Source organism: Nicotiana sylvestris, chromosome 8 (genome assembly GCF_000393655.2).
Source record: "Nicotiana sylvestris chromosome 8, ASM39365v2, whole genome shotgun sequence".
NCBI classification, from domain to species: domain Eukaryota; kingdom Viridiplantae; phylum Streptophyta; class Magnoliopsida; order Solanales; family Solanaceae; genus Nicotiana; species Nicotiana sylvestris.
The window spans coordinates 17174371-17246459 of NC_091064.1; the positions used below are offsets into that span (position 1 = coordinate 17174371).

A 72089-nucleotide genomic window follows, 5' to 3' on the forward strand; every position below is an offset into this window, starting at 1 on the left:
TCTGCCCCAGTTTCAGCTATTGGGGATTTTTTTTTTCTTCTTCTTTTTTTGAATTCTTTTTTCTTTGGTTGGACCGAACCATGAGGCTGCCTACATATCTTTTTTTAAGGAATCAGGTCGAACGTAGTTCAAACATCTGACCTAACCTTTTTTTTCATCTTTCTTTTTATTTTTTTTGTTTTCAAAATAAGTCGCCCCAACTTCTATTTTTTGAGGGAATGAATCTTTGACAATTCTTTTCTTCTTCATTTTTTTTTACTTGAACTTTCTAAGAATTGCCCCAGTTTGTATTATTGGGACATGGACTTCTCTTTTCTTCTTTTTTTTTCATTTTGTTTTTTGTTTTTTTTACTCTTGACTCTAAACTTGATTCCAAAAGAGGGTGGTCAAAGAAAATAACACAGGCTCAGAAGGGGTAGCGAAGGATATAAAGTGTTTAGATAGCAAAAAAAGGGCCTCCCAGTCTCGAGAACGCCAAACATAGCATCCTTTCGCAATCACGGCATTGATGAACATATTTATCTTCTTGGTGTGTTGTGGTCACAAGACACTTTCCATCCCTTAATGTCAAACTTTCCAACAAACTTCAATTGATTAGACATCCTCAAGCTCGATCTTCACAATGATTTGAAGGTGATTTTTTTTTCTTCTCAGTTATCCAATTCCAGATTAAATTTGTTTTTAAGATCTGGTCCAGAATTTCCGCATGCATGTCATGTCATTAGAACTAGCGAGAAAGGAACTAAGAACATAATGACATAAAAGGACAAATTGTATTTCATTGAGTAAAGAATGAAAGGATTTGACAACAAGACAAACAACCTAAAATTCGAGTTACAACCCTAAACTAATTCGGATAATGAAAACAACAACAGAACAGACAGACAAGACTCACACAAACAAAATGGAGGGATAAATGAGTTTGACTCAATAAAATAAATAAAATCTGGATGACAACCCTGACATAACCCAGATAGTAGAAAAAACATCAAAACAAGCTACCAAGATTCCTTCCTAGTAAGGAAAGAATGACTTTCCAATTTCTAAGCTTGACATTTAGCCACAAATTTGCTCATCAGAATCACCATAGCCTTCTCAAATTTCAGTCGGCAAGCTCCCGAGAGGATTCTCATACTCTGTGTCACCAGGCATCATTCCCACAAAGTGTGCATCATCATGTGCATGTAAAGGATTCTGCACGATATTCTGGGTGTCACTGTCTTGGATCACAATTAGTTTTTCCTGGATCATCCTTTCTATGTCTCTTTTCAAATCCCGATAGCTTTCAACATTGTGCCCCAGGGCATTGGAATAGTATTCACACCTTTTAGAAGGGTCAAAGCTTCTTGCACGTGGGTCCACATGATTTGGAGGAATGGGTGCAATCGTATCATAATACTTTAACTTCTCAAATAAGCTTTTATAGGACTCTCCTATTGGTGTAAAATTATCTTTCAGCCTTTGTCCCTTCTATACCCCTAGCTTGGATGTGGGTCGTAGGACACTTGAAAATTTTGTGGAGGTTGGTAGAGATTTTTTGATGCTCGTGCTCGCCTTCTTGGGTGATTTGGTGGTTGGGCAACATACTGAGGTGGAGCAACATAGTATTGTGAGTTCTGGGGAGGATAGTAGTGCTTTAGGGAGTCATGGAAAACCTGATGATGCTGCTCATACCTTCGAGATGTTCTCCTGGGACCTCTAACCGACTTTGTTGTCATCATGGTTTCTTCATCCTTCTAATTCGTGTCGCTAAAATTATCAGATTCAATCTGGACAGTTTGAGTTGTGGCTTTGATAACTGCTTGACTTATAATTCTACCTGTCTTAAGACCATTCTCAACCATTTCCCCCATTTTGATTGCTTTCGAGAAGGATTTACCCACTGCGGACATCATGTTTTGAATATAATCTGGCTCTTGAGCCTGAAGAAAGATAGTGATTAGCTCGTGGTCGTTCATGGGTGGCTTAACTCTAGCTACTTGCTCTCTCCATATAATGGCATATTCCTTGAAACTTTCAGTTGGTTTCTTCTTCAGGTTTGAAAGGGAATTACGATCTGGTGCGGTGTCGATATTGTATTGGAATAGTTTGACAAAGGCCAGGTTCATGTCATCCCAGACATGCCAGTGAGAGGTGTTTTGATCCATAAACCATTCGGAGACTACTCCCGTAAGGCTTTTCCCAAAATAAGCTATTAGCAATTCTTATTTTTTCCTGCACCTCTTAGCTGATTACAATACCTTTTCAGGTGGGCTATAGGGTCTCCATGTCCATCATACTTTTCAAACTTCGGGATCTTGAAGCCTAGTGGTAAACGAACATCGGGGAACATACATAGATCCTTGAAGGCAATACTCTTCTGACCTTTCAACCCCTGCATGTTTTTCAACTGTTGTTCTAAGCTTTTCAGTCTTTAGGTCATTTCTTCCTGTGCCAACTTTTGGGCAGGCTTCTCAATGTTTGCAGGAAGATCAAACAAGTACGAGTGGTACTCAGGAGAGTGGTAATGCTCTTGTTGGGTAGCAAATTGTGACTCATGACAAGGCTGCCTATTGGTTGATCGAACCTGATGTGAGTTGCCTATGTATCATGTGGGAACATGAATCAGATCTTGCATAATTCGGGAAGATTACGAATAAAGTAAATAAACGAACTCCTTTTTTGGACCTTTTTTGAAAGAAAGACTTAAAACGAATAAACAAAATATTTTTGAATTTTGATTTGTTTGTTTGTTGTATTTTTTTAAAAAAAATAATTTTGAAAAGAAAGACTTCTAAAAAAGAAAGAAAATATTTTTTTTTGAATTTTGACTTCTTTTGTTTCTCTTTTTTTTTGGAAATACGAAGGAAAAACTTCTAAAGAAGAAAGGAAATATTTTTTGGATTTTTGGAATTTCATTTTGAATTATGAAAGAAATGCTTCTAAAGAAAAAAGAAAATATTTTTGAATCTTGAATTTTTTTTTCAATTTTCGAAAAAAAGTATGAAAATATTTTTGGATTTTGAGAAGAAATTAAAAGAAAATATTTTGTATTTTTAAAATTTGGCGTCTAAAAGAAAGACTTTCTAAAGAAGGAAGTAATGAAAAATATTTTTGGATTTTTGAAAATTGGGGGCCGGAACCGATGAGGTTTGCCTACGTATCTCACATCCGGTGAGAATCAGACCCGCATAGTTCGGTCAGTTTTGACGCAACAGGAAAACATGACTTATTTTGAAATGATTTTTTTTCTTTTTTTAAAAAAAAATTCGGCAGAGTTTCAGGATAATTCAAATACCTATCTCTCACTCTCTTTTCTTTTTTTCATTTTCTTTTTTTTCATTTTCTTTCCCTATTCTAAAAGTCAGTCAACATGCAAGCCGAAATAGACAGATAAGCAAGTAGCATGTAAGATGCATCATGATGGTCTTTTAATTTAGGTACACCTATCCTAGACGGACCCAACCCCTGTGTTGAATCCCCAAAGTCAAATGCACGTGATGCAAACAAGCGTTCCTACTAGGGATCTGGCATGAGGCTATGTTATTCTAGGTTTAAAAATATGGGTGTATTGTTCTAGACCTGGCTTACCCGAGCGGACAACTCGAGCCGGGGGGGGGCAACGTACCGGTAACCAAAAGGCCATCCGGCTTTGTAACTAATCCAATCCTCGTTCTAAATTAGGGTATGACACTAACAGAAAAGAAGTCACGCCACCATGCACTTCCCAGAAGATTAGAAGAGAGGGGTTTCGCAGCAGTTTATATACAATTCAAATAATATCAAAGCTGTAAAAAGCGACATTTAGCACATTAGGCCCAAATACGTAGAAAATCAGATAATGAACAAAAGCCAACTATAAAAGTTATTCTAAGCTCGAATTCTGAACCTGAACCAGAAGTTCTGGGTTCGATCCCCATCAGAATCGCCAGAGCTGTCACACCTCCTTTTTACCACCTCGTGAGGGTATAGGGGAGTTTTTCCAATTAAAGTAACGAATAATCGAAACGGGATTATTGTTTAAGTTCAGAGTCTCCACTTGGGATAATTTATGGTGTCCCAAGTCACCGGTTTTAAAATCCCGAATCGAGGAAGTTTAACTCTATTTTACAGTCTGCGAAACACAGAAATTCGGGTAAGAAATTCAGTTAACCCGGGAGAAGGTGTTAGGCATTCCCGGGTTCCGTGATTTTAGCACGGTAGCTCAACTATTATTATTGGCCTAATTATCTTATTAATATACGTTTAAAACCTATTGTGCATTTTTAGCCTTTTAAAACCGCTTTTAATTATTTAAGGAATTTGTTTGAACAAGTCGCGATGTTGCGCATTCGTTTGTTTTGTACACATTGCGAATCGCATCACGGGAACCGTACCCACGATCTACAACATGTTTAATCTTATTACTATTCAGAGTTGGGGGGTTAAGTCACTCCAGAATGCACTCAAATTTTGGGGTCAGGTATCATGACTATGCCACGGGAATCGTTCCCATAATCATGATAATTTATTATAAATCGCGCCTTAAGCATCAAGCACAATAGAATTATTTTCCTAAGCACCAGAATTGCAAGTTAGATTTCTTTTTAGCTTTCCAAATTTTCAAAGCAAATCTTCTTCTTTTTTTGGTATAAAACATGGGAAACTGAGAATTTCCTTATGCTTACTCAAAAAAAATGCGAATTTTCTTATGGATGATAGATCTCTGTGGCATGTTAAAACAACTGAGAAATATTTACAAAGATAGGGCAAATAATTTTTCTTCTTGAAACAACACAAGAAAAGAGGAATTTCAATTGTTTTCAGACAATCAAACATTTAAAAAAAATGTTCTACCAGAAACAAATGGATTCATTAGTTAGCTATAAACCATCAAGAAAATCTGCAAAGAATTCTCTAACGATGAGCAAACAATGAACCATCATGTGGTATAACAAATAAATGAGAAAATTAATTAAATGAATTGCCACCTAAAGAAGAGGACATGTTCTGCAGCAATATATGCTTGCATTAAATTCACACAAGAGCTAAACGAACTTTAATACTTCCACATTTCATCCAAAGATATTCTATAAGTTAATACAACATTAAAATGTTCATGAAAAATGTAAAACTAAAATGTAAAATATAGAAATAGCGAAAACTAGCAATTAAAACCACAGATCCACAGGCTTTGACTAACAATAAGCAAACTAAAACTGAAAATACAAACAGAAACTGAAATATAAATAGGAAAAAAAAAGGAAAGCATACCATCAATTGAACCAAACCAACCTCAGATTTAAGAAATTCAGTAGCAGACTTTTAATGTCGTCAAACCCGCTAAAGAGCTCCACACCCAGTAAGCTGAAATAGTGTTTCAATTAATGAAATTTAGCGATTACATCAACTAAACCGAGAGAAATCGAGCAAGCCTGTTTCTAATGTCTAAACGAGAAAATAACGAGCTCGGAACCACAAGCTACACCTCAAACGGCAACCAACTTAGCTTCGGCTCAAATGAAACTCCATCATTGTCTTTGAAGTCGAAACAAAATTCTTAAAGAACAATTTTTGTTGATATTTCATATGAAATCTAAAATGAAAACAGAAGAAGGAATCTGAAATCAAAACCAACAAAAAAAACCTAGCTCTTTTTTAATCTAAAAGACGATGATCTCTTTTTGGAGTGGGGTAGGTGCTGGTTAAAAATTTTCTTTTTTAAAGAAATTGGGGAAAGGGGTCTGTCGTTCTCTCTAGTGTTCAAGAGAGGAAAGTCTTCTTTTTCCTTTTTTGGAATCTGCCGTTTTTGTTTTTAATCTAGGTCTAGGAAAATGAAAACTTATGGTAGGGTTTCTATAATTAGGTATTTTATATGGAGGTGGGAAGGGATGATGGCCATTGAATTAGAAGGAAATAGATGGCTAGGAATAAATCTTGCACTTAAGTGGGCTAATGGGTTGGGAAGAATGGGCTAAGGGTAATTGGGTTGGACCATATCTTTTTGGGTTTGATCTTAGGCTAAAAAGATCAAATAATACAATGTATCTATAAAAATGTAAAAATCACTCTAAATTAAAATAAACTAATATAAAACTAAATACTACGCGTGAAACTAATTTTCTTTGTATTTTCAAATGTTATAATACTATAAATATAAATATACTAATTGACTTTAACCTAAAGATGAAAAAATATGTATATTTTTTTTGATAAAAATAAAGTAAAGAGAGTGATATTAAACCTAAACTAAATATTTACGTTAAAATGTGTAAAATCTTGGGGATGATCAAAAATTATATGTCTATACCCAGGACCCCTTGAGGTCCTTAGGAAAATTTAACATACCCAGATATGAGAAAGGCTATGGAACAATATTGGTACTTGAGGTGGTTTATTACATAACTCAGAGAGGAAGTCCTAATCAGGCTTTCTATAGTGCAACTTCTTATTTTTTTTTCATTTCTACTTATATAATTCATTTCAATGCTAGTCTGTAATAACCTGTTGCAAATAAGTATTGGGGTGGCTAGTGAAAAGGGATGAGGTAAATATATATGTTATAGTTGTTAAGGGTAGAAAACATGTTATTAGGGTTATATTCCTAATTGTGCAATAGAAAACTGCATTAGAAATCATGTTCTTAGGTCCCATGTTTCTTGCTTCAGCATCTCATCCATCACTAATCCATATTTTATGTCTATCACTTAGAAATTTTGCTCCTAGGACAATAACAACATTGGCATAAAAGTTGTTACTCTTGTACTTTCAGAAGTCCTATTTCAATAATTCTGAAACTCTTGTGCGCATTTAGAAATCATGCCTTAGGGATTCTGTTTTTTGACAATCCTGCCATTTACATGTGCATATTAGATATCATGTTCTAGGATCTTGTTTGTATTTTGTTTAACACGCCTAGTTAATTATCGGTTCATGAAAAGGTAATAAGGTAATAATAGTCTCATATTGTGATATTTTCTGAATAAAAATTGGTAAAAATCTCTGCATTCGTATCAACTAGAACAACATGTTTTAGGTAAAAACAATCTCTAAACTGTTTTAATAACTTGGAATGACTGTTGTATATTGCTTTATGCTTAGGCAAGCCTTAGGTAATAACTTAAATAAAACCGGAACTGCCTTTGTTTAACTGTCAACCTATTAAAATTAGTAGACAAGCCTGATTCAGACTTCTTTTCTGAGTCATGTGATAAGTCTAATTTTGTTGTTGTCACTTAGATACCATGCTTTAGGATTCTGAGTTAAAATGTGGACCTTATCTGCGTATGAGCCGTGTTGTCTATGTACATTACTTGTTGAGGTATACCTGAGCCTTCTATCTGTTCTCTCTATTTTCCCCTCTAAATGCAGTCCTATGTGTTCTTATTTGTCACCTAGCATTTTTCCTTTAAACCTAAGGGTCTGCCTAGAACCTCCCTTATAGGATAGAAGTCCTAAATTCCTCCGGGACTGATAGGAAGGGACGGGTAACAGAATGCAATAGGGGTCGAGACCAACCCTCACTTTAGTTACCTTCACGGGGTAGGAAAGGGTAGATATAGATATGATGACAGGTGCGCTAATACCACGTGTACCCCCTCTTTGAGGAGTGTCATACACGATATTGCATTGATGTGATCCATATTATAAACAAACCCAGGACCCCCCGCCCCTTTTAATCTTAGATTGTAATTCTTTTCAAAATCTTGCTTCTTCATTAATTACTTTTCAAATATTTGTATATTTAAACTTAAATCCCCTACTATTTGAGTCATACTTGTTCATTTGCTAATCGTACAAATTTACAAAAGCTGTTTGGCCGGGAACCACACTAGTGGATCCTAAGGGGTGCCTAACACCTTCCCCTTAGGATAATTTCAAGCTCTTACCCTATCTCTGGTTACCAAACGTAGTTGTAAATGAACCCTATAGGTGCCCTAACGCACTTTAAAAATCGTTAGGTGGCGACTCTCCAAAATGCAACCCCATTTCCCAATAGGAAAGAGTTGTCCCATACCAAAATGTCATGAACCCGATTCCGCGGAAGGAAAAAAGAGGTGCGACACCACTGAATTCTGCTTTTTAGTGGCCCATAATACCAGACATGACCCAAGGAAGTGTGCCATACCTGAGGTGCTCTTCCTATCCACCAGGAAACCTGCATAGTTAGCATCAGCATATCCCACTAGGTTAAAGTTACTACCTTTCGGATACCAAAGACAAAGATCAGTAGTGCCTTTCAAGTATCTCAATATTCTCTTGACAGTAGTCAAGAGGGATTCCTTTGAATTTGCTTGAAATCGAGCACAAAGCCCTACACTAAAAACAATGTCAAGTCTGCTAGCAGTAAGATACAAAAGTGAATCAATCATACCCCTATACAACTTCTGATCAACAGATGAACCAGGTTCATCTATGTCCAATTTTGTGTTTGTTGCAATAGGAGTGTTTATTTCTTTTGATTCTTCCATTTTAAACTTCTTAATCAACTCTTTTACGTATTTCTGTTGATGGATCATAGTTCCATTTGAGTTTTGTTTAATTTTAAAGCCTAATAAGAAATTAAGCTCACCCATCATACTCATTTCAAATTCACTCCCCATAAGTTTTGCAAATTCCTTACTTAATTTTTCAGTGGTTGCCCCAAAAATTATGTTATCAACATATATTTGTACTACAAGAACGTCCTTACCTTTTCGCTCAAGAATAGAGTATTGTCAAATTTACCTCTCTTGTAGCCATGTTCAAGTAGGAATTTGGACAGTCGTTCATACCATGCTCTAGGAGCCTGCTTGAGTCCATATAGAACCTTATCTAATTTGTACACATATTTCGAACACTCCTTACTCTCAAACCCTGGAGGTTGTTTAACAAACATTTCTTTCTTTAGGTAGCTATTTAGGAAGGCACTTTTGACATCCATCTGATGAAAAGTAAATTCCATGTGTGCTGCAAAGGATATGAGGAGTCTTATTGCTTCCAATCTTGCAACAAGAGCAAAGGTCTCATCATAGTCTATGCCTTCCTCCTGGATGTAACCTTGAACCACCAACCTTGCCTTGTTCCTTGTAACAATTCCATCTTCATCAAGTTTGTTTCTAAAGATCCATTTTATGCCAATTACTGATCTATCTTTGGGCCTTGGAACTAGGTGTCAAACTTGACTTCTTTCAAACTGATTGAATTCATCTTGCATTGCATTTACCCAGTCTGCATCCTGCAAAGCCTCAGCAACACTTTTAGGTTTAATAAGAGATAAGAAAGCATCAAAAGCACATAGATTCTTTAATTGTGATCTAGTTTTAACTCCAGAGATTGGATCAATAATTATGTTCTCAATGGGAGGAGAACTTTGATACTTGTAAGGTTTCACAACCAACTGGTTTCTGTTTGATGTTTCTTCCATGTTCTGTTGCTGAGGAACGGGCTTATGGACAGGTTTTATTTGGGGATTAGTTTCAGTTCTTCTTTGTTCAGTTCCCCTTATTAGGTTGCTCTGGATGGAAGAACTTGTTCCATCACCTATTCCTTCTTTTGGTGCAGTTTCAGCTTGAGCTATGACTTCACTCAATTCTTTTACCAACCCAATAGCTTCATCTTCATGTTCCTGTCTCTTAGAAAGAATGTTAGTTTCATCAAAAACTACATGTATACTTTCTTCTACACATAAAGTTCTTTTGTTGTACACCTTATAAGCTTTGCTATGTGAAGAATATCCCAAGACTACTCCCTCATCACTTCTGGGATCAAACTTACCTAGGGAGTCCTTTCCATTATTGTACACAAAGTACTTGCATCCAAATTCCCTAAGATGGGATATGTTTGGTTTTCTCCCTTTAAGTAACTCATAGGGAGTCTTCTCTACAAGAGGTCTAGTTATGCACCTATTAATGATGTAACAAGCAGTATTTACAGCCTCTGCCCAGAAGCAATGGGGCAGTTTACTAGAAAGAAGCATAGTCCTAGCCATATCTTCAAGAGTCCTATTCTTTTTTTCAACTACTCCATTTTGTTGAGGAGTCCTAGGGGCAGAGAAATTATGATCTATACCATGCTCATCACAAAATTCAGCGAACTTAGCATTTTCAAATTCAGTTCCATGATCAGACCTAATTGATGCAAGTTGATTACCTAGTTGTTTCTAATTTTTTTCTAACAAAGGCAGTAAACATGTCAAATGTTTCATCCTTAGATGTTAAAAACAATACCCAAGTAAACCTAGAGTAATCATCAATAAGTACCATCACATATTTCTTACCACCTCTGCTCAATGTTCTCATTGAACCACATAGATCCATATGAATCAGTTCCATCGACCTGGTCATGCTTACCACTTTCTTTCTTTTAAAAGAGGATCTTACCTATTTCCCCCTTGCACACGCCTCACAAACTTTGTCTTCCTTGAACTTGATGTTAGGTAACCCTATCACCAGGTCCTTGGAGTCTAATTTGTTGAGTTGATTTACACTTGTATGACCAAGTCTTTTGTTCCACAGGAGGGGATCATTGTCCAACACACGCAAGCAAGTGAGTTCATTTTCTGAAAGAGTGGACAAATCTACAATGTAAATATTGTTAACTCTTTTTCCCTGCAAAACAATCTTGTCAGTGGTAAGATTAATCATAAAATATTTAGTAGAGGTGAATACTACCAGGTTAACTCTGTCACACAGTTGTGATACACTGATTAGGCTATATTTCTATCCATCTATCAAATAGACATTCTCAATGGAATGTGAGTATGTCTTACCTACCTTTCCAACCTCAATGATCTCACCTTTATTCCCATTTTCAAAGGAGACATTACCTCTTTTTAGGTCCTCAAGTGAAAGGAACTGGTTCTTACTTCCAGTCATATGCTTGGAGCAGTCGCTATCCATGTACCATATTTGGCTACTTCCCTTCACTTGGACCTGCAAAACGAAATCAAGGGTTAGTCTTAGGAACCCAAACTAGTTTGGGTCCCTTTATATAGGCAAATGGGTGAATTAAATTCTTTTTAGCCCATCCAGGCAACCTATTTTTCTCTTGAACAAAGGTTTTGTTCTTTTGACTGGCTTTTTCTTTTGCATTACATTCACTTTTTTAATGACCAGTTTTGCCACAGTATGTGCAGATTTTGTTCTCAGGAAGTGTGATATACTTGCTTTTGGGATCCCACTTAGATGTTAGGGTCCCATATCCAAGTCCTCTCTTATTGTTGTTGTGGTGCTCTTGTAGCCAGGATAGTGCATCAGAGGACTTATTCCATTTGCAAGTTATGTCTAGTTCATGCTTCACCTTGCCTAGATCTTCTTTTAAGACTCTTATCTGCTCATCTCTCTTGTACAACTCATCCTTCATTTTTCCTAGATTTTCTTCTAAGTTGAGGTGTGTGAGATCAGCTTTCTTTTTACCTGTTCCTAATTTTAGTTTTAAATTTTCAGATCTAAGTTCTAAGACAGTAGTGTCAAGTTCAACAACCTAGTTTTTCAACTCAGTATTTTTACTATCACTTTCACTAGCCCTGAGTTCCAGATTTTTGCACTTGGCTTTAAGGATCATACATTCCCTAGACAGTTATTTCTTCTCATTGTTTATGACCTCAGACTCATCAATGAAGTCAAGTAGTAATTCAGATAGCTTTTCTTTAGACAAAAATTTAATCTTATCTTTGAGATGAGTCACACTTACCTCTTGTTCATCGTCTGATTCTCCAATGGCCATAAATGTGTGTTCATCTCCAGTTTCATCTTCTGAATCCTCATCTGAGCTTTATCCCCAAGAAACAACCATAGCCTTTGTTGATCCTTTGTTCTTCTTGGGTTGAACATGTTCCTTCTTCCTATTTATTCACTTAGTCCTTTCCTTCTTCCATTCAATTTCCCACTGAGGACAATTCTTGATCATGTGGTCAGTCTTACCACATTTATAGCAGCCCTCGTTGGTCTATTTTTTAGGAGCCCTTGGTTTGTTGAAGGTTGTACCTCTTGAAGAACCTTTTCCTCTCATTAGGTACTTCTTGAAATCCCTTGTGATCATAGCCATTTCATCATCCTCTAAGTTTGCACCTTCAGCTATTCTGAGAGCCATGCTTCTTTCCTTCTTGGGTGCATCCATATTTATGGTTTTCCTTCTCAGTTCATAGGCAGTGAGATTTCCAATCAGCCCATCCATCTTAAGAGTAGCAATTTTCTTTGATTCCTGAATAGCAGTGATTTTGCTTTCCCAAGTTACTGGCAAGACCCTTGTCAAGATTTTTTTAACCTTGTCTTCTTCAAGGATAATTATTCCAAGAGACTTAAGTTCATTTGTTAAGTGTTGTGAACCTTGTGTACATCTCTTAGATGGTTTCTCCTTCCTTCATGGTGAAATTCTCATATTGAGAATACAACAGTGTTCCTCTTGATCTCTTTACTTGAGGAGTTCCTTCATGCGCCACTTGTAGAGTGTCTTAGATCTCCTTAGCATTAGTACATCTTTGAATTCTGTTGTACTCATCTGGACCTAGTCCACACACAAGTCATTTCTTGGCATTCGCATTCCTTTCCCATTTCCTCAAATCTTCAGCAGAACAGTCAGCTCTCGTCTTTGGCACGTCCACTCCTTTAGCATTATTCTTTGTAGTAGCTAGGGGACCATCAGTAACAATGTCCCAAAGTTCATAGTCTTCTCCTATGGTGTGGTCTCTCATCCTGTTCTTCCACCAGGAATAGTACTGCCATTAAAGAGTGGAGGTCTAGTAGTGGATTGTCCTTCCCAATTTCCAGGTGGTGCACTCATCTTGATCTGTTCCTAAGGTGTTAGCCTCTTCTAGGATAACCCGCTCTGATATCAATTGATATTTTATACTTCAATACTACACAAGAGGGGGGTGATTTGTGTGGTACCCAATTTTTGCTTAACTTGATTATAGAAGGACATGGTTCTTCTATGTGTTCCAACTACTATTGTTGCGGAATAATAAATACAGAAAATAAAGAACACAGAGATTTTACGTGGAAAATACCTGGCTCAAAAGATGAAAAAACCATGACCTACCTTCCAGTAGGATTTTCCCAAACTCTCCACTAAAATCACTGAGCCAAAAACTGCATTTATAAAAACTCTTTTGTAAACCTAGGATTAACTCTAATCCCGTTGTGGCACATAGCCTCAACTGTTGCGACAACTTCAAGTTAACTCTAACTTGAAAACTCTATGTACCTAATACAATTGCTTTTAAATAAGCTGAAAGGTATAATGTAAAATCACCTACTACAAATGAACTAGAATTAAAAGACAGACACTTGGAACTGGTTCTTTTATCTGGTTCAAGTAGCTTTAGGAATGCACGCTTGAATCACACATAAATTGCTTGCAAAATTGCCTTGCTATTTTGCTCTCAATTCACGTTAACGTCTGCTTATGTGCATTACCTGTAAAAGAGAACACTGATATTTAAGGAGTTAGCAATTAGAGATTGACTAGGATACATATGCTACTCTTCCATGGTGGAAGAGTTCTAGTTGATCTCATACTCTAACTCTATCCTTTTCCTAAATTGTGTTCTCTTTGTGTAAGGAGTCTTTCTCCTTATCCAATATGTAACCTTTTCGTTCATGATTAGGAGATATCACTTCTGATAAGTTAGGTTTATCTCTTTCACGTGCATCACACATGTTTGAGTTGATCATAACTGTGTCTCACAAGATGGACCTGGTCCATGTCTGAGTTCCTTTGTCAGTCTTCAAAATTTTACCTTTACTTAAGCAACAGCCCAATATCGAAGTCTTAAATTGGGCTATGAGTCTGAGTCCGGGCAACTCGAAGCGGGGGTCGGACCCGGCTAAAGGACACACATCTCGAGGGAGAAGATCGGAGGCCTTGCACGACCTACATCGACGGCAGTACAATCTCGAAGACACTCAAGAAAGAGCGGGAATTTCTCAAGAACACATGGATCAAGGCATAAATCAAAAGATAAGATTTGTACGAAATGGTACAGGTCCATACCATGTGGTTATACACTTGTACCAATAGAATTCTTTACCACAATTAGGAATGTACTATATTGGGGTTTTCTCCTCCTATATAAAAGGGACCCCAATCATTTATAAAGCTCACATTATTCACTACAATAGAATATTCTGCTCTGCTTTTCTTGTTTACCGTGCTCAACAATTGTTCTTCAGCTTTATTGTTTTTACTTTATTATTCATAATTCATTGCTCTTAGCTGACCTCGCGGCCGCCAAGAAAGTCGAACTTGAGGTCCTTATTGTTCTGGCAATACTGGTTTGGTTCATCAATTCTTCTTACTTAAACTTAATATTATTTGTATATTCATTAGTATTGAAATAAATCACATATCTTTAAAACCACAAATCACATTTAATTATTACTCCCATTTTTCGAGGTAAACAGTTTGGCGCCCACTATGGGGATAAAGATAATAGTAATTATTTTAGTACTAGTTTTTTGATAACAAACATTATTCTTCACACTTTTTCTTGTCAAAGATTCTTTGATTTCATGCTTAAACATGTCTAGCACACAGAATTCACCTATTCAAGAGGATAAAGGTCTTGGAGAAAACAGTGGTATAAGGGCCGGTGTACCACTCCTAAACCTTGAGGGAGTGCCAAATATGGAGCCAGTTGATATCAATTCGCATAACGCTCTAAACACGGACTCAAGCACAGACCCTGTAAGGAATGCACACAGGGAAGCCCGGCCCGATGGTCAAAGAATACAAGGAATGGAAGAGAGAGGAGTCAGCCTCCATGTGATATTCGAAATGTTGCAAGCCTAGAAAGTCGCCATCGCTCAACTTCGAAGTCAGCCAATGCTAGAGAGGCCCGATGAAAGTGGCTCGGGGACTGACCCCACAATTATGAAAATGCTCGAAGATATCACCAAAAGGATTGAGACCGGAGAAAAGAAGATTGAAGAAAATGACAAAAAGGTGGAGACTTATAATTCAAGGGTCGATCAAATACCGGGAGCACCTCCAATTTTGAAAGGACTAGACTTGAAGAAGTTCATGCAAAAACCATTTCCCCAGAGTGCGGCTCTGAAGCCCATCCCGAAGAAGTTTCGGATGCCATATATCCCAAAATACAACGGAACCACTGATCCCAACGAGCACATCACCACATACACTTGTGGCATAAAAGGGAATGATTTGGAAGACTATGAGATTGAATCTGTTTTGCTAAAGAAGTTTAGGGAAACTCTGTCTAAAGGTGCCATGATTTGGTACCATAACCTACCCCCAAACTCTATCGATTCGTTTGCCATGTTGGCAGACTCATTTGTGAAAGCACATGCCGGTGCTATAAAAGTTGCAACAATGAAGTTCGATGTATTCAAAATAAAGCAAAAGGAGAACGAGATGCTGAGCGAGTTTGTATCCTATTTTCAATCAGAACAAATGGAGTTACCACCAGTATCTGATGGCTGGGCCATACAAGCCTTCACTCAGGGTCTAAATGAACGAAGTTCGATAGCTTCGAAGCAGCTGAAGCAGAACTTGGTCGAGTATCCCACTGTGACTTGGGCAGATGTGTATAACATGTACCAATCAAAAATTAGGGTCGAGGATGACCAGTTGGGAGCCCCCTAGAGCTCATTTTATCCAAGCAAGTTACTAGCAAGGGAGTCAGGAAATGCATACAGTGGGTCAAGATCGAATAAGGAAAGATATCAGCCATACGTCGAGGATCAAATGAACATTTCAAGGCGTAACATACCTCGGAATGATCGAAGAATGGATCGAGGTCAAAGTTCCTAAGGACTCGTGAGCAAAACCGGGTTTGATAGGCACTTAGCACTGGCAGAGGCACCGCGATTATCGAAATACAACTTCAGCGTCGATGTCTCGGGGATCGTCTCAGCCATTAGCAAAATTAGAGAAACTAGATGGCCCCAGCCCATACAGACCAATCCTTCTCAAAGGAACCCTAACTTGATGTGCAAATATCATGGTACTCATGGGCACTGGACTGAAGATTGAAGGCAGCTTAGATAAGAGGTAGCTCGGTTGTTCAACGAAGGGCATCTTCATGAATTTCTTAGCGACCGTGCCAAGAACCATTTCCGAGAAAGAGATACAAACAGGAATAATGAACCGGAAGAACCTCACTATGTCATTCACATGATCATCGGTGGAGTTGACGTCCCACGAGGACCTATATTCAAATGTACCAAAGTTTCCATCACAAGGGAGAAACGGACTCGGGACTACGTGCCCGAGGACACACTCACATTCAGCTAGGAAGACATCGAGACCTTATCTCAGTCTCACAACGATGCACTGGTAATTTCTATCCTTTTAAATAAAATTCAAGTTAAATTTGTTCTCGTGGATCCAGGTAGCTTGGAAAATATAATCAGATCAAGGGTCATGGAGTAACTCAGGCTGATTGACCAAATCATACCTGCCTCTCAAGTCTTGAATCGATTCAACATGGCAAGCAAAATGACGAAAGGGGAAATCATCCTCCCAGTCAACGTGGTCAGAACCATACAAGACACCAAGTTCCATGTCATCGAAGGAGATATGAGGTATAATGCTTTACTTGGAAGGCCGTGGATCCATAGCATGAGGGCAGTGCCATCTACGCTTCATCAAATGATGAAATTCCCAACAAAGGATGGCATTAAAACAGTATATGGAGAGCAGCATGCAGCTAAGGATATGTTTGCAGTACATGACCTGGCACCGGTATCGGCACTATCTACATTGGCGAAGTCAAAGGATAAATAGGCCGCCAAATAGCAATCATAGCCCATGCACTCGGTTGAGCCTGAGGGACAGGTGATCGACGAACAGGTGGTCAATGATGAAGAAGAAGATTTCCTCGCCCCCCCCCCAGACCTTTGTTGCCCCCGAGGAATCAGACACGACAAAGTCCACGATCGAAGAACTCGAGCAGGCTATATTGATCGAGCATCTTCCAAAATGAAAGGTATACCTAGGGACGGGGTTAACCCCCGAACTCAGGAAAAATTTCATTCAATTTCTTTTCGATAACATTGACTGCTTTGCCTAGTGCCACTTAGACATGATAGGGATCCCACCGGAGATAACTACCCATTGACTAAGTATCAATCCCAGATTTAAGTCGGTGAAGCAAAAGAGGAGACCTCAGTCCGAGGTAAAGCATGTGTTCATCAAAGAAGAGGTATCAAAACTTCTCAAAATAGGATCTATTAGGGAAGTAAAATATCCTGAATGGCTATCTAATGTAGTGGTAGTCCCTAAAAGGGGGAATAAATTTAGAATGTGTGTGGACTACAAGGATTTAAACAAAGTATGCCCTAAAGATACCTTCTCACTACCCAACATCGATCGATTGATCGATGCTACAATTGGCCACGAGATCCTTACCTTTCTCGATGCCTACTCCGGGTACAATCAGATTTAAATGAACTCGGAGGACCGGGAAAAGACTTCGTTCATCACGAAGTATGGTACATATTGCTATAATGTAATGCCTTTCGGGCTAAAGAATACAGGAGCCACGTAGCAGCGCCTAGTTAATAAAATGTTCGAACATCAACTAGGCAAATCTATGGAAGTTTATATTGATTACATGTTAGTTAAGTCCCTGTGCGCAAAGGACCATTTGACTCATATGCAGGTGACGTTCAATATCCTAAGAAAGTACAATATGTAGCTCAACGCTGAGAAATGCACTTTCAGAGTCGGTTCGGGCAAGTTCTTGGGCTTCATGGTGTCGAATAGGGGGATAGAGATCAACCCCAATAAAATCAAAACCATCGAGGAGATCACCGTGGTGAACAATGTGAAAGTCGTACAATGGCTGACCGGGAGGATAGCTACCCTAGGCCGATTTATCTCGAGGTCATCAAATCGAAGACATCATTTCTTTTCCCTACTCAAGAAGAAGAACAACTTTGTATGGACTCCAGAATGCCAACAAGCCTTAGAAGAATTAAAACGGTAGCTCTCGAGCCCTCCCCTGCTCCATACTCCGAAGGAGGATGAAACACTCTACTTGTATCTAGCCCTGTCCGAAGTAGCGGTAAGTGGTATGTTGGTTTGAGAAGAGTAAGGTACACAATTTCCTGTCTATTATGTGAGTCATACCCTAGGAGATGCTAAAAATAGGTACCCCCATTTGGAAAAGTTAGCTTTTGCATTAATAAGCACATCTAGGAAATTAAAACCATATTTTCAGTGTCGTCCTATATATGTGATGACTACATACCCGCTTTGAAATGTCTTACATAAGCCCGAATTATCGGGCAGATTGGCCAAATGGGCCATCGAACTTGGAGGATATGATATCGAATATCAGCCTCAAACGGTTACCAACTCTCAAATTTTGGAAAACTTCATGGCCGATTTCGCGCCTACCCTCGTACCCGAAGTAGAAAAGGAAATCTTGCTAAAAACGGGTATGTCATAGAGGGTATGGACCCTCTTCACAGACAGTACCTCGAATGTGAAAGGATCCGGGCTCAGTATCGCTTTAAAACCACCTACGGGCAGTGTCATTAGGCAATCTGTCAAGACTTCTAAATTGACTAACAATGAGGCCGAGTATGAGGCCATGATTGTAGGTCTCGAACTAGCCAATGGCCTTGGGGAAGAGGTCATCGAGGAAAAGTGTGACTCCATTTTGGTAGTGAATCAAGTAAACTGGGGCTTCAAGGTTCAAGATGACTGAATGTAGAGGTACTAGGACAAACTTCAAGTGACATTGCACAGCTTCAAGGAATGGACGTTGGATCATGTACCTCGGTAGTAGAATAGCGAGGCCGATGCACTTGCAAACTTGGGGTCATCGGTAGAAGAAGATGATATCGTTACGGGGACTGTCGTCGAACTATCGAAGTCGATGGTCGAAGAAGGCCATGCAGAGATTAATTCAACAAGTTTAACGTGAGATTGGAGGAATAAGTACATCGGCTACTTGAAGCATGGGAAGCTCCCCAAGGACCCAAGAGTCAAGAAGACTTCGAGCCAAAGAAGCTCGATTCTCACTCGATGAAAATGGAACGTTGTACAGAAGAACCTTCGATGGACCACTGACAGTGTGCTTGGGACCCGGGGACACTGATTATGTATTACGGAAAATCCACTAGGGTACTTGTGGGAACCATTCTGGTGCAGGCTCTTTGGTTCGCAAGTTAATCAGAGCAGGGTATTATTGGGATAGCATGGAAAAGGATACCAGGGAGTTCGTTCGAAAGTGTGATAAATGCCAAAGATTTGCACCGATGATCCATCAACCCAGTGAACAAATCCACTCGGTCCTATCCCCATGGCCATTCATGTAATGGGGGATGGACATTGTCGACCCCCTACCAACAGCTCCAGGTAAAGCTAGATTTATTTTATTTGTGACTGAGTACTTCTCAAAGTGGGTTGAAGCACAGGCCTTCGAGAAGGTAAGAGAAAAAGAAGTCATCGGCTTCATATGGGACCATATCATATGTCAGTTCGGGATACCCGCTGAAATAGCATCTGACAATGGGAAATAGTTCATTAGCAGTAAAGTAACAAAATTCCTTGAGGACCATAAAATCAAAATGATCCTATCAGCACCTTACCACCCAAGTGCAAATGGTCAGGCCGAGTCCACAAACAAAACCATCATTCAAAACTTAAAGAAAATGTTAGATGATGCAAAGGGGAAATGGAGAGAAGTGTTGCCCGAAGTGCTATGGTCATATCGAATGACATCGAAGTCGAGCACGGGGGAGACCCCATTTTATTTGGTATACGGATCCGAAGCACTGATCCTAGTCGAAGTTGGGGAACCCAGTGTCAGGTTTTAGCATGCCACTGAGGGCTCATATCACGGGGCTATGAACAGTTCTCTCGAAATACTCGATCAAAAATGAGAGGCCGCGTTAATTCGAATGGCCGCGCAAAAACAAAGGATCAAAAGGTATTACAACAGAAGGACAAATCTTCGATACTTCAGAGTCGGGGACTTAGTCCTGAGAAAAGTCACTCTTAACACTCGAGTGAAGGGAAACTAGGTCCCAATTAGGAAGGACCGTACCGTGTCCTCAGAGTCGTAGGTAAAAGATCCTACAAACTTAGCACAATGGAAGGCGAGAAACTACCAAACAATTGGAATGTATCGTTGCTCAAGCGATATTACTGCTGAGGTATGACCTTCTCCCCTTTTCTGTTTGTATTTAAAACTAAATCCTTGCAGATGTTCAGTTGGAGATATCGAGGCACCTTTCATCTTGAAGACCTTGGGTTTGAAAGCATGTGTTGCACTCTTTTTCCCTTAGATCGAGTTTTATCCCAAATGGGTTTTATCGGTAAGGTTTTTAACGAGGCAACACCTACATGCTACCTAAGGAACATTCAACAAGTATTCAAGGCTTCTTTTCAATCAACCTCGAATACTGGGGACATCACCCTCGGAGGTTATACTTTTGAGAAGGATACTTCACGCCTAAGAGGGCCGCGATAGGAGAACTTTGTAATGGGCCAAACGGTCAAATTAACCGTGTCCATATAGAATAGTCGAGCCCCGACGGCAAAACATGTATGCATGTATCAACTATTTAAAGAAGCATTCTGGTTATATCGAAAACGCTTTGTATCTCAAAGAAGTTTGCTATCATACGAGCTCTACACTTGCAATCCTACGGGAAGTGGCTCAAGGGCCAAAGCACCCCGAAGTACCCAGGGACTGTCATTGACAGTCAATACATCTGAGTCATCAAAAATTCGGACTCAGAAGACCTCAAAGAGGCACCCCCTCAAAACAAAGGCCGAGGCCAATATACTCGGGGACCAACTCTTCGAACAAGTTCGGAAAGTTTTTCGGGAAACAAGTCCAAGTGACAAACCCGAAGGCTACGGCCATACTAAAGACTACGGTCAAATAAAGGCTACAGCCAAAATAATGCAATTCGGAGACGTCCGACTTCTGCTATAAAATTAAAGGCCTTTAAAGATTGAAAAATCGGTTAAGTCAGGCTACCATCGGCAAAAGCAAAATATAAGGCGCTTCGATAAATTCGGCCCCCAAAAAATCTAAGGGCTTCGATAAATTCAGCCCTTGAATAATCCAAATGCTTTGATAACACCAGCCGTCGGAAAAACCTTAAGAGGTATTCGATCATGCCTACGCAAACAAAATGACTAATAAGGTCCCGACACGTCGAGCCTTCGAAAAAACCAACGGGTACAAAAACACATGCTAAGGCATAACTAAAATTTCACTAAGTCTTTTAGTTGAAATTAGGGAAAAATAATATAGCCATTTTAGAGGCTGAAACGGCCCAATTTAAAGAGCCTAAGGGCTAATTTTAAAAGAGCTTAAGGGCCAATATACAAGAGACTAAGGGCCAGCATAAAAGAGATATAGGGCCAAAAGCTTATGGGAGTCCGAGACTTTGTTCTCATTTGGCTCGACCCAAATGCCCCATCGTTCCGAGCTCACATCAAAGTAATTTTAATCTTAGCTTGAGGATCATCTAAAACCTTAAGGGGTATGATCTTTAGCAATAAAAACCTAAGGGTTTATTACGAGTCTAAACCGATACTCGAGCTAAGTGTTTGAATCATCGGAATTTTCCACAAACGGGGATAAAATAAAATTCAACACAAATCGAGGATAGATAAAAAAGATATTTTACATTCATTAGGGAAGTTTACAAAACATATTACAATGCCCACAAGGGGCCCTTTCACAAAAAAAGGAAACTTAATCTATTTTCGGGGGTCACACCCCCGGGAGTGTCATCTTCATTTTTAGCGGCTCTATCTTCGGGAGTCTATTCCCCTTCGGGAACATCTTCTTCACCTTCCTCATCCTCGGATCCACTCATCACATCCTCGTCATCGGATAAGACAAGAAACCTAGCATTAGTTTTCCGCGCCTTTGCTTCGGCTATCTCCCCGGCAAGGTTGAACCCTCGGGCATGGATTTCTTCGAGAGTCTCCCTCCGGACTTGGCACTTAGCCAATTCATTGCTCCGACTCCATCGGTCGGAGGCCTCTCTCAACTCGTCTTGAACGGTTGCTGCTTTCCTAGTTTATATAGCAATGGATTTATCAGTCGTAGCCTTCGTCTTCTCGGCTTCGACCTTAGCCTATACATGCCTTAGCCTGTGCAGCTTTGGCCTGAGCTTTAGCCAGCTCGGTCTCCAACCCCTCGATTTTCCTGGCCTGAGCCAGACCCTTCACTTCAATACCTCGGAGCTAAGCTTTAGCCAAGGCCAGTTGGGCCGCAATAGCTTTCTTATCGGCAGCAAGTTGATCCATATTCTTCTTCTACTGATGAAAATCAGCCCGAACTTGATCTACCTTGCCCCGGAGCTGCCCAATCATATCTAGCTTTTGCTGCAGCTGAGATATCGAAGTATTAGCCTCCGAAGCAGGTCCAAGAAGGTCTTACTCTATTAAAATCAAAGTTACCTGCTCATCTAGCTCAGACTCATTATTTGAGCTTTGGCCAGTGCGGTTCGGAGATCCTTAAGCTCCTATTCCTTCTGGCTACAGAGGAGCCTCAGGGTTTTCTCTTTGCCCGAAACTTTCTTGAGCTTGGCCTCACATTGGCTCAGCTCAGCTCAGCTCTAAACTTTTCAACGGCCTATACATGAAATTGAGACATATTAGTTAAAAGAAAAGAAAGAAAAAATTGCATTACTAAAGGTAAGTACTTACTGGGAAAGGAGATGTTGAGCCTCCTCAAAGATAGTGGATGCATCATTCAGGTCATCAGCATCCTCAATCCCAGCGAATCAACCCTGGAAAAGATCGTCCTCAACGACCTTATTCGGATCGGGCATGCGCAGAGCATTGGCTTCATTGATTGCCCCCTCAGAAAAGGTTGGAAATGAAAGAGAGTGACCTGTTGTCGCGGTTCTGAGCTCTTCATTCAAGGCATTCTCATTACCATTGGGGGTCTCAGCATTTACCCCCTTTGGAATAGTTGTTGAAGACGGAGGGACAATCTATACCTCCGGGGACACAGGAGCCTAGCCCGTTCCTTCCTTCGGGGCATCCTCACCACGGAATGAGGTTTCTGGTTAGGAAGGCTTGGCGGCCTCTACTGGCTTCTTGGTCCGAGTCACCAACGCTGACTCTTCATTATCATATTTTTCATCATCCGGGGAGTTATGGGCCGAATCTATGCCCGTTTGAGCAAATCTTTTCCGCAGCCTTCGAGTGGAGGTTTTCTTGTTTTGAAGATCTTCGGGCTTCGAAACCTTTTTTTCTTTTATTGTCCTTCTCGGAATTTGGATTTGAAGGCTTGGCTTTTTCCTCGATCGGAGCCGGCCTCATTTCAGATGCATCGCCGAGGCTTGCACAGGTAGGTGTAAATAAAACACTGCTAATATATGAAAAGCATTTGAAACTGTTGAAAGACACTTACCGTGGTTCTTGGCCTCCCACTGGTCCTTCGCTTACTCACGCCACTTGCGCTCGCCGTAGGAAGAAGTGGCAACTAACTTTCGGACCCAATACTCTAGGTCGGGCACCACTGGGGGCGCCCAAGCATTGGGTGCCAGAAGAAGCATAACAGCGTCATGAAATATAGAAGCAAAATATGAATAGGTACAGGAATACGAACTCCACTTACGGTTAAAGTTTTACCTCTCCGGGAACAGCATTTTATCCTCGGGGATGACATCCGAAGTCTTTACTCTAATGAACCGGCTCATCTAACCCCGATCTTTGGGTTTGTCAGTACTAGCAAAAAAGGATTTTGTTGTTCAGCGCTACAGTTTGATGAGCCCTAGAAATAACTGAGGCCGATACAACCGAATCAGGTGGCTGAGGGTGAATTCCAAACCCTTGTCCTTTTCAGAGAATACCGCAACATGATCACGATACGCCAAAGGGAAGGGTGAATCTGACTGAGGGTGACTTTGTACGTTCTGCAGAAGTTGATCACCACGGGATCGAGGGGACCCAGTGTGAAGAGGTAAGTGTAAACACTCAAAAAACCCTCCTTGTGGGTAGTAATGCTTTTATCGGGGCTCAGGATTTGAACCTCAACCTCATCCCCCCAGCGACAGTCCCTCTTGATATCCTTGATAAGTTGCTTCATTATCAAGCTAATGTATCGAGATACGTGCTCGCATCGGCCTGCGACATCGGGAGGATTCTCGATGCTGAAGTCTTTCTTAATAATGTAATTACCGAGGGTGATTTCCTCAAGTGTTGGCGACACCACCGGTTTGACCGGCCGGGAGGCAGAAGAAGATGATGCTTTATCCTTTTTCGGGACTATTTTGAAAGTTTTGGCCATGATTGTAAGCTAAATAATACAGATTGCATAGGGATATGGTGTTTCAGGTGGGAGCCTGGCATTTTCTGGTGCTTGAAGAGGCGGAGGAAATGGATGATTCGAGAAAGATTTGAAGATGGCAAAGGGGAGAAGAAAGAGTAAAGTCCTTTACTTGAAAGAATCGCCTCATATTTATAGGAGGGCAATGACGGTTCGGCGGCACTAGTGGCCGACCAATGCTGGCATGCATTCAATGTTTTTGGGGAAATGGACAGACGGGACGTTTCGGTCACTTCAAACGGGTACATCACGGGGATGATGTCATCACTAAGGACTTCGGGAATCCAAATCGTTTCATATCATTTCATTCTAAGAAACGCGGGAACTATCTGTATACGGTCAAAATCAAGGAGCCCAATTTCGATGTATTAAATTGGGTTGTGAGTCCGAGTCCGGGCAACTCGAAGCGGGGTCGGACCCGACTGAAGGACACACATCTCGAGGGAGCATATCGGAGGCCTGGTACAACCTACATCGAGGGCAGTATAATCTCGAAGACACTCAAGAAAGAGCGGAAATTTCTCAGGAACACATGGATCAAGGCATAAATCAAAAGATAAGATTTGTACGAAATGGTACAGGTCCCTACCAGGTGGTTATACACCTGTACCAATAGAATTCTTTACCACAATTAGGAATGTACTATATTGGGATTTTCTCCTCTATATAAAGGGGACCTCAATCATTTGTAAAGCAGACATTATTCATTGCAATAAAATATTCTACTCTGCTTTTCTTGTTTACCGTGCTCAATAATTGTTCTTAAGCTTTATTGTTTTTACTTTATTATTCATACTTCATTGCTCTTAGCTGACCTCGCGGCCCCCAAGAAAGTCGAGCTCGAGGTCCTTATTGTTATGGCAACACTGGTTTGGTTCATCAATTCTTCTTACTTAAACTTAATATTATTTGTATATTCACTGGTATTGAAATAAATTACATATCTTTAAAACCACAAATCACATTTAATTGTTACTCCCATTTTTCGAGGTAAACACTAATTTTAGTTGGAATAATCTTACTTGATATAATTAGTATCCTTTATACAAAAACAACCACCCAGTATAATCCCACAGGTGGGATCCTTTATAAGATTAATATATTGATATGGAATGCTTTTGTTATAAAATATTGTTTTCAATTATTCATTAGAATTTGATTTGTATCCATCGACAGTGTAGTTTTTTTGGTCATATGCTGCAATTTATTTACCAATTTATTTTCAGGTTGAATGATTACCTTGTATTTAGCTTCTAATTAACTTATATAAGAAAATTTACGCGGTTAGTAGATAATAACTAAAATCAATTTGATTAATGTAAAATCTTATTTGTAAAGATTGAATCTCGTTAACATAATAAAGTTTGTACCGTGTAAAGTTTTTGACTCTGCCACTAATATATAGGCGGATGATTTTAAAAACTAAAAAAGGGAGGGAGGGGGGGGGGGAGTTAAGTTATTTACAGTCATTATTTAAGAATTTTTTTGTTATAACATTTGATAGTAATTAAGCTAGTTACCATTTTTAATAAATTATTCAATACTTATCAAAATATTTACATGTAATTAACTATCAAATGGCCTGATCGATGTATAACACTTAAATTCCATAAAAAGAGATAATTTACCAATGGGAAGTGATTCTTTTCAGTTAATTCTTTCTTTCTTTTTTTCCTTTCAAATAACCGTTGTTAGCGCCAAATTTAGTTGGTTTGTCAGTTATATTCCATTCGGTTCTTGCATAGCACCAACAGTACTTAACTTCCTTCTGTATACAAGCTAACATAATCCCTTCATTTTAGCTCTCTATTTTCTGCATTTTTCATTCTTTAATCTAAATCCTCTCCAATTTTCCAATTGTTATTGCTCAAAACATTCCTTTTTTAGTGTGCTGATCATGGACGACGAAGAAAAACAAAGACTGTGAGTTGATACGTATTTTCTACATTAGATTTTTTCTCTTCATTTGGGATTTAATGCAATTCTTGCTCTGTATACTGAATCTGCTTTCTTTTTTTTTTCTTGGATTTTAGACTTGATCTTTACATTCATGATTACATGGTTAAGAAGGGAATGCATGATACAGCTAGTACATTCGCCGCTGAAGCTAATTTTATACCACCAAACACTGTTGGTTAGTCTTCCTTTTTTGATAATTGTTAAGTATTAAAAACTGATTTTCCAATATAGTAATTAGACTTTGCTTTAAATGGAAACAGCTATTAATTTCTTTAATAGGGTCTGTTGTTTCTTGAAGTTTCTTGGTAGTAATATTTTTCCTTAATATATTTGGTTATGATTGACTATCATGTTGCTTATAAGTTTTGCAAATGAAATGAGGTCATTTTCTTTAATTTATGCACACGTTCTTGAAAAGTTTAGTCATCATTTGTTCTACAGAGACATGCACAAGTAAATTTCTCCTTCAGTAAAGTCAGGGGTGGACCTAGCGTATTATCGACGGGTTCAATTGAATCTATAATTTTTGACGTGAAGTAAAAATTTACATGTAAAAATTTATTAAAATTGCAAAAATAATATATATGAACTCTTAATTTTAAAAATATAATGTGATCAATACTAAAAACTTTAAAAGTTGAACCCATATGATTTAAATTCCGGATTCGTCTCTGAGTAAAGTGATTTATTTGTCACGTTACTAGTATAACATTTATTTTCTTACAAATCTTCTTTTTAGAAGTTTCAAAACTCAATGTCGAGTTCACACTAAAAATTAGATGGAGGATACGTGTGATCTATAGGTCACGGGTTCGAGCCGTGGAAGTAGCTACTAAAATTTGCATTATGGTAGGCTGTCTATATCACACTCTTGCATAGGCAGACTCGGAATTTGAAGGTCACGAATGCACTTTTGGGTTCAACCAAAATCTGCATTATATATAGGGTGTCCACTACTAATATAGCACTAGTTTCTAAAGACACGTATACATGGAATTTTTGCCAAACTTTTGGGGTTGCCGGTGACCCCTCTCTGTATAGCATAGATCCAACCCTGCTTGTGGTGTGATCCTTCCCTGGCACGGGCAGATCCAGCCCTTTGGTATTGTGTTCAACTGAACCTAGTACTTTTAGTGCGGAGTATAAATTTATGTATAAAAAATTACTAAAATTATAAAATATAGTAGATATGAACTCATAACTTTAAAAATATAATTGGTTTGAACCCATAGAATTTAAATTCTATATCCGCCTCTGTTCTCTGGACCCTATATGAACGCGAAATACCTTTTGCACTGGCCTTTTTATCCTTAGTATTGTGAACCCCGCTGTTTTCTTTTTCATTAGAATGGAGGGCTCGTATGTCATGTTATACTTAAACTATATATAGAATCATGATTAATAATCAATATGGTCGAAATAATGATTCAGCTATGGATGACGTATTTTTTACCGCGTGGTGGCGTAAAGCGTATGAGATACTCAACACTGAAGTTCCATGGCCTGAGCACATCCCGCAGCCACAAGAACCAAATTATAGAGAAAGATTGAGGCAAGGCATTGGTATACATATTCCAGATTTTCCTCAAATGCCAGAAGAGCAATCTGCATCAGACTCTTTGGTCCAAGGACAGAGTTCTACTTCTTCAGACACAGACACAAATTTGCAGACAGAACCAACTCCTGATGCCCCTACAGATAACAGTTCGCGTCCCATTGAGCCAAATACATCTGATGAAGGTTTGTACTCTTGATAAGGTCCGACATATGAAGTCACCTATGTAATTAGAATTTGTTTATACTGGCATACCAATACATTAAATCCATGTTGAGCTGCCAATTGTAGCCCAGAGAAGTTCCATATGAACACTAGTAGCATTGACAATATTTGCTATTTAACACAAAAGGGGTAGCCTTGGTATGATCCTTCTTGCATTAAGATAGTAATGATTAATTTTAAGGACACTGGCAATTGTTTGGATTGATCTACTAGTTTGCATCATAGTACTCAAGCTATTGTCATTTTAATTCTGAAAGGACAATAAAGAGTGAGCACTGGCGCGCGTTTATATAAATAGTTGAACAAGAAAATAGATTTAACGCTACGAGCAATTACCTAACGCGTATGACTATCATTCTCTGACGTTTTCATTCTTTCTATATACTTATTTCCTATGACCATACACTGACAGTTACTTATTTACCTGTTGCTTGGAGATCTGTCTCTTTAGTGTATGTATGTGCATGCATGTGTTGTGTTTTTTTGCGCGCGTGTGTACATACCAGACTATATATGCCACTAGTGATAGTGGTATGAATGAGGTAAATAGTACTACTTGAGTGTGTAGATATAATTAATGTTGTTCAATAAAAAGGAAGGAGATGGTAAATTGCACGGTGAAACTCTTAGTTAAGGTTTTTGAAGACCACATTTCTGGTGGTCATATATATATATATATATATATATATATATATATATATATATATATATATATATATATATATATATATATATTTGCAAAGACCATTGAGGCTAAGTAATGCTTGGTAATGAAACTTTGTTAAAGAGTTTGTTTTGAGGCTTACCAACTCCCGATACCCTTACAGACAGTTCGCGCTCTAAGCCAAAAACATCTGATGCAGGCTAAGTATATTCTTGGTTGCCCCTACAGATTTGCTGGCTAACTATTTGTTAGTTATTAGTCCTTCCTAGATGAATTTATCAGTTGTATTTTACTGGCAAACTAATAATGGATATTCTGCTTCTCTTGCTGTTAGGCACTTCCAACCAGTCCACAAATATTCAGACAGAACCAACTCCCAACGCCCCTACAGATGAAAGTTCGAGTCCTATGCCTAAAGCATCTGATGCAGGTTTGTTTGATTGACATATATATATACTAATCCGTCTTGATTCCAGATTAGTTTTGCATGCTACCATGACATAAAAACTAATATTGACAGGGTATTGTTTCAGCTATAAATGATGGATCTTTTACTGCATGGTGGCGTAAAACCTATGAGATACTCAACACTGAAGTTCCATGGCCTGAGCACATCCCGCTGCCACAACAACTCTCCGTTAATATGCAGACAGAACCAACTCCCAATGTCCCTACTGACGACAGTTCGCGTCCTAAGCCAAAAGCATCTGATGCAGGTTTGTTTGATTGACAATATATACTAATCCGTCTTAATTCCAGATTAGTTTCGTACGTATTCTGTCATGACTGTTTAATTGGAGTAGCATAAGGACTATATTCAATTGTTGTCACATATTTGGAATTATCAGAATAACAGTACTGTTGGATTTTGCTGACCTATGAAAGTATAGTACAATTTTCTGTTATCTATTTGCTAGTTTGTAGTCCTTTCCAATTAGATGAATTAATCAGTTGTTCTGTTTAAGTGACAAAACCATTAACAGACTTCCTTTTGCTGTTAGGGACTTCCAACCAATCCAGAAATTTGCAGACAGAAGCAACTCCCAATGCCCCTACAGACGACAGTTTGCGTCCTATGCCAAGAACATCTGGTGCAGGTTTGTTTAATTGCAAACTTTAACATTTTGTTTTTAGAATCTTGTTTCTTATTTGAAGTAAGCTAGTGAATCATGACCTGATATATATTCTTGTTATTTTTAGGATCTTCCAGCCAATCCAACTCCTGAATGCTGCACCTACCTTTCTCTAACCAAATGAAGATTGTTGATCTACATGGCAGGGAGAATGTAATATTTTGGGAAACACACTATTAACTGATCCCATTGAGAATTTCAGTTTCTTTTAAATTTATTTTTTGGGATATTATCATCTCATATACTTTATACTATGAAGTCGTGGCTGCGCGTGCATGCATGCACACTCTATGTCCACCATTAATGCTAGTGATCATGTGTATGAGTATGACTCTCTGAGGATGCAGTTTGGATTGATCGTCTACTCGTTTGCATAATAGTACTCAATTATGCTTGACTGCTCAACAGAAAAGTTCTGTCTCTTGACACTTAACCAAAAAAATTGGATATTGTTATCTCATAGTATATGTTACAATAATATGAAGCTGTGTATGCATGCATGTTTTGTACGTAAGTATATATGTGTGTGTGTGTTTACCACAAAGAAGGAGATGGTAAAATGCAGACTGAATCTCTTATCTAACATAATAGAATTTCTTCATTCCCTGTGAATAAGCATCTTAGTCAATTAAATATGCAGATTATCTGTCAAAGGGATTAACGATGAAGGATCAATGTAGTAAGCTGATAAGCATCCAACTTACGACTTTTTCTATGATAAGTCACTAAACTTACTTTTATCACTTTAAACTCAGTGAACCAATGGTTAGCTACTCAGAAAATAAGTCTTGCCAGAAATTACCATTTAATTCTGACCTGAAAGCACATTCAACTTTCAATTAATTGAATTGTACATATTTAATCTCCCTCTGCCTCCTTTTTGATAAATGCTAAAATTGACCTTTTAAATTTGCAAATGAAGTAATGCCATTTTCTTTAATTTCTGTACACCTTCTTGAAAAGTTTAGTCAGTTTTCATGTTTATAATTTGTTTCAGTCTTTTCTCCAAACAGATTTCTGGCTGAGTGCTGGAGTATATACCTTGACATCCTAACACAAGAATCATCTGCTAAGTTATTTTCCTGATTAATATTATTTGGATAATTGTAAATTGAATGCATAATTTCTCAGGCTACACAGACAGTAATTCCATTCTTTGGGTCTAATTCTATGGAACCAAACTCTATTGAGCCAAAAACATCTGATAAAGTTTTTATTTGTATATTTTTAATCTTTCAGTTTGTTATTAAATTGGGGTATTATCACTTTTAGCCCGTGCCAGAAACTATTTACATCTGGTAGCCGAAAAAATGTATAGAATTTGTGAATTTTTGCATATAACATATAGAATGTATATATATATATATATATATATATATATATACAAAAAATATACAAATTATTTATATATTTTTCGGCTATTATTTTTACAGCGGCTATACAATGTCATTTTTCCTATTAAATATTTAAATTCATTCTCTTCATAATGTCTGTATGTGGTTATATTTTTTATCCATTAGCTTACCATATCATTAACACAATTGATGAATTCTTTTTTTGGTCAAAACAATTGATAAATTCTGTTAGCACTAGTTATCCATCAGATTTTAAGTAGCATACTTTTGAATGAAAATGAATCCTGAACTGCAATTTGAAGAATCAGCTCATTGTGGTTCACTCCATATAAATTTTATATGCTACTATGAACATCAAAATACTTTTTATGCATTGGATTTCAGATACATTCATGTCTGGCTTAATATATACAGACAGAAGTATGCAGACAGAAAATCCCAATGCCCCTACAGACGGTCCACCTATGTAACTAGAATTTTGGAACAAACATTTACAATAGGGTTCAAGAGGAGCATTAAACTGATAATGGTGGCATTCTCCCAACTGTCGAGGGCTGTTACATTTTTACTAATCGATGTAAACCATTCTACATTACACCCTTAGGGATGCAGCTCTTCCCCGGATCCTGCATAAATACAAAATGCTTTATACACTGAGCTGCCCTTCTGATGAAATGCGTTGTACTGGAAGTTATATCGTTAATCCACTGTAAAAGTGTGTGATAAGAAAGATGGAGATGGTAACAGTGAATTTCTTAGTTTAAGCTTTGGAAAACTTGCATTTCTTCCGTGGTTTGTGAATAACGAGAAAATCAGTAGTCAATTATAAGAATCCAGATTTTCTCGTGTACGTTTAGACAAGTTGTGCCTTAGGAGTAGAGCCCATTATATTCAGCGGAGTTGTGTCTAAGTCAATACGATTTGGTTCAAGGAAATTGGGGACAACTGGAAAAATGAAAAAACATGAGGGACTAGCTATCTTTCAAGGGGGCAACATGTTGCATATTTCATTATGCTAAGTTTCACAAAATATATATAATTGGTCCGTAACCCGAATAATGAAGGATAATGTTGTAATTATGATGGGTAAACACTGCATTAATCTTGGTTGCCTTGACAACTATGTAGGAAACTCTCTCACATACAACTTTTCCAGCAAAAGTAACTTACAGAAATCTGCTATTTGACCTCTATATAAAGCTTCGAATCATTTGTCAGAGAGAAGCCAGAAGTTTCACAGCATGTCTACAGGCAGTCTATGCTCCTATCTGACAACTATAAAATTGGCCTGCATACCAAGCTGCACAAGCATACAGTGAAAATATTACCTTATTTCCACTGATTATAAGGAGCAAAACTTGTCCTTGCATAAGAATAGACCAGTTAACTTGCACGAAAGAAAATCCCACGTGCTCTTCGGATTTGCATGTGTAAGCTTGCAAAAAGAGATTACCAAGAACAAATGAGTCAACTAGCATGTATTCAACCTTGTCTTCCCTTTCCTTTTCCCTTTCCCCTTCCGTTACCATTTCCGTTTCCCCTTTTACCACCTTTATTGAACTTCTTCCCCTTCCTAGTCTTCAAATAAGATGCTCTCTGGGCCTTCTTCTCTCTTTCCTTCCGAACTTGTTCGACATCTTTAATTTCTGATCGCACATGAGCGTTAGGTATTGACCTATTGTTTCTCCCACCTCTGAACATTCGGGTACCACCTTGTCCTCTAGGACCACCTGTTCAAACAGCGGTCACAACCATCAACCATGATTTCATTTCATTGAACGTAAGCAGGCAGAACACTATATCAAAACACAAGCCTTCATTTGATTGAAACAAACATATACTCGCAGGATATTTCAAACAAAATGAATTTGCACTTTCATCACCAACGAAACAACATGGAGCAGATAATAGCATGTTCCCAAGGAGGAAAGTAACCATAATAAAAAAACATCAACACCCACAAATCCAATCAAGGTTAGACTCATTGATAAGAAGCAGAATATGGAGAAATATACTATGAATGCAACTGAGAGGGCAATGTACCAAGAAATATGTAGAATTCACCACTAAACATTACTACTGTCAAAATTCTCTTAGGAGAGAGAGTTTTCCAAAACAATTACCAGCTAAACTAGTTGATGCTGCAGCAGAGCCACCATCATTAGTTCCGTTAACAGAAACTCTCTTGTGTGATTGGTCTTTCCACTTCTTGTATATCCCAGTTTTGTGGGTCTTCATCTTAGAACCACCCTCTGTCTTTATCTGCACACGCTAACATAAAGATGTAAAAAGCTTTGGAAAGCCTGGATATCTGATAACTTTAAAAAAGTCCCAGTAAAAGTCAAGTAAACTCAATGTTATAATGCAACAAAAAGGTCAAGTCAAATAGGAGCACATCTACGGGAAACTATGAAAGCGACCAAATTTTGCCTCTATGTTGCTTTTATAAGATCACTATGCTTGCGTCCTTATCATAGTCAATGGTGTTTGGTTCAGAAAGGGATTAAGGTTATATAGGGGAATGGACGTATTCCATGTTTTAATGGATAGAATCTAAGGACAGTCTAGTTTCCATCAAGGATCTCAAAGAATTTCTGAAAAGTGGCAAAAAAATAAATTTGACATCCTTACTATTTTCAGAAAGCATGATTTAAAATCATTTCCCCACCTTCAACAGAAGTCAGGATGCAACAAAAAATATCATACATAGTTCAAAGATGAACCTGGCAGGAAACAACCAAAACAGTCTATCTTTCCAGTTAATCTTTCTTTTTATAACCGTGGAGTCCAGGCCAGCTTGCGCGCATCTCGACTATTCCACCGTATACTCCTACCTTCCACCAGTTGTACTGGGTAAAAATTCTTTTGGATATCTTTCAAGTTATTCTATCTGGGAAATAACCAAAACAGTCTCAATCTTTCAAGTTATTCTATTGGTTATGTTCTCTAAATACTACATAAAAAGATCTAGCATTAGAAAAGATACATCTAAATCGTTCCCAGGGCTTTGATCTAGTGGTAAGAGCGCAATGTCTGGGTTAGGTGCATGTCACTGGTTCGAACCCTGATGCAGACAAAAGCCTAGCATTTAAGTGGAGAAGGATAGAGGGGCGAGCCCATTATCCACCAAGTTTTGAACCGTGCAACATTGGCTCTCTGGAATTTCTCGGTTATAAAAAATTACAATCTTAATCTCTGGCATGTCCAAGAGAAAGAAAAAGCCAAAGAGAGATGCATAACTAGGCAAAGACCCACCCGACTCCATAGTTCTTGAGCTACTTAGATTATGATGAAAATTTAATGCAGTTATTATATTTCAGTTAGATAAGTGTCCTGAATAATATTAGGAGTGAAGAAGGGAAATTTGCATTAAGCTCAAAATAACAAGTTACATTGTATTTTATTTTTTTTGTGATTCGCAAATAACAAGTTACATTGTTTAATTTCATTTCATTAGAAATGGTAGATATTTTCATTACGAGGCAAATATCTTTTAACCAACCAAATACAAAGTTATCATGGGAAGGGAGTCGCATCTTCTCAGTGCTCACAACATGAAAAGTAGGATCATTTTAACTCTGCTGTCACAATTCATAGAAAATTAGATAATTTATTCATCAAGTTTGCTGCTCCACAAAAAATAACATGCAAGGGCAAAAAAAAATACCTTCCCACTAGCTGTAACACGATCTCCATTGTTAAGCTTGATGTATTTCTTACTCCTCTGTGTTCAGAACATGCAATCAGCATTCTAGAGAAAATTTACTCACTACATGAAAAAGGCAGCTTTATTCATTAGATATAAGTACCTTATCCCAATGATATGTAGTCTTTTGTTTATGCAGCCCATTTTTGTCATCAGCTACCAAATCCAGAACAGCAGCATCTAACCTAATTTATGCAAAATACCACGATAATATAATGTAAATTAATGTCAGTGTTGTGGGTCCCAAGTCCAGATGAAGGAGGAGGCAGCAGTAGGTTGAACACCAATCTAAACCTAGTTAATTTAGGATGAATCTTCAATTCTTCAAAATACGGAATTTGCCGCATTAGCAGTTTGAAGCTAAAAAACCACAGTATTAGAATTTTTCCCATTTCACTCGACGTCACATACAGAAGCAAAGATGAAAGGTTCATCCACGAAACAGATGAGAAAGCAGAAGAAACTACTTCAAGATGTGTAACATTTAATATCCATCTTCCATGCTAATATGTATAATAGGTCAAAGAATAGTGATGCTTACCTATTTGATTCAAAACCTCGGTTTCCTCTCACGGAAAGTCCAGCCTCAAAATGCTGCCAGCAGTACAAGTTAGATTAGTCATTCCACAAATCCAGATAAAAGAACAAACATGAAAAGCGTACAACTCTAGCAGGATGCAAAAATCTGCAGAAGAAGAAGAGCGTAGGATTACTGAATCTCCTAGTTCAGAGCTAATTATTTACCTGATTTGTTGGTACTGAACTTATGAAGTTCTCCTCGTCTTTAAAGCTCTTTGCTTTCCTTTTAGAACCAGAAACTGTCCAAGTCCAAAAGAACAAATCACCAGAAAATCAAATTAAAATGAATATCATACCTGCAAAAGAAACAAATAAGCAACCAACACTGTTTTTCCTCATCTAGGCCTAACAGTCCTTTGTTCCTTTTATTTTTCTTTTTGATGCAGTAGACCAACAGTGCTTTTTTCTACTTGCTCTCCTGGTGACTTGAACGTCCAAACTCATGGTTGGAGGTAAGGCCCTTTCTACTAGGCTATCCCTCCCTTGACTTTAGACCTCACAATCTTAACTGGGAGTATTGTGTTCTAGCTCCAATCCACGTGACATGTCTCTTATTCTTTAATCCTCACAGAGGAAAACTAAAAACAGCAGTGTCCATATCGATTTCCTAGTGATAGTGTATCTAACAGCTACTGCCAAATCAATACATGTTTAGTTTATCCAACTTAAAAGTGACAATCCATCTAAATTATTGGAATGTTAAGTATCAATGTTAGAACTAGAATTAAGTTCCTAAGTTATATATTATCTCACATCAGGCAAATATCATGTGTACTATCACACCATAATAGGTGTGCCCTGTATTCATTGAAATATCAAGTTATCATTGTATCTATAACTCCTCCCTCTAATTTTTCTCAAATGGCATCCAAGCATTAAGATCCTGGTATAGATTTAGATACCTGTTTTTTACCATTAAAAACAAGTAGCTTTTGCCTACTCAAAGACAATCTTTGCACTTATTTGACCTACTTCCATCTGGTCATTAGTTTATTATTTTGTTCTCCGATGGTCGTTCTAGCAGCACAGGCCACAACACCTATGTGTCCCCTTTCCAGTTATCATCCTAGTGGCACTGCACCTCTTCCTAGCGACCATATTGTGGCAGTGCCTTCCAGCCATTTCTCTAGCAATCAGGGTTCTTCAAATTCCAACCACCATAACTTTTTTGGCGAGGCCCAATGATCTAATTCTCCATCGCAATTCCAGTAATCAAAGCTTCTTTGACAATTTCTTCCAACAACTACCCAACTATTTACTTTACCATGTTTTCAAAATAACAAACTCAAGTTAGTCGGACCTTGCATTTAAGTGAACATATTAGAATGTTCAGTGTTAATGTCAGATTGCCAAAAGAAAAATATCTGAAGATCTGAACATCTAGACATTGTCCCATACAGAGTAAAAATCATTTGCTCGTGTCTGACACCTATAATTACAAGTAAATCTTGTATGCACCAAATTGTCAAGTCATCAATCTATCTCTCCTTTCTCTTATTTCTCAGACATACTTCCTGATACTTGAAGAAAAAGATACTAAGTACTATGCAGAAGGGAGGGGATAAGCAAAATATAAACCACAGCATACAATGTGCTGCATATCCCTGAAACAATATAAAACAATCCATAAAGCTCTTTTTGTCGTTTATGTATTGCTCAAAACAGTACAGTTCAAACTGAAAGTGCTCTCAGCCATGATCTTGCTTTGTTATTTCTTACTTGTTGCAAAGGTAGAGAAAAGTAATTTCAAGACTTCAACAGTATTTCAAAAAAACATATAATAGACCAACCTTCTTCTTCTTCATAAAAAATATACCAACCCTCTTCTTTTCTTCTCTACTACGCATGTTTTGCGCTCCCCGGCTACTCTTTGGCTACAAGTGCCTTGTGCAAGTAATCTAAAAGCCCTTAGATGAGAAGATGCGGGAAGCGAGGCTCAGATGGTTTGGGCATGTTCAGAGGAGAAGCCCAGATGCTCCGGTAAGGAGGTGTGCGCGGCTTGTTGTAGAGGGCACGCGAAGAGGTAGAGGGAGGCCTAAGAAGTATTGGGGAGAGGTGATCAGGTAGGATATGGCGAGGCTTCAGATTTCCGAGGACATGACACTTGATAGGAAGATGTGGAGGTCGAGTATTAAGGTTGTAGGTTTGGAGATAGTCGAGTCTTGCCTTACATCGTACCTTTGTAAGAATAGTCTGGTGGAGTTTTTGTCTAAGATAGCTAGTGGCAATGTAGTGTCCTACTATTTTGGTTTTTAGTTCAGGACCTATTTTACTAACTATCGCTTTTGCTTTGCCTCTTTCTTCTAAATTTCATGTTTCTATTTTTTTTTTCTATTATTATAGTGGTGATACTAATATTGTCCCCTTTTGTCTTTTTGTTTTCTTGAGCCGAGGGTCTTTCGGAAACAGCCTCTCTACTCATTTGGGGTAGGGGTAAGGTCTGCGTACACTCTACCCTCCCCAGATCCCACTTGTGGGATTTTACTGGGTTGTTGTTGTTGTTTAAACTTCTTATTTTACCCTCAATTAGATGATTTAAAGCCACACAAATGTACATGACTTGTTCTAGACCACGAGTTTCAAAAGTCTTTCTTTCTTTCTTAAACTTTGTGCTCGGTCAAACACCTGCACATAAATTGGGATGGAGGGAGTACTTGATTTCCTCGGCTTCCTAGATGTTAAAGGAGGGGTGTAAGTTTTTGATGTGTACATATTTGCACCTTCTTGGTGCCACTTGAATAAAATGAACTCTCTTTTCTTATCCACCAAAAGAGAAAAAGATCCACCGACTGTTAGAAATTGTATTTCTCATATTCTCTCGCAAACAAAAGCAGCATCAGAAAAACCGAGACATTAACCCCGAGATTCATGTCTCAGAAACACTACGGACAAATTTTCAAGTAAACCCTTCATAATTACAATTTGGTACAAGTGGTCCAATGAGAAACTCTTATATGTCATAAATATAACAAGCATAACGCACAAAAGAAAGAACTACTATTGTTGACAGCACCCATTAAATCTAAGGAGGCAGCTACACGTTTATAAGAGTCTCAAGTGCTCGCAAAGGACCTCAACATAAACTATTTTTTTGAAGTATCAACTCTCAAAAGAAGTCGACAACCAAACGTTGTACTTTGGGTAACTCTCAAGATCTTATTATTAGAATCCAGAATATGAGAATATCAAGGAGGTGATACACTAAGCACATAAATAGTTTTATCTTTCTTCATTTAAATGACGCTCATTGTCTTTTTAAGTACACTCCATTTGATGAACGGATGTTATATGACAAAATCAAACTACAACAGGGCTGAAAACTACCCTACTTCCCATTCCCATTCCAATATGGTACTAGATCTTTTATCAGTATATCTGAACATATGATTCATCAAGTAATGCGGGCTTGTTTGGAAAGCTACCTTGGAAATGGATTTGGGTATAATAACGCAGTTTTGGTGTGTTTGTCTCGCAATGTAATTGCTTGGTCAACAAGGAATTGAATGTAACTGAGGGGAAGCAATTGCACTCTACGATTCTCAAGTGAGAGGTCAGAATTGCAAGGTGACATTTCAAATCCTCTTTTATTTTTATTTTCAGTATATTACTCTCTCTATCCCAATTTATGTAATACCTTCTCCTTTTTAGTCTGTCCCAAAAATAATGATACATTTCTACACTTAAAAACAACTTAGCTTCATACTTTCCAGTAACATACTCAGTATATTTCCACATGTGGGATCTGGGGAGGATAGTGTATACGCAGACCTTACCCCTACCATGTAGGGGTAGAGAGGTCATTTCCAAGAGACCCTTGGCTCAGGCAAGCACAAGTTTAATGAGATGATTTAAAGCCACAAAAATGTCTATGGCTTTTTTTTAGATCACAAGTTTCAAAGCTTTTCTTTCTTAAACTCTATGCCTACTCAAACACCTTCACATAAATATGGACGGAGGAAGAATTCCTTCTTCACCCTTTCTCTTCCATTTCTTTTTTTTTTCTTCAAACAGATATAGAATGCTTGCTAGAGCAAATAGATTAGAATTTCATACAAATTTTTGTTATGAGAATATTTTATGGGGAACACAACAATTTTTCTATCTTTTTGTTATTTTAAAAACGCAACAAATCATGAATTTCATATTATTTATATGAGTTGGTAAAAGTTTTACATTCGCAGTTGGTAATATATTTTCAAAGAAATATATTTATTCATAATACATAGTAAAAAATAATATTTAATATTTCTATACACAAATATTTGTCACATATTAAAGTTTATATTTCTATTCTTGTATTTTATTTTAAACAAACATATTAAGAGTTTATTTACTTGTATATCTGAAATAAGTTTATTTAGATTTTGATAAATTTTTATATGAAAATTAAAAATATTTAACTATGTAATTACACTTGTACAATCAAACATGATACTTGGAATTATACTATGACAAAGAAGCACACCCTTGTAATTACCATGCAGCCTAGTAAATTACACGGTGGTTTCCGAACACACGCTACATATTCCTGAAAGAGATAAACCTGGAAAGAACCACAAAATGAAGAGTGTGAGGACAAACCTTGTTTCTCCTTCCGTTCTGAAGGTGTGGGATCAGAGCCATCTTCCTGGAATTAAACAGGTAAAAATCAAAATGAAGTCATTTAATCAACAGTTGCGAATCATAAGACTCAAATCATATTCTGAAGAAGGATTCTTATGACAACATCATATCAAGTAGCTAGAAGGGGACCTTGCCACAACAAATAGCTGGACGGAAAATTCCAACAACTAACAAGTGGGAGCTGCGACATGTCTCGTCTCCCAAATCTAAACATGCTTGTTCAGGTCAAGCAAAAAATCACTGTCTTATGGCACAAGTCTTCTATTGAGGATACTTTTCAACATATCATCAATTTTGTAGCCTAAACATCAGTATTTACAACTCACTCATGTTGACTTTCAGTCAGCATGCAATTTTCCCAACCATTTGGTCCATGTCTAACACATCCGCATATTCAGTTCTTATCAAAGATCTTATTTCAAAACCAAAAATTTTATTCAATAAAAAAGAAAAACCATAGTACCCTCCAGGATGGTTTTACTCGCCTGAAAGGTATCTTGTCAAATTTAATGGACAAAAGACCAGCAAGGACTCCCACATATTCCAGCTCATTTCGAACTTTATACCAAAGAAAAGTAGCATAAAATGAAGCCATGCGCCCATGAGGAAAAAATAAGAGACTAAAGATATTAAAAACCTTTTTATACACCAACTATTTGACAACTAGTACCCAAGTGTTCTTCACCAGGTTGAGGTTTAACTGGAAATGACACAACGTCTATTGCCTATCTCTACGTTCCAGCACCTTACTCCATAAGGCAGGAATTTAGGTGCTAAAATCAATAATTTAAAAAATAACCAGCATCTGAACATATCACATGACATATCCATATAATATTCTGTCCTTTTCAGGTTTCCTATTTGCATTTTGAAAGCAACTAAAGGGCACACTCCTAGAACATCTAAATAAAAGATGATACATATAAAAGAGCTTCACCTCTGGTGCAGGAACACCGGAGCGCTGTTGACGAACTTTATTGATGACCTCCTCATGAATAGCTCTTTTCCTCTTCATCACATCGACCCATTGACTCTGCATAGGTTGTCCAAATTAGTTATGTAGAATCATCTCCGAGACACACAAGGGGGTTTGGGGGAAAACGTGCAAGTTCACCCAAAATGTCACCAACTCTTAAGCTTAAAAGACATGATGATAAATATACACCTAACCAGAACATATCGCTGTCGGGACTGAATATGCTCCAAAATTAGCTTTTAACTCATTTCTACATAATGCACCTCAAAGTAACAAGAGCACACAATCTTTTAAGAAGTTCTGTTGTAGGGATGAAGAACATAAAAGAGGAAAATCAGTGATTAGAGGAGGCTGCTGATATGTTCAAATGTCTAAGGGAGACTTGGCTGTGAATTGTCCCCAACAGAAATCTTGCTCAGTCCAGCATAGTTGACTCACTAATCCCCAGCAAATTCGCAGATTGCATTCCGCTATCCAAAGACAATAGCAACTTGGAACACTACATTTAGCCATCCAAATTAGAATCCTTCCCTTTTTACAATTTGCAAGAGCCTTTTTGTCTAAATCCAATTCAAGAAAAGATATGATTCACAGAATCTTTTCGTAGTAGTTCTATTATTGTAAGTCTTTCAGATTCTCTTCAAGTTTAAAACATATATTATTTTTTAGTCAAGGTTGCGTAAAGTACCAGGCATATGATCTAAGGAAGCCTACCCGTAGAATTTAACTTTAGGTTCAGTAGAATTGCAAACTCCCGTTCCACAAAGAGAAGCAATATATGTAGGTATCATTGCTTCAACCTCCTACTTCACCCCGAAAAAAAGGTATATGCATCTGGTAGGTGGAGGTGGTAAAGGACCTGGTGCTGAATCGCAAGTTGTCCCCAGAAGGGGAGAGGTGGAGGGGGAACCATGGGAGATCAAGGAAGAGGAAAAGAGAGACCTGATGCCGAATAACAAGTTATCCCCAGAATCACCTTTTCCCCCCTCTTTCGTGTATCTTGAAAGCAAAAGCTAAAAATGAAAAAGTATAAAGTTTCCTAATGCTTAAACAAATATATATTATATATCATCAGTTACAGCACCCCATAGTTATCACCTTATACGAAGTGAAAGACGATACGAGCTGTAGAAAAATAAAGAAACACAAGTCGAATTCAAAAGAAATCATATGAATAATAAAATAACAGGAATTTGAAGTTTTCCATGTTCGTTGACGAAATAGAAGCTAACTAAAGATGAAACAATTACTTGATTTTTTGACTTGGCAGCTTCACCTTCAGCTTCCAGGATTGTCTGCTTAGGCCTACAACGAAACTATAATGTTAAAGAACAGAACTAATATCATTCCACCATGACGATAAAAAAACAAATTATGGAAGGACAGTAGAGTAACCTGAAAGCCTTCAAGCGTTCAGAAAAAGCCATTGCTGATAATTCAGTACCACCGAGGTCATTTTTGAACAGTGGATGCAACCCTTCACGTGGTAGATCTTTTACTCTTCTAACGGACTCTTTCGAAGGCTTTGGTTTTGTCTTGGAATACAAGCCAAATGCTTTCATACAGGGCCTTTGCAGAGTTTCTAGTTCAGTTGATGAATCAATGATTTCCCGAACTCTATCAGAGAGGAGATCTAGAACAGTTTGAGGAAAACGTCCATAGACCGTTCCTCCATTGGCAACTGCTTGATCTATTTTGGACCGGACTCCATCCATATCTTGTAAAACCTCTTCCTCAGTTGGCGCAGCCCTGATTGGTTTAGACAGAAAGAGATGAAGATCTAACAAGTAAGGCATATCTTCAGATGTGAGAAGAGAATAAGCAGTGCCAATACGACCAGCCCTCGCAGCTCGCCCAACTCGATGCACAAAAAGTTTAGGTTTTGGAGGAAAATCGAAGTTGATAACATTATCAAGCAGTGGGATATCAATTCCTCTAGCAGCCACATCGGTCACAATGAGCACCATTGTCTTTCTTGCTCTAAATCTAGAAATATGAATTTTGCGAGCATCGTGATCCATATCACCGTAACAAACAGAAGGTTCAATACCCTCTTCCCTTAAAAGAATGTTAAGGAACTCAACATGATACTTGGTGGAAACAAAAACCAAAGTCTGCTGATCAGAACTTATTTGTTCACGAATCAGATACAGAAGTGCAGCATGCTTTTCCTCATGTCTTACAGTGAAAAATGCAAGCTTCAAGTCTGGACTTATCTTAGTGTCCAAATCAAGACGCACAAGCTGAGGATCTCGCAGCCCAGCCTTGGCAAATTCAGCAAGGGCACTGGGTAAAGTTGCACTGAAAAGCAGAGTCTGGCGATTCTCACCTAGATGGGTGAGAATTCTATGCAATTGCTCAGCAAATCCCATGCTAAATAAACAATCAGCCTCGTCAAAAACCACATACTCCACAGTGCGCAGTGACATATCATCAACCTCGGATAAATGATGCATTAGCCGACCAGGAGTTGCAATTATAACATCAGGACTTTGTGCCAATTCTTCAAATTGGCTTTCCATACTATCACCACCAACCAATAAACTAACACGAATATCTGCATCAAGGAAAAAAGTGCAACTTTTAACCATTTGAGGCTACAGGTAAGATCTCCAAAAACTCCTACCACCAGGGGGAAAAGAGATAATGCAATCAGTCCTAAAGCTCTTGTAGGGTAGCCTTACTTAAATTGAATTAATATGAACAAAATTGCTAGGTCAGAATATGGTAATTCAGAGAAGGCCATAATTTAGCTCCAGAAAACACCCTTTCCGCCACCTCCAATAAAAAAGGGGAAAAACAAATCAATAATGATTAATTGCTTCTGCTTATCTACCTTATAACTTGTGTCAAATTAAACTACTAATCAGATAACAACCACCTAAGGAATATCACTCAACTGCCGCCCACATAGAAGAGGTGAAAACAGGTTTGGTCATATAATATGCATGTAATTGTTCTTCAATTCTACCTAATACTCAATCAAATCCTAACCACATTTTTTTAACTCTAAAAGCACAATGCTCTATTTCTGTCCTAATTTTCAGTCTCCACGTCCTTCCTCATAAAAACCCCATCTTATATGTTCTCCAATGAATCCATCAGACCCAGTTTTCTCATTACAAAATAGGATAAAACAATAACTACAAAACTTATGGAGGTCATCCATAATACCATCAATTGATAAAAGTTTCAAAGATAACATAGTGCTTTTTATATCTTCCTCAAACACAATTTTTACCCTGCATCTACTGAAACACATGTAGAATATTCTTCTCCCTTTTCCCAATGTCATAAACAGAAAAAGGGAGAAATGTTGAAATTTCTAGAATTTCACCTTCCCATATCGTTATATTCACAAACTTAACTCTTTAACTAAAATTTAACAAATTCAGAGCCCATTTGGTTTGATAGAATTAGGAATGAAGTTATTCGGGCAAGGTGGGAGTGGCCCATGTGGAGGACAAGATGCGAGAGGCGAGGCTAAGATGGTTCGGGTATGTTAAAAGGAGGAGCACAGATGCTCCAATCAGGAGGTGTGAGAGGTTGGCCTTGGGGGGGGGGGGGGGGTAAGGAGGGGTAGAGGTAGGATATCAGGCGTGACATGGTGCAGCTTAAGCTAACCGAGTATATGACCCTTGATAGGAGAATGTGGAGGTGGAGAATTAGGGTAGCAGGTTAATAGGTAGTTGAGTGTTTCCCTTTGTCTTTCTTAGTTCAATTGTATTAGCCTTAGTATGGTATCCCTATTATCCTTAGCTTGCTATTACCACATATCTTGTATTGTTATTACTTGACATCAGTACTCCCTTAGTTTGCTATCAATACATGCCTTGTACTGTTATTACTTGTTATCAGTGCTACTTTCATATTCTCTTTTGCTATCTTGGATTTATTTTTCTGAATATCTTGTATTGCTATTTCTTGCTATCAGTGCTTCTTCCATCTCTTCTTTAGTCGAGGGTCTATCGGAAACAGTCTCTCTACCCTTCCAGGGTAGGGGTAAGGTTGCGTACATCCTACCCTCCCCAGATCCCACTTGTGGGATTACACCGGGTTATTGTTGTTGTTAATTTAACTAAAAACTTCCCGAACAAATGTTATGGTATGTTTAAAACAACAAATTTCAAAAGTCTTATAATAACACAAATGTTATGGCATGTTTAAGATACCAAGTCTCAAAAGTGTCCATTTTTTTTCTTAAACTTCATACCCAGTCAAGTAGGTTCACATAAATTGAAACAGAAGGAGTATTATAACTTAAATGAATTCACACGTGATAATCCAACCTGTAAATTACCATGAACGAAGTTGACTAAGTAAAACAGGGATCTAAGACATATACATTGACAATGTAAAAGAACCTTTACACTATCAGTAAATTATAACCTGCACTAGAAAACCAGTTACCATTGTTATCATATTACGGATTAATATTCATTAACAGATGTGCCTGTAATTATCTAATAAGTGACCTAATTGTGTAAAAAAATTACACTGACTCTTATTTTGGTCCTTGTGACATATAACTCGTCACATTTAACCTTCAATTAGTTGTGTTTTGTCCCTTTATGTCAGAAATATATTATATTTGGACTATTTTTGAAACTAAGTTATCCTAAAATATGACTTAACAGTACAATATTAATATAACACATGGGCAATTAAGTGGTGGAATGGTTAATAATTCTGATTAATTTGTGAAAATTCACAAGCAAAGGTATCAAAAGCGCACATTTTGATTAACTGAAGGTTAAAAAGGGACAAAAAGTGCTATTAACTCAATCGACAAACTCAAGAAGAGAGAAAAAGCAAAAAACCTGTGAATCGACCAAGCTCTTTTGTAAATTTAAGTGTTTGAAGTGCCAAATCTCTAGTAGGAGATAAAATAAGGGCTCTAACACCAGCTTGAGGCACATGCTGCTTCAATTTCTCAAGCATGGGAAGGAGAAACGCCGCCGTTTTACCAGAACCAGTACGGGCCATAGCGACAACGTCGATACCGGAGAGGATGAGCGGCATTGTTTTGCGCTGAATAGGCGTCGGAACTCTGTAACCTTTCCGTTTGATTCCTCGGAATACATTGGAACTTAACCCTAATGACTCAAACCCTGCTGATTTTGCCTTCTTTTTCTCCTTCTCTCTGCGCTTTAGCTCCGCTTTGGAGCTTACTAGAATCGCCATTGGAGGGAGAGAAAGGAGGGGAAATTTTTGGTGGCTGACTGGCCAAGGAGACGAATGAAGACAAGGGTTTTGGGTTTTGTGATTTACTGATTTTCTCTTTTCTTTTTTTCTTTTATTGTATTTGTTTTTTAACTTTTTTTTCAGCTTTATAGTCGGTTTATTTGAAGAAGTATTTTTTCTCAAAAATACTTTTGGGCTAATTAATTTGAAAAATATTTCTGAGTAACAATTAGTATTTGGGTAAATTTTTAAAAATTATTTTTAAGTGTATTTTTCTCAAAAATGATTTCGGAGTAAAGTTATTTTTTTTATTTCTCCAAAACTACTTATGCTTCTCTTAAAAACCACTTTTTCTTCCGAAAGTTTGACAAAATAGTTACTTTGAAAAAATATTTTTTTGAAAAAAATACTTCTAGAATTGAAAAAGTTTGGCCAGGCTATTAGTAAGGCGATTTCCCATTGACCCAATAATGCATGGCCAAATCGTGGATTTTGAGTGGCTGAGCCGAACTTTTAGCAAAAAATGAGACAGCAATATCGTGGGTTGTCCATTTTCTAAGTTTGCAACTGAAAGTAGTAATTATCATTAATTTGTATATTTTGCATATTTTAAAATTCCATAATAGTGATAAATTTTTATTACAGGATCATAAAAGTGGCCATTTAAAACTTTATTCAAATTTGAGACATCACTAATAAAGTGGGATAAAATTCGAAGATAGTCACTTTTTAGCTCCTTTAATTAAAAAATAGAGATTGCAATGGAGTTTCAAAATTTCAGAGATAAAACTTAAGCAGCTATGAAATTTGAAATTCTATGACAATGGTTATAGTTTTACTTGTGAAATTTAAAATTCTAAGACAATGGTTATTTGTTAATTATATGGGCTGAGAAAGTGGCTAGCCTGGTGCTATTAGTAAAAATTGTACGGGACATCCTATTTGATCGTTCCCATTTAATTTATACCCATTTTTCAAAAAAGTTTTAACTTGTACTCACTTTTTAAATAATTTCAACCTCCTTTTTCCTCCTCCTTCCCCTCCTCAAATTTAGAACCCTCTTTAGATTTTAATAACTTTATATACATTTAATGAAAATTGCAGGATTTGGAGAAGAGATTTCTAAATCTTTAGAGGGTGTAGAATCAAAAGATGCTAAAACAACCTTAGGCGAGTACAAAAGTGTTCCCAATTCAAAGAATGCTGAAGTAATTTTGGTGAGAGAAACTTTCATTTTCTTGAACAAGCAACGGTAGTATTTTTCACTAATTAATAAAAGTATTATCGCACAAAAACTTGCCAGTTACAAACAAAGAGCTGAAGTTCGCCAGTTACAAATAAAAATTTCAGCTCTTACAAAACAAAAACTTCAGCAATTATAAACAAAAACTTCAGCAAATAGAGAACAAAACTTCAGCTACTATGCTTAAGGAGCAATTACAAACAAAAACTTCAGCACACTTGGTTCAACACACTTGCTACTTCAGTCCCGTATACTAGAATGCTAAAGTTTTGCGTGATTGTCTTTGCTACTTCAGCCCCGTATGATGAAATTACGCGAAAAAATGGGCACGCTTGCAATTTTTTTTTTGCAAAGAGAGCGCAAGTTAAAACGTGACCCAAAAAGCAGTTATAGATGCAAATGCCCCCTGCTATTACTACCGTTAAGTGACTTGGTATGTCAACTTTAGCCCATGAAAGTCATTCAATCTATACTATATTAAAAGCACGAAGGCCCTTAGCGAAATGTCGTTCGACTTTTTTACCCTTTAAAAATAAATTTTATATTGGACAATAATGTAATTTAAGTTAATTTCCTAATTTTGATTATTAACTTTTGCTTATTTGAACTTTGAATAAACTCTTAATAATTAGGTTACGTAAATCTGTTTTTATTTTAATTGTGTAAATTAATATAACTTCTTTCCTTAGGAATTTAAGATAGAGTAAATTTTTTTATTCATAAATATTCTTCCCTTAGAAGTACACTATGTATTTACCCAACTTTGACTTTGTTATATTTCCTTACCTAAATAAACAAACAGAATTTTAGTGTAAGGGTAAGGATCTTTCGGTTACAATTTGTTTCCAACAAGAATGATGTGAGATTGGTATTATTTCAGAAGGAATAAAATTTTATAGATATCCTTTTCAAAATAAAAGAGAGTTAGGTCTATCGTGGGTCTCATTAGTCATTAGTAGAAGCCAAGCTAAATTAAGTCTTCTTTTTGAATTTTTGGAAAGAACAACATGAATTGATTGTTCTGTACTTGTTGATGATTGAATGAATTTTGATTTAACTTTATAAATCTATTGTATATATTGCATGTACATAGTTTGCAAGTCAAAAATTTCTCTTACACGTTTTTCACATAATCAATATTGATTATATCTAAAGTGATCAGTCTGAAGTGCCTTCAATTTGTCTCAATTATGTTTGCAGTTCTATATAGTAGTTAGTGTACATAGCTTTGAATTTAATTAAATCTTCATGCTATATTCCAATAACATGGTTACAACATATTTGAATAATTAGAATTACAATTAGTTGTACATGTTTCATATGGCAAAAATCTCATAGATGTCACTTTGCCTTCTCTTGCAGATTTAATATATGCATGTCAATCTTTAAAAAGCAAGCATATGGAGCCATGGAGAGGTAAGAAATTCACTCTTATATTTGATTTATATTAGTATATCATTGGCAAATTACTACTGTTTAAACATCAGATATCCTTACCAAATGCCTTTTTTATTGTCACCTTTCAGTATGTTTCAAACACATTGAAATCTCAAAATTTCAATACGTTACGATTCTAATAATTAAATTTGTCTGATTGATGTTAAATTATCACACTGAGGTGGAAAGGTTTGTGATGCTGATGGTAGATGAATGAATCTTTTTCTTATATTGCATTGTTTATCAATTATTTCCTTTATTTTTATTTTATTTTAAGTATTTTAGTGTGATCATGCACACAATTTTAAAAGGGTAAAAAAGACTTTTGAATTTTAGTATTAGCATATGAAATTATTTGAGTAATATTTCTTTGAAAATACTCAAATACAGTACCTATATAATCGATGTATTTCAAAATTTTATTTTATTAGATTTGCTTAGATTTGCTATGGCAGGCTGTGTTCGTATTTGAATTGAACTTCAGTTACGTTCGATATTTTTATTTTTGCTTAAAGAGTTTCGATCTAAATAGTTGGATGACAATTTTATATCAACTTAATTTATGTATATTATTTGTATGTGCCTCTTTCTTCTTCTTGCTTACTGACATTTTTTGGTTCTTGAAAACCAACACTTCAAAGTTACGTTATTTTTTGTTTTGTAAAAGGCTTAGATCAATATTTTAGCGATATTTTTTGCCACGAAAATATCTTTTTTTCCCCATAAATTCTGTCTTTAAAAGTATACTTTTAAGTTGTCTATTTTATTGTTGTTTATCAAATTTTCTATCAACCTTTTTCTCCAAAAAAATATATTCTATATTTAATAAAATTATTATTTAATTATTTTTGAATATATTAAATACTTTAAAATCAATTAAAATTTTACTTTCTAAATCTTTCATTATTTGAACTACAATATAAGAAGTTTGTTTTTAAACGGTGAACTCTATTTTTAAGCGATAAATAAAGGCGAATGATATTAATACATTCATCCTTTCAGCCAACACGAGTATGCGAATTTGAATAACTACCTATTCAAAACATATATTTGCAAATAAAAATACTATTTTCATTTGTAAAAGGCAACAATATATATAACATGAAGAAGTGCATGAAGTCATTCTTAAAATGTATTCCATGATCTAATTTTCTTTTAAATTTAGTTTCTAAACTTTAAATGGATTTAATTTTGGTTATATATGTATTATAAACCTGACATTATGATTTAGAGTGAATAATCAATATCTTTGATCAACAGGATGGCATAAATGCAAAATAAGAGATTAAGACTAATAGCAATAATCATCATTCATGAACTTTTATTTTTATAATTTAAGCACATTACTTTTCGGTAATTCTTTAGAATTTTAAATTTATTAGTATTGGGTACACGCGCAATGCGCGTACTCTAATACTAGTCTGTCTAAATTTGGATGAATTGAGCTGGTCATATATTTATTTGCTGGCCAGTTTGATTGCAGTCCAAGTTAACCCATTTAAAAGCTTGGAACAATTTAGAGCAATATACATATATAGCCAAATTGACTCATAAGAAACGAGAACATCCAAAATAAACATTTTGGGTTGATTAGTTACATATAGGGTGTGTTTGGTATGAAAAAAAATATTTTTTCGGAAATATCTTTTAATTTTTTTTATGTTTGGTTGGCTTAAATATTGTGAAATATATTTTTCTCATGAACTTTTTTCCTTTAATTGGAAAAACCTATCAAAAATAGAAAAATATTTTTCAAAACTCTTTTCAACATTCTTCACCATATTCCACATCCCCACCAATCCCTAACCACGCCCGACCATCCCACCCCCCAAACCACCCCTACCCACCCCCTACCCCTATCCCCTCACCATACCCCACCCACCTCAAACCTCACCAACCAACCACCCTAAATAGAAATATTACTCCCTTCGGTCCACAATAAGTGATCAATTTAACTTTTTATTTTGATGCAAAATAAATGTCCATTTATATAATCAAGGAAAATTCAATTTATTTTTTTCAAAATTACCCTTATGTACATATCCCTAAAAAGTCTTTTACTCTTCACATTAAATTATGCTACAATATTTAATTAAGGGTAGTTTAGTCACACTAACTATTTTTGTCTAAAATTTATTATTTTCTTAATGGGTGTGCCCAAGGCAAACTTCTTGTGGACCGGATGGAGTATTAAGATTATGTTCTTTTCATATTGTAAATAGAGTAATTTATTTTATTTCAACAAAATGAGTATATTCTTTTCATGATATAGAAAAAGTATTTTCTTTTATTTCAACAAAATGAGTCATTTTTTCATGATGTAGATAAAGTATTTTCTTTCATTTTATCAAAACAAGTATTTTCTTTTCATGATGTAGAAAAAAGTATTTTCTTTCATTTCAATAAACTGAGTATTTTCTTTTCCTAAAATAGAAAAAGTATATTTTTCGACAAATTGAATACTTTCTTTTCATGATGTAGAAAAGTATTTTCTTTCTTTTCAACAAAACGAGTCCTTTTTTTCATGATATCAAAAAAGTATTTTCTTTCATTTCAACAAAAAAGTATTTTTTTTCATTCAACAAAATGAGTAATTTCTTTTCATGTTGTAGGAAGGATACTTTGTTTTTCAACAAAAAAAAAGGATTTTCTTTTTAGTTATTGAGCTCCAATTTCAACGTTGTTCTTGTGTGAAAAAAGTAAAGTAGCACATTAGCTCATCTGGGTTTGTATAGATTTTTGAAATAAATAATTAAATTTCTGAAGAAAATAGAGTCCCGAAGGGGGAGGGGTGGGGGAGTACAGGAAACATGAGAATTTTTGGGAAGGTGAGTTGAGGAGAGTAACATAAAAAAATATTTTCCTAAAAATATTTTATACTCTCTAACCAAACACTAGAAAATATTTTCCGAAAAAAGTTTTTTACTCAGCAACTAAACAAGGAAAAATAAGTAATAAAACCACTCATTTTCCATGAAAACATTTTTCTTCGTACCAAACGTACCCATAGTCATAACTGATTTCGTAACTAAATAAATTACAAAATAACAAATAAATAAATAAAATTTGAGTAGGACCCTATTGTTTAGCCCAAATTGATCCTCTCGCCTCACTGTGCCTCCCTCCATTTGATGCAATCAAATTTTTGGCAGAGTACGATTTAACCTATTTATAAAAAATGAACACTCAAATAAAATATTTATATCAAATTGCCTTAATAATTTCTCATTTTCACTAAAATCATGCAAGTCAAATATTCAAGTCAAATCATCCACATAAAAAAATATTTGCTTATAAGCACTAGGCTTACTAACTGCTCATGCAACCATTATGAGGAAATTCCTAGCAACAGAGGCATTAATAGGGCATTGGACTTAGTATTAGGCATTTGGGTTAATGCCTAATAGGCAGAGTTAAATATAAGGTACACATTTTTTGAATTTTCAGATTCCAAATTTAAAATTCAACTCGAAATTTAAATTTTTCCAAAGAAATTCGAAATTCGAAACCATAATTCAAAATATTCGAATTTCAACTTTGCATAACTATACCCACCTCTACTAACTAATACTTCATTTATTTAGTAACTTGATTAATGTACTTAAGTGATAATGGATTACGAATATTCTTAATTGAAGAAGACAAAGAGCCAAATATCGCATTGATGGTATACACTTGAGACTATAAAGTTTAGATTGTAAGTTACTAAGCTCCCGTTTTGGCTAATTTTTTTTAAAATAATATTTGTTCATGGGATATGATCAGTTTTCAAAACAAAATTAAATTCTTTTTCAAGTTCCCAAAATCTAGTTTATAGCAGTTTTGAGTAAAAGAAATTCTTCTACTCACAAATTTTAACTTTTTTCAAATAAAATACCTGTCCAAACACACTTTCAACTTTCAAAAATAATTTTTTAATACAGCTTTAATTTTTTTTTCAAGTTTTAAGCAAATCTATATCCAAGCGCTAGCTAATTTTTATCATATTTATTAAGTTTTATCATTTATTGCAAGCATAAGTTATAGATTAAAGAAAGAAAAGACCAAGTTGCTTGCATTTATCTTGAATATGATATGCTCCATGACTCAACGTACACTTTCTTGAGTTGTTTAGTAACTAAACTTGAAAAATACTTTGGGAGGAAGCTAATACAAGTACTTACTCTTTGTCAATTTTATTTTCACATATATATACATATGTACACTTTTATTTGCCGTGAATTGTAGCATGACTAAGATCCTTTAAGTTCTTATTCAACGCATGCTTGAATAGCTAAAAAAAAAACTGAAGCGTATAGATGAGCTTTGAATAAGAGTTGGGTGATTTACGCGAACAATAGCCTCTAGAGTCCAGAGTAATGCTGTGTTTTGTCCCGGGCCTTAGTGGGCCTAACGGGCCGGGCCTCGCGGTCCTGGGCTTCGTGGTCCTGGGCTCTGGCGGTCCCGGTCTTTGTGGGCTCAATGGGTGGAACTGGCCCGTGACGGGCCTAAGCCCACATGATCCTGTGCTTAACGTGCCGGGCTCGTGGGCTTCGCGGGCCTAGCGTTTTTTTTTTTTTTTTTAAGACAATTTCTTGTAGTATCATGGCTATATTAAAAATATATATGTAGTATATATGTATATCTAATTATTAAAGTGCTTGACGAAAAAGAAAATAACAAAACAATAGTAAAACACTAAATTGTCATGCATAATATATTTTCTTGTAGTATATTATATTGTATCTTATGTATATATATTCTCTTATATATTTTCTTTTAGTATATGTATTGTATCTTATGTATATATATTCGCATAATATATTTTCTTGTAGTATATATATTGTATCTTATGTATATATGTTCGCATAATATATTTTCTTGTAGTATATATATTGTATATTATGTATATATTTTCGCATAATATATTTTCTTGTAGTATATTATATTGTATCTTATGTATATATATTCTCTTATATATTTTCTTGTAGTATATATATTGTATCTTATGTATATATATTCGCATAATATATTTTCTTGTAGTATATATATTGTATCTTATGTATATATTGTAGCATAATATATTTTCTTGTAGTATATTATATTGTATCTTATGTATATATTGTCGCATAATATATTTTCTTGTAGTATATATATTGTATATTATGTATATATTGTAGCATAATATATTTTCTTGTAGTATATTATATTGTATCTTATGTATATATATTCTCTTATATATTTTCTTGTAGTATATATATTGTATCTTATGTATATATATTCGCATAATATATTTTCTTGTAGTATATATATTGTATCTTATGTATATATGTTCGCATAATATATTTTCTTGTAGTATATATATTGTATATTATGTATATATTGTAGCATAATATATTTTCTTGTAGTATATTATATTGTATCTTATGTATATATATTCTCTTATATATTTTCTAATATTGCGAAAAGAAGCTCATGGGTAGAAGCAATAAATTTTATTACCAAAAAATGGCATATCTTTCTTAGTCATCCTTCCCCCAATGGAATGAGCACAACAAGGTACTAATACCACCATTAGAAGGAAAAAAACTAAGGAAGATGTGCCAAAATACAAGTTACATATTATTCTATGTATTATCTCTAACAAATCTCATAAATCCTTCAAGGTTCGGAGGAGGTTGCGTTGGTGGTGGTGGAAAAGAAGCTTGTTCATCACCACTTCCGGGCGAAGCCGAATCCTCCGCAAGTTCCGCTATCATTTCTTCATAAGCTTCATCTATCGCCGGTTGTGCTTCTGCAATTCCAAAGTTTCTTCTTTCCGAGCGGATCCAATCTCTAAACAATACTGATTTTTCCAAGCTATCCCTCATAGACGCTCTATGATCACCTATTTGCAGTCTTGCTTGACTGAAAGCGCTCTCTGATGCAACAGTTGAAGCTTGAATTGATAAAATATCCCGAGCCATCCTTGCAAGAACAGGAAAATGTTTTTCCCTTGCCTTCCACCATTCCAAAAGATCAAAAGAGCCGTCTGGATTCTCCTTTTCAAGTCCCTGAGACAAATAAACTTGAAGCTCATTTAGATGTGAAGTTTCATCATAATTTTCACCTTGAGACCCCCTGAACTCCGTCCAAGATTTAAGAGCTTTTAAGCCCGCAACTCTTTTAGAGGATTGTGAGCTAGACGAAGTAGGGGTTGGAATAGTTGGCCTAGCATGCTCTAAGGCAAGTTGATAAGCATTATAAACTGTTTGAGCGTTAATCTTAATTGAAGCTTTTGCATCTGCAAGTGTCGCAATTTCCTCATTTGAAAGATCTAAAGCCTTATAAATATTTGAATACCAAAAATGAGGACCTCCCAATTTCATTGTAGGATTTAGCATTGCAGCAAGACCATAAATAGGAGGGATAGGAAAAAAATATTTTTTAAACTTTTGTTTCATTTCATTTATAGCAAGTTCATAAATATCCCCACCCTCACTAAATTCAACAAACAAATCAGATAGTGCTGCAATATAAACTAAACAGTTTGAAATAGTAGGATAATATTGCCCAGAAAATGCATTTGTAGCAATTTGAAAATGTTCTAAAAAATCTAAAAGAATTTTAACATTAGTCCAATCTTGAGTGGTAAGCATTTCATCATCATCCTCACCACCTACCCGAGAATTAAACGTTGCATTAATTGGGTTTCTATATTCATATGCTACTACTAAACTTTCGTACATACAATTCCATCTAGTCGGGCAAGGTTTAGGAACCTTTCTTTCTCTAAGGCCATATTCATCACATTTTTTAAAATACTCTCTAAGTCTACTTCTACGGTTTGAATAAAAAAGCCAATTAAGAGCCATTCTAACCTTTTCAATTTCTATGTTTAATATTCGCATACCATCACCGACAATTAAATGATAAATATGACAAATACATCTAACATGGAAAATATTAGTAAATGCAGGATTTAGTGTTGTTGTAAGCATGCCTATAGCACTGGTGTTACTAGAAGCATTATCCATTGAAATTGCCATTATTTTATCGCTAAAGCAAAAATATCTACAAATATCTGCAACAGTGTTAGCTATAAACTTACCTGTGTGACGCGAATTAATTATTCTATATGCAATTATGCGTTTTTGCATTATCCATTCCTCATCTATCCAATGACTTGTAACAGTTAGGTAATCACAATCATTACCACTTCTACCAATATCAGTAGTAATAGAAATCCGATTAGGTATATGAGTAAATAAATACCGCAAATATTGTTCATATTCATGTTTGAATTTATAAATATCACTCTTAACTGTTGCGCGAGGCCAACCTTTATAAGTAGGATTAAACACTCTTCTAATATAATGAACCCAATTAGGATTAGAAGCAAAAGTATAAGGTAAGCACATAACAGTAATCATCTTTGCTAATTCTTCACGATCTCTATTTGGATCGTAATATAAAATACCTCCGGTGACAGTGTTAATTCCTGGTTGAACTAGATTTGAACCTGTACTAGGGTTAACCGCAGAATCTACACTTGTCCCCTCTAGCTGCGCTTTCATTTGAAAAAATCTAGCCTTATCTCTAGGGTGTGTTTTTATGTGCCTAGTCAAACTACCTGTGCCGCTACGGTCTCCAGTATATTTATGCGACATTAATTTCCCACAAGTTTTACACTTAGCCTTATTTTTTTCTCTTACTTGAGTAAAAAAATTCCAAACTAATGATGTTTCTAGGCGTTTAGCAGGTTCTCTATTAAAAGTAGGAGTTTCTACAGGTGGGTCGACCGGTGCATCACTTGGGTTATTAAGAGGACTAGTAGGTGTATCATCTAAATCCGGTGCTTGGGTTTCATCATCATCCTCATTTTCCTCATTATTTTCTAAGATGGTTTCATTAGGATAAAGAGCATTCATAATTTCATCATCTAATCTATCACCTGGTGCAACATTATGATAAAATTCACTATCGGTAAATTGAAAACAAGGGTGATCACTATCAAGAATTACGGAAGGAGGAGGACGTCTAGGTTGGCGACTACTTTCAACTTGCTTATCTTTTCTAGGTCGGGGAGCCGGGGGAAGGGTAGTTGGTTGGCCACTACTTTCACCGGTTTTATCTTTTCCTTTACCAAACATTTTTTTCAAAGTAAATGCCATATTAATTATAATTATGCAAACTAAACCACACAAAAATATATTCTAAAAACGTAAGAGTTGAAACGAGTTTACCGGATTGCCGAACAACTTCTTGAAAATTGAAAATCGTTGAACACTTGAAAACTTCAATTCAACAACTTCACAATTTTTCACGAAATTTCAACAATAAATTAAGTAATTGTAGTAGAGAGATTGAGAGAGATTGAGAGATATTGATGAATTGGTGAATAAAAATGAAAGAATGAGGGGGTATTTATAGTTGAGAAATGGGGAAAAGTGTAATTATATAAAGTTTGGGGTTAAAATAAAGTTTGGGGCCAAACGACCATTTTTTAAACTTAAAAACGGTCATATTTTCAGCCCAAACGGCTAGATTTTAAATATGGCCGTTGGAGAATTTTTAATTTTTTTTTTTAAAAAAAAAATAAAATAGCCGTTGGGTCCGCCAGGACCGGCCCAGGCCCGCCTGCCGGTCCCGGGCTAAACGGTCCCGGGCTCGTGGGCTCAACCATGAATACCAGCCCGTGACGGGCTCAGGAGGCCCACCAAGACCGGCCCACCCAGGACCGGCCCACCAGGCCCACCAGGCCCGTTAGGACTGCGGGCCTGGTCTGGTCCGGTTCAGGCCCGGCCCACCGAGCAGCATTAGTCCAGAGCAAGCACCTTTAATTTATATTATTTTCTTACCGTATGTCATATGTTGTTACCTGTTAGTGCTATTTGCTATTGAATATTTAAATTTGGTAAGATTACTATGAAGATTGTTACATGTTTATACATCATTAAGGTACACAAAACTATTCTGTCATTTTTCTAATTTTGACCGTAGGCATTTGCATCTTATAGTATGAGTGAGAATCACAACTGTGGACCAAATAAGATGCTTGAAATCATTTTAATACTTATATTTGTTTGACCAAAAAAGAATAATATATACTTTCGGTTAAACTATTAAGTTTTATGTAACGAAAGATTAAACCTAGTTGGTGATAATGTCTTTAGATCTAGAACTTGGCAGTACAAGTAATGTGGGATAACGTTAATGATGAACTTGAAATAGTGCATATTTAATAGTCCAAAAGATGTGAGCAATAATGGAAGAATATCAAACAATAAATAGCAATAAATGGTATTTATGTAAATAAGGAGAATGATTCACCCAATAATGAATGAGATGGATGATTCTTCTTTCTGACAATGATGAAAGATAGGCAAATCCTAGAATATTTAAATTATTCTCGGATGTGATGGAAAAGTATGGAATAATGTGAGCAAGAATCTTGATGAAAAGATAGAATTTGTATTTGTGCTAGAGAGAGAATCTTCTTCTCAAAAAGTGTTCTTATCAAATGAATATTACATGCCTTATCCCCTTATCTCTTTTTCTATTTATATAAGACATATCCCTAACAACTCTAATAGTACTAATAAAGAGAATATCCCGGGGAATATTCCTTTCAATGTCTTATTTCAAATAGTGACCGATACAACAATTGGCAAATGAACAATCGACCTCGACCATGGTTAACTCCTCGGTCACGAACCTTAATTCTTCCTAGTCGACCTCGGACGATCTCTTCTATGACGCCACATTACACTTAATTTCCTCGGGACAGATTTTAGCCTATACAGTTAGTCCCTTCGCTTATTAAGGTCGACCTCGAACGACCTCCATGAGTAGACATTGTTTGTCGTGGTTGGGAAATTTGGACGAGCAAGTCGAGTGACGGTGTTGCGGACGACGTGACAACGTGGCCTTTCGTGAGCCGCAACTTTTGGGGTCACATCGATTTAGAGTGACGTCATGACATCATGCGTTATTATTACGCGTTTTTCCGATGCCTCGCGTCGTTTCCCGTGCCCTTGCCGTTTCGCTACCTGAGCTGGGTAATGATGGTTTGTTTTCTCGATTCTAATGCTTGAATTTTTATAAATAGGAATATGAAACCATTTTCTTTACTCTTTGCACTCCAGATATTGAATCCTTACATCTTTTTCTTCCTTACTCATTCAGAGTTCTTGCCATCTTTACCTTACTACCGTATGTCTGCTTTCCCTGATTCTGGTGACTCCTATTGCTCCTAACCCTTCCGTTCTTGCACCATCTTCTCTAAACAATGGTCAACGTATCTTCTAGTTCTGGGGGGAGGGGGTACCTGATCCTGTTCCTTTGGCAGTGCGTATGCCTCCCCATGACAGTGGTGTTTCTATCGTTGATGAAGATGAGAACTTCCTACGGTGGAGGAGATAATTCCTCGCAATGAAAAAGTCAGATCCAATTTTTCGAAGGTGCCTGAGGACGACCCTGAGATCTCAAAATCGTTGATGAAAGAGACCGACCTTGCCGAATTTAGGGCAATGCTCAAAATTCCTGCCCATATCGATCTAATTCCGGCAGGGCGCGATATGGTACAGATGCATCCCTCTGGATATTGTGCTTTCTACGCGTACCCTTACCATGTCAGTTACTCCTTTCCTATTTTCCCACTGGCTGAGGAATTCCGCCGCTATTACGGCATCTGCCCGACCCAACTTTCTCCGTACATCTACAAACTTATCCGCATGCTTACAAAGTATGGTGGAATTAGCCGGGGTTGGAGTGTCACTTTGCCACTTAATACATCTCTTCGCCCCTAGTTTTCATAGGGGGTGATGTTGCATCTTCGCCACCGAGGAAGTAAATATTTAGTGGTGAAGATGGACGATAAGGAGAATCGTCAGTTTTGGCTCAACTACTTCTTTGTCAAAACCGAGGACGTGGCGGCCAATGCAAGCGGGTTCCCTGAGGTTTGGAATTATGCTCGTAAGTATATCTTTTTTTTTGAGTGTTGGTTTTGCTAGTTTCAGTTGTGTTGACATTTCGTTCTCTCTTTGTGTAGCCGAGACTGCACCTCCTCCTTTGGTCGAGGATATCCACGACTAGGTTAGCCAGCTTCTACCTCATACGGTGGGGATCCACGAGTGGCCGGCCTTTCTCAAGAAATCCGGGTTGACGTCTTCCGCGACCAGTGAGTTCATATGTTTTTACTTGAAATTGTTTTGGCTTTTTGGCCGCTTGCTTGTTACAACATTGTGAGGAGTACATTTTTTAACTTTACTTTTTCAGCTCGAGCACCTTCGAGAAAGCCGAGGGATCCTCCTCCTGCCTTTTGTAAGAGGAAAACTACCTCTTCGGAGTCTGCTCATGTTACGACCGCGACCAGGCCTACCCGGTCGTCTACTTCCGTTCCTCCTTCTACTACGACCAGGTTGACTCGGTCATCGACTGCATCAACAACAAAATTTCTGACTTCCTGATCTCGTCCAAGAAACACCTCTATTTGAGGTTATAAAACAATCGATTGCAATAATAATACCAACAAGGAGTTGGGATCGAATCCACAGAGAGCTGAGATGGGAATTAGTAGTATATATTTGGATTGAGCACGTGAAGTATATAGATTACACTTCCACAAATATGGTTTTGCTTTTACTTCTAAAATTATGCTAATGATTGCAATTCTAAAGATATAAAACTAACAAATATTATTTTTGGATGCTTTTCAAAGATATAAAAAGGCCTAGGGCTATGACCTTCAGCTAGGTGTTTGCCTAACGGGTTGTAAACATTAAAGCTTGTTTTGTTGGTCGGGGTGTATCATAATTATCGACACTCAAGTACCCACTCAATACCTCTCGGTAAGAGAGTGATTTTGCCCAATTGGGCTTTCTCAAGTCCAAATGGGTATTGAACAAAACAGTTGATCAAATGCTCAAGTCGGGTTTTACTATCTCTAGGTTCAAACCTTTAATTAGGACTATCAATATCTTGATTTTATCCCAAATTCTTGTTAGCCAAGTTTTCCTAGACTAAGTCTTTCTTTCTCAAGTAGAGACCAAGTCAAATAGGCATGAACTAATGTTTGCAACCATTAATTCAACAATTAAAAGCAAGAACAAGGCTAAACAATAAATACTCAACCATAAAAAAAGTCATAAATCAAACACCCATTAGGTTTACACACTAGGGTTGGGTCATAATCCTAATTAAAAATCTAGCTACTCATAATGGGTATAGAAGAAAATAAAGAAGAAAAGATGATAAAATTCATATTGAATGATTAAGAGATAAAAATCCAATGTTAAATCACCAAAGTAAGCTAAAGTTGCCTAAAGAAGCAAGAAAAAACGCCTACAGGACTTTCAATATTCAAAACTTAACCTAATTTCGTGAAACTAGTCTATTTATACAAAGTTGGAATTTTCGGACAAAAATGTCCTTTCGGAGGTTTTGCGGCCGCATAATTCCATGTGCGGTCCGCACTTCTCTTCAGTCTTGACAGGAGTTGACTCTGCAGCCGCACAATCCTGGAATGTGGCCGCATCTCTCATATTATGCGATCCGCACAATTCTTGGTGCGACTACACAGGGATCTTCTGTGGACCGCACATTTCTGAGTACAGCAGCGTAGCTGATTTCTGCGGCCGCACAATTATTGTGCGGTCCACATTTCTTTTTGAGCTTGAAATGAGACTCTATGAACTTTAGCTCTTGCATAGCTTCTGTGGCCGCACAATAATTGTGCAGTCCGCACTTTGCACTTGGACTCTGATAACTTTCCTTCATATTCTGCGGCCGCAGATGGAAATTTGTGGTCCGCACTTGAGCTTTTGTGCCTGATTTTTGTCCTTGAGTTCAGATCACTCCTTTTTGAGTTGGATTTCATCTTAGTGGTTTATTTTCCAATACTCCTGCAATTAAGCATATTTCATCAGTTTTCGGGAATACAATTAAATACTTTTGGACTAAAACGAAAACTAAAAAGCGCTAATAAGTAGTCAAAAGCCCCACTTATCAACTCCCCCAAGCTTAAGCTTTTGCTTATCCTCAAGTAAATAAGGTAATTCCCACCTCCACAAGTTAAGAGTTATTCCAGCTAATCTAAGGTGTATCAAACACACATCAATTGGGACCATCAATTCTTGACAACACTTATGAATTATCAACAAGACAATGGTTTGAGTTTTTAAGCACAAATAGTTCTAATGTGACACTTGAGCATCAAGGGTTGACTTTATTCATCAAGGGAGCTCACTCTTTCATGCTGGTTATTGTGGATCCCAAACTCCTCCTAATCTACTCTCCGTTAGCATATCTCACTTAAGAATGTAGTACTCAATTCAAAAATTTGTGAAAAGTTCAATCATCTCTCTCAAAAAATATCACAAGTACGACTCTAAGTACCATATGTTTGCCCCTCCTGTAAATCACCACTAATGTAAGTTCACTCGGCTTGAAATCACGTAGGGCTTTTTCGGAATGTAATGAAGGCTTTTGAACTAAAGTAGGATATGTTGGAGGAACGGGTTTATCTTTCCTTAAGCACTCCATTTTCTCATTTTGGCTCATGTTTTGCCGACTCTTTGAGGCATAGTCTTTTCCCTTAGGGGAACTAGAGAGACTTAACATCACTCCATCACTCTTTATTGTCATGATATTCATTTTCTCCTTCATCGTTTTCTCCATGCTTTACATCGTTACTTTTCTTTGAGTCCCTTCAACTCTTCAACTTATTCACTTTCTTTTTGCATTTTTCTTTTGTTCTTTTTTTCTTCTTTTTCTTTGCCTTTCCTTTTCTTCATTTCTTTTCTCTTTTTGTGCCTTGATACCACTTTCAAATTTCCTCTTCTCTCTCCCAAACTTATATTTTAGCCAATTGTCTCAAGAGTGTTAAGGAAAGCTCGGGTGCCAAGAGAGGGTCACTACAAAATAGGTAAAGGCTTGTAACATGGTTATCAAATGAAAAACGTTTTAGGCTCAAATGAGTTTACTAGGGATAATAACATTGGCGGGACATGGAAGGAGAGCCTACAATCACTTCTCAAGCCAAACAAAACTTAAAATTTCACCTAGAAACACATTCGGAGCAAGTTCTAGACCATTCACACAGGTGCTTGGACTTGCAACACAACATATCACCTCTCACATAGCTAGATTGTTAAAGAGTATAGAGTCGAGGGCCCACAACAACCATATTCAAGATTGAAAATCAATAATGGTTTAACTAAACCACTCGATGATTACTTAAGTCAACACAAGAGTCAGAAGGTCACTAACTAGAGCTATTTCTTTCCAAGAACTTATTTCTAATCATAAGCACGAGTTAAGTGTGTTGGTACCAAGTGAAGTGTGCTTGACTCTTCTAGTTTAACTCAATTAGGTCCTCTTATTCATTATAACTACTATTCTTACCTAAACATAAAAAACGGACTCAATCCCTTAAGAAGGTTGTCACACCATTCATCGTTGGGAAGAGTCACCCGGTTCACACAAAAACCACTTTTGGAAATAACCATAGCGTTAAGAAAACCAACGGCTTATTTATCACTTAAACATGAAAAGAAACTACTAAATTAAAAAAAGCTATTAAAGTAAATAAGAAGCTATTAGACTAAACAATGACTACTAAGAAAGCAAAATAAAGAAGCAATAAAGTAAACTACTGAAAGCGTAAATGAACATACAAAAATGAGAGAGGAAGAAAGAAAATATATACATCAATAGAGAGGAAAGAATATGTACATAAATAAAGAGAAAAAGAAAATGTTATCAATTATTACAGGCCAATGTCAAATATCAAATCAAATAAACTCCACCCCCCAATAAGAATAAACATTGTCCCCAATGCTTAACAGAATAAAAACAAGGAAGGGAAAGAGTAGAGAGGACTCCCTATGTGGCCTCTGTGTCTATAGAAGCGTCACCGCCCTCAGGATCCTCCAACTGGATCTCATCATCCTCTACTCGAGGAGTAGCTAGATTGGCGAACATCTGTCGTACCGCCTCAGCAGTATGGGCAGCAAGGTCTAGCTCCTCAGACTGGCCAGCTGGTGCCACTGGTGCTAATGGTTCTGCTGGTGCTGTTGGAGCTGTCTCCATCAGTAAGTCAAATGGAAGGTCTCCAGCGGCTACTATCTTGGTCACCTCTCGTCTCAACCTATCAATTGATTTCTTTGAAGCTTGGGATTTCCTCATCTTCTTCACCTTCTTCCCAAGCTCCTCAATTGCTCCCCCATGCACTACCAAAGTGTCCATGATGGTCTTCTGGTTCTCCAATATCTTCTTCAAAGTGTCCTCCACTGTCGGAGGAATCTAGGATGCCGGGTAGATGTCTGTGCTGCAATAACACTGGATAGGTCAAACAACTTTGCAGTAGTTGTTTGCATCCAGATGTTGAGGCTCGCCATTGTCTAGGAGACTCGCAGCGTAGAGAGTGGGTGAGCTGGCATAAGCACTATCTTCAGAGTAGAAGTGGATGGAACTGATGTTGACGGCCCGGAAGATGGAGGTGGAGGTACGACAGTTGTACTGGTAGAAGGCCTGGATGCAGTGATAGGCATGTCAACTGAATCTGTAACTACCACCGAAGGCTCATCAGACTGGCCCATGGTAGTAGTCGGTTGACCCTTGTTCTTCGGGTTCCTTGGGTTCTTCAAAGAGCACCATGTGAAGGGCTTTTTTGCCCAAACCTTTGTATCAAAACCCTTGGACTCCACTCCCACATCCGTGAGATATTCCGTGATAGTGTTTGGATACGGGTAGGAGTTGTCACCCTACCTACCGACGAGAGACATGTTGGCCAACATGATGACACCCACATTGATTAGGTACCCAACCATGATTGAAGCCACTAGAACTGCCCTCGGGATTTGGAGATTGTTTTCATTCTGGCACGGGTCTAGTCGACTACATACAAATGTCTTCCACCCTTTAGCTTCAAATTTGAGGGTGTTCCGCTGGATGGGAATCCCTGTTGTGATCCATGGTGGCGGTGGTCCTGGAGCTGCCAATATCTCAGCTAGCCAAGGGCGAGCTGCATCACCAATGCAAACTTCTCTAAATACTACACCGAGTCCACATCCTCAAGACCAAATAGGTGTTCAGGGTGCTCTGATCAAATCTTACTTTTAAGTTTCTCACTTTAGTCACCTTAGTCCCCTTCTTCATATGAGCCACATTAGCGTAGAATTCCCAGACTAAGTGCTCATTGGCATCCACCACACTCTGAGTGAACCATGTCCACCCTTTTCTCTCTCGAAATTGTCTTGCCACATTTGGATTGTACCTATCCAAGTCTTTCAATATAAACTGACGCTCAAGTGTGAGCAATCTCTGAGGCCACCACTCTCGGAACCTGTTGAAAGTAGTCAGGCTCGCAAATTTGTCTTCCCAAACTTCATTCTTCTTTGACCTCTCAAGGCCGGCAACTCTGGTATCACCACCTCGACCGTCATCCGAAATATCATCATCATCATCAACTGTAACTGGTGTGTCGGGGGCATGAATAGATGAGGGCTCTGAACCCTGACTATCATCTTCGGAACCTCATAAGTGATTGCTGAGGTGGAAGGTTCATCTCGGAGTTGAAACCTCCCCTGAAGCTGCTCTTGCACGGAGTTGCCCTCCGATGGTTCCCTAGACGGGACATATGAACTAGATTCAGCAGGATCTGGAGCTCTCCCGGATGTCGCCTTCTTGGCTATAACTCTTTGCATAGAGAGTGGGCACCCTGGCTCGGCCTCCGGAGGGTTCACCCATCCCCTTGGATGTATCACCTCGTCCCCGAGATCTAACCATTGTCTGCAATACATAGCAACAGGGATCAGTTATAGTTCAAGTACATAGTATCAGACAATTGCAAACAAAATAGTATGCAGGGTGGGGAAGTGCGGTCCGTACATTTTTGGTGTGGCCGCAGATGGGTTTGTGCAGACCACATAATTTGAGAGTGCGTCCGCAGTGGTGATTCTGCGGTCCGCACAATTTTTAGTGCGACCGCACAATTGAAATGCGGTCTGCACAATTTTGAGTGTGGTCGCACAATGAATCCCCAAAAGTCACAACTCCCTGAAGATAGAGAATTGCTCGATCTGCGGCGACACACACTTTCTGTGACTGTGGTTCAATTTTTGCGGACATCACAATTTCAAGTGCGGTCCACACAATCATTTCACACCAAATGCCCTAGCCTACTGATTTGCGAACCGCACAATTCAAAATCAAATCGGGAAGATTCTTAGGGTTTCTAAATTTAAGCATGAATTGGGCATGGTAATACCAATTAAACATGATAAACAATATAACCATCCCCCAAATAGCAAATATAAAGTTGCCCAACACAAATTTTAGCTCACATGATGATGAACTTGACATTAGGTCTAAAAATAACTAAACTAATTATGAACAAAATTAGGAAAATTGAAAAATTTAAAAGATGAATTGAACATACCAATAATGTAGTGATGCTAAGGAAGAATCAAAGATGATGAATTGAGTGCTAGATGCTTGAATCAGTTAAGTGCACTATTTTTGTCTTTGTTCTAATTCTTAGAGTTCGTAAAGTTTCAATCGTAGAATGAAGAGCACTATTTATACTTTATGTGATTTGCTATAGTTTAAGAGATGAGTGCGGTCACACAATTTCATGTGCGGTCCGCACTCCTTTACTTGTTACACATTTACCCTTTGATGATTTCGGTCCACACATTTTTGGGTGCGACTGCAGATTTTGGTGCAGACTGCACATTTCCTTGTGCGACCGCACTTTGGCCATTTCTCTAACAGGAAAACTTCAGAGAGTGTGCAATTCTTAACTTCCATTTGTGTGGTCCGCACAAGAATTGTGTAGTCGCTGTTCCTCTTCTGTTGTGGCATTCCAAATTGTGCAGTCCGCACAATAAGTGTGTGCTCTGCACTTTTCCACACTTAGCCAAATTTTCTAAGGACAATTCCTGCAAAGCAAACTCATTCCTGCAACACACTTCAAAACTAGTTAGCACAAAACAAGACCTATCTAAAGAAGAAGAAAAAGAAAAACAAAAAGAAACATGGGTTGCCTCCCAAGAAGCGTCTGATTTAACGTCACGACACGACGCAAATTACCATCATCAGTTGAAATGAATTACCGCCAAGGCGTGGCCATCATCAACTTTTCCTAGATAATGCTTCACCCGGTGACCATTGACTCGAAACACCTCATCATTTTTATTGTTCAAGTCCAATTCACCAAAAGGTGTCACACTTACAACCTCAAACGGGCCATTCCATTTAGACTTCAACTTTCCCAAAAACACGTGTAACCGAGAATTGAACAACAACACAAAATCACCTTCTTTAAACTCCTTATTCCGAATGTACATGTCATGTAGGTACTTCATCTTCTCCTTGTATAAGGACGAACTTGTGTATGCATGGTACCGGAACTCATCCAGCTCATTCAATTGTGTCACCCTTAAGTTGGCGGCGACATCCCACTCAAGATTCAACTTCTTTAACGCCCACATGGCTTTGTGCTCAAGTTCCACCGGAAGATGACAAGCTTTCCTGAATACCAATTGGTATGGAGACATTCCAATCAGTGTTTTGTAAGCCTTTCTATAAGCCCACAAAGCATCATCAAGTTTCTTTGACCAATCTGTCCGATTAGCATTCACTATTTTTGACAAAATACTCTTTACCTCCCAGTAGGAGACTTCCACTTGAGCACTTGCTTGGGGATGATAGTGGGTTGTGACTTTATGAGTGACACCAAACTTGGAGAGTAAGGTATCGAAAGCTTTGTTGCAAAAATGCGATCTCCCATCACTTATTATAGCCTTTGGAGTACCAAATCTTGTAAAGATATTTTTCTTCAAAAATGCCACCACACTTCTTGCTTCATTGTTGGGCAAAACAACGGCCTCAACCCATTTGGACACATAATCAACCGCGACCAAAATGTAGGTGTCTCTATAAGAACTCACAAAAGGACCCATAAAGTCAATATCCCACACATCGAAAATATCAATCTCTAATATGGTGGTGAGGGGCATTTCATTTTTCTTTGAGATTCCACCGGCCCTTTTACATTCATCACAACGCTTGACAAGATCACTTGCATCCTTGTAGAGAGTGGGCCAATAGAAATGCAACTTAACACTTTGGCCACCGTTCTTGCTCCACCATGGTGACCACCATACGACGAAGAGTGACAAGCCCCAAGAATTTCACTTTGTTCCTCCTCCGATACACATCTTCTAATCACACCATCCGTACAAATCCGGAAAAGGTACGATTTGTCCCAATAGTAGTCTTGACAATCCCGTTTGAGCTTCTACCTTTGGTTTTAAGAGTACTCAACTGGAATGATACCACTCACAAGATAATTTGCTAGACCCGCGAACCAAGGCACCTATTTCATTGAAATAGCCAAAAGTTGCTCATCAGGGAAGGAGTCATTGATTTCAAGGCCATCATGCGGCCTCCCCTTCTACTCCAAACAAGACAAGTGGTCTGTCACTTGGTTTTCACTCCCTTTTCGATCTTGGATATCAATATCAAACTCTTGCAACAAAAGTACCCATCTCATCAAACGTGCTTTGGAATCTTTCTTGCTCATGGGATAATGGAGTGCCGCATGATCTGTATGAACAATCACTTTTGCACCCATCAAGTACGAGCGAAACTTCTCAATAACAAACACAATAGCAAGAAGCTCTTTCTTCGTAACGGTGTAGTTGACTTGGGCACTATTCATGGTCTTGCTTACATAATAGACCGGATGAAAGATCTTGTTGATGAATTGCCCCAAAATAGCCCATATCGCTATATCACTTGCCGCACATGAGCTCAAAAAGAGCATTCAAATTTGGAGCGGTGATAATGGGAATAGTGGTCAACTTGAGCTTTAGCAACTCAAAGGCTCTCATGAAATCATCATTGAAATTGAACTTAGCATCTTTCTCCAAAATCTTGCACAACGGGTTTACCGCTTTAGAGATGTCCATGATGAAACGCCGGTAAAATACCATGTGGCCTAAGAAACTCTGCACGGCTTTGACCGAAGTTGGAGGTGGAAGTTTAGAAATCACCTCAATCTTTGCCTTGTCAATTTCAATGCCATTCTTTGAGATCTTATGGCCAAGGACAATGCTTTCCTCAACCATGAAATGACACTTCTCCCAATTGATTACCAAGTTTATTTCTTCACATCTTGCCAACACTTTGTCCAAGTTTGCTAAACAATCATCAAAATAATTCCCGACTACAGAAAAGTCATCCATGAAGACTTCAAGGTAGTTCTCTACCATATCCGTGAAGATAGCTATCATACACCTTTGAAAAGTTATCGGTGCATTGCACAACCCAAATGGCATCCGCGAGAATGCGAAAGTACTATAAGGACATGCGAAAGTAATTTTCTCTTGATCCTCTGGAGCAATAAGAAATTGATTGTTGCCGAAATACCCATTAAAGAAACAATAGAAAGCACGACAAACCAGTCTATCAAGCATTTGATCTAGGAAGGGAAGTGGGAAATGATCCTTCCTTGTGACTTTGTTGAGCTTACGATAGTGCATACACACTCTCCACCTGGTCACCGTTCTTGTAGGAATCAACGCATTCTTGTCATTGGTGACCACCGTCATGCCCCTTTTCTTTAGGACACATTGAACTGGAGAAGTCCACGAACTATAGGAAATGGGGTAAACAACCCCGACATCTAACCACTTGATGATCTCTTTTTTGACAACCTCTTGCATAACTTCAGTGAGTCTCCTTTGATGTTCAATAGATGGTTTGGCCCCTTCCTCCAAATTAATCTTGTGCATGCAAAATGCGGGGTTTATCCCTCGAATATCCGCCAAGTCCATCCAATAGCCTTCTTCCTTTTTTGTAGCACCACCAATGTAGAATCTACCTGCACGTTAGTCAAACAAGAGGAAAGAATAACCAATAAAGTAGAAGAAGGGGCAAGAAATTCATACCGAATATGTGGAGGCAATGTCTTCAACTCCAAGATGGGAGGCTCCTCAATTGAAGGCTTTGTTGGAGTAGTGGTTCTATTCTCAAGATACAAGGACAATTTGCGAGGCTCATAAGCGTACGACCCCATCCCTTGCAAAGAGTTCACACATTCCACGTAACCCTCTATTTATTCGTCATCACAATTGATCAAGACGACCTCCAATGTATCATCAACATTCATCACGACACTTGCTTAATCCATAATCACGCCGGTCACCAAATCCACGAAAGAACACACCTCATTGCTATTGGGCTACCTCATAGACTTACACACATGGAAAACCACTTTTTCATCACCAACCCGAAAGGTAAGTTCTTCGGCTTCAACATCAACTAGAGTCGTCCCCGTAGCAAGGAAAGGTCTCCCAAGAATGATCGACACCTCATAATCAACCTCACAATCAAGAATAACAAAATCTGTTGGGAGAATGAATTTATCAACATGAACCAGCACATCATCAGTTATACTCAACGGTCTCTTCATGGTACGATCCGCCATTTGTAATCTCATAGATATGGGTCTTGGTTGCCCAATTCCCAAATTCTTGAAAACTGAATAGGGCATCAAATTGATACTTGCCCCAAGATCACAAAAAGTTTTAGCAAAGTCGGCACTTCTAATGGTACAATGGATTGTGAAAGCGCCAGGATCTTCCAATTTAGGAGCGATTGAATGCACAATTGCACTCACTTGATGATTCATCTTTATAGTTTCACAATTCATCAACCTCTTATTTGTCACCAAGTCCTTCATGAACTTTGCATAACCGGGCATTTGCTCCAAAGCCTCAACCAATGGCACATTAATAGATAGATTTTTCATCATTCCAATGAACTTTTTGAATTGATTCTCGTTGGCAAGCCTTTGAGGATATGGAGGAGGAGTCCTAGGCATTGGTGCCTTAGCCTTTGGCACTACCGGTTCGGTATGTCAACAATGTGCTCCCTAGACGGGTTCACTTCCTCTTGAGTCTCCTCCGCATTGTCATCAATATCAATTCTCACTTCTTCATTTGCTTGCTCCTCATTGTTCGGGATCTCATCTTCTTGTACCACTTGCTCATCATCCACAAGTTTCCTTTGACTTGAGGTGGGTGCATCCCCACCTTTTCCACTCTTTTTAGTAATGGCCATGGCATGTCTCGTGTTGCTCTCACCCTTTGGGTTCACCACCGTGTCACTTGATAGTGCCCCCTTACGACGAGTGTTTAAAGCTTGGGAGATCTACCCCAATTGAACTTCCAAATTGCGAATTGAAGTGTTATGAGAGGCTAGTTGGGCATCAGATTTGGCATTATTCTCCATCATTTGTTTGAACAAATTCTCAATTCGTCCCTTCTCATTGTTGGAAGAGCTTGGACTATAGGAAGGATAAGGAGGCGGGTTGCTCGGTTGTTGATACATCGAGGGCCTTTGAAAGCCCGACCCCTGATTGCCTTGGTTATTGTTTTATCCCCCTTGGTTGTTGCCTCCCCAATACCCTTGATTATTGCCACTCCAATTGCCTTAGTTATTTTGACCATTCCAATTTCTTTGATTATTTTGATTGTTCCAATTCCCTTGGTTGTTACCACTACTTCAATTACCTTGGTTGCTAGAATTCCAATTCCCTTGATTACCTTGTGGTCTCCATTGTTGTTGATTCGTGCCTTGAGAGTTGTTTCTTTGCCCTTGGAAGTTGTTCACATATTGTACTTCCTCCTCTTGTTCATTGTAAGATTCATCTTGATCAAACCCACTATTATCTTGTACATAATTTTTCACACGGTTTTGCACTTGAGGACCCTTTTGCCTTCTCTTGTCTACCATCATACTAATTCCCTCAATTGCATTGACTTTCTTAGGACCTTGCACTTGTTGAAGTTGAGCCTTGGCTAATTGGTTCATTATGGTGGTAAACTCGGCAATTGCTTGCCCATGATCATGCAGTTCTTTATGTAGGTGAATCACGTTTGGATCACCTTGGGGAACATTTTCTCTACTTTGCCATGCCAATGAAGTATCTGCCATTTCATCTAAGATCTCATAAGCTTCCGCATATGGTATTGTCATGAAATTTCCACCGGCAAGTTGGTTGACCACACATTGATTGGTAGTATTAATCCCCCTATAGAAAGTTTGTTGAATCATAGTCTCCGTCATGTCATTGTTTGGGCACTCTTTCACCATAGTTCGGTACCTCTCCCATATCTCATGCAAAAGCTCATTGGGTTCTTGTTTGAATGCTAGAATCTCGTCTCTAAGAGTAGCCATATGCCCGGGAGAAAAGAAC

General features: G+C 37.6%; 2 protein-coding genes across 3 annotated transcripts; one reads left to right on the forward strand and one right to left on the reverse strand.

The window, feature by feature from the left end:
* Positions 1-14763: 14763 nt before the first annotated feature.
* On the forward strand, positions 14764-15543 carry LOC138874735 (uncharacterized). Its single transcript, XM_070153514.1, has one exon. It carries the CDS (start codon positions 14764-14766, stop codon positions 15541-15543), a length of 780 nt encoding a protein of 259 aa, XP_070009615.1.
* Positions 15544-32089: 16546 nt separating this feature from the next.
* On the reverse strand, positions 32090-46243 carry LOC104244890 (putative DEAD-box ATP-dependent RNA helicase 29). 2 transcript variants are annotated; one of them, XM_009800410.2, is made up of 11 exons: positions 45816-46243; positions 42391-43552; positions 42246-42300; positions 40957-41052; positions 39978-40023; positions 35562-35635; positions 35359-35411; positions 34921-35002; positions 34779-34835; positions 33235-33382; positions 32090-32841 (listed from the first exon to the last, which is right to left on the reverse strand). In XM_009800410.2, the coding sequence occupies exons 1-11, from the start codon at positions 46177-46179 to the stop codon at positions 32594-32596; spliced, it is 2385 nt and encodes a 794-aa protein (XP_009798712.1). In that variant the 5' UTR covers positions 46180-46243; the 3' UTR covers positions 32090-32593. The 2 variants fall into 2 exon arrangements, with proteins under 2 accessions (XP_009798712.1, XP_009798713.1); XM_009800411.2 differs by having other exon boundaries at positions 33235-33373; positions 45816-46242.
* Between the last annotated feature and the right edge of the window lie 25846 nt (positions 46244-72089).

What these genes read in the sequence shown, in the direction of transcription:
- LOC138874735 (XM_070153514.1), top strand. Translation starts at nt 14,764, where the DNA reads ATGCTAGAGAGGCCCGATGAAAGTGGCTCGGGGACTGACCCCACAATT.
- LOC104244890 (XM_009800410.2), bottom strand. Translation starts at nt 46,179, where the DNA reads ATGGCGATTCTAGTAAGCTCCAAAGCGGAGCTAAAGCGCAGAGAGAAG. An exon ending in GAACGCTTGAAGGCTTTCAG is followed by an intron (nt 42,301 to 42,390) that starts GTTACTCTACTG and finishes GTTTCGTTGTAG; the next exon opens with GCCTAAGCAGACAATCCTGG. An exon ending in CTGCCAAGTCAAAAAATCAA is followed by an intron (nt 41,053 to 42,245) that starts GTAATTGTTTCA and finishes CAACCTATGCAG; the next exon opens with AGTCAATGGGTCGATGTGAT.